This window comes from Phycodurus eques, chromosome 11, assembly GCF_024500275.1.
Source record: "Phycodurus eques isolate BA_2022a chromosome 11, UOR_Pequ_1.1, whole genome shotgun sequence".
In the NCBI taxonomy this organism is placed as follows: domain Eukaryota; kingdom Metazoa; phylum Chordata; class Actinopteri; order Syngnathiformes; family Syngnathidae; genus Phycodurus; species Phycodurus eques.
This window is the reverse complement of record NC_084535.1, coordinates 24,633,463-24,705,371: the sequence shown is the minus strand read 5'-3', so window position 1 is coordinate 24,705,371 and position 71,909 is coordinate 24,633,463. Positions and strand designations below refer to the sequence as shown.

General features: G+C 43.4%; 2 protein-coding genes across 4 annotated transcripts; one reads left to right on the top strand and one right to left on the bottom strand.

Moving 5' to 3' along the window:
* Window positions 1–13,006: 13,006 nt before the first annotated feature.
* Window positions 13,007–14,464, bottom strand: soul2 (heme-binding protein soul2). The gene is made up of 4 exons (XM_061690224.1): window positions 14,301–14,464; window positions 14,052–14,178; window positions 13,550–13,706; window positions 13,007–13,302 (listed from the first exon to the last, which is right to left on the bottom strand). Exons 1-4 carry the CDS (start codon window positions 14,424–14,426, stop codon window positions 13,131–13,133), a joined length of 582 nt encoding a protein of 193 aa, XP_061546208.1. The 5' UTR covers window positions 14,427–14,464; the 3' UTR covers window positions 13,007–13,130.
* A 1,826-nt stretch (window positions 14,465–16,290) lies between these two features.
* Window positions 16,291–58,914, top strand: LOC133410184 (coiled-coil domain-containing protein 85A-like). 3 transcript variants are annotated; one of them, XR_009769503.1, is made up of 5 exons: window positions 16,291–16,824; window positions 18,128–19,193; window positions 19,269–19,324; window positions 53,496–53,553; window positions 54,887–54,901. XR_009769503.1 is itself a non-coding variant. In XM_061691015.1 (4 exons), exons 1-4 carry the CDS (start codon window positions 16,591–16,593, stop codon window positions 54,900–54,902), a joined length of 1,374 nt encoding a protein of 457 aa, XP_061546999.1. In that variant the 5' UTR covers window positions 16,291–16,590; the 3' UTR covers window positions 54,903–58,914. The 3 variants fall into 3 exon arrangements, 1 of the variants encoding a protein (XP_061546999.1); XR_009769504.1 differs by lacking the exon at window positions 19,269–19,324 and having other exon boundaries at window positions 18,128–19,204; window positions 54,887–54,906; XM_061691015.1 differs by lacking the exon at window positions 19,269–19,324 and having other exon boundaries at window positions 54,887–58,914.
* Window positions 58,915–71,909: the final 12,995 nt, after the last annotated feature.

Genomic DNA, 71,909 nt, shown 5'->3' with positions numbered 1-71,909 from the left:
CTTTAACTTTGTCTCCAAAACATCGAACCTTGGCTGTCCCTCTGATGAGCTCATTTCTAATTTTATCCAACCTGGTCACTCCGAGAGCGAACCTCAACATCTTCATTTCCGCCACCTCCAGCTCTGCTTCCTGTTGTCTCTTCAGTGCCACTGTCTCTAATATGTACATCATGGCTGGCCTCACTACTGTTTTAGAAACTTTGCCCTTCATCCTAGCAGAGACTCTTCTGTCACATAACACACCTGACACCTTCCTCCTCCCGTTCCAACCTGCTTGGACCCTTCACTTGCCGACCACACTCACCATTCCTCTGGACGGTTGACCCCAAGTATTTAAAGTCCTCCACCCTTGTTATCTCCCTGTAGCCTCAATCTTCCCCCACCACACCTCTCATTCATGCACATATATTCTGTTTTACTTCGGCTAATCTTCATTCCTCTGTTTTTCAGTACATGCTTCCATCTTTCTAACTGTTCCTCCACCTGCTCCCTACTTTCACTGCAGATCACAATGTCATCTGCAAACATCATGGTCCACGGGGATTCCAGTCTAACCTCGTCTGTCAGCCTATCCCTCACCAGTGCAAACAGGAAGGGGCTCAGGGCTGATCCCTGATGCAGTCCCACCTTCACCTTAAATTCATCTGTCACACCTACAGCACACCTCACCGCTGTTCTGCTGCCCTCGTACATGTCCTGTATTATTCTAACATACTTCTCTGCCACTGCAGACTTCTGCATGCAGAAATGGAGGAATGAGGAGGTTGCGAAATCACAGCTAAGGCACAGGGTGCTGGTGGGCACAGTGCTGCAGGGAAGAGTTGTTCTGGGAAGCAGCAAAACACCTCTCTACAATAGGGCACAGGGGAAAGACAGAAGGTCAGTCCCTAGATGAGGTGCGAGCAGCAGTGGAGGAGGGGCGAACAGTCCAGATAGATAATTAGCGATGGAACACTTTTAGAAACCCGTTAAAACAGTTCTGTTTGACTGTTTTGACTGTCTGCAGGTCTCCCGTTTGGTTCATAGGCACGTAGGCAGGCTATTTTTTTTCCTCATTCACTAATCTGATGAAGCAGTGAACAGTAGCGCTAACAGCGCGAATGTAAGCCGAGATGGTGGTGCGTATGGTTGCGGCGGTGCGCGTAAGGTGCATTCAGGAATTCAATCTGACGCCCACATGCTACTCTGAGAGTGTACATTCCAGCAGGGCTCTGAGTTTCCGAACGTTGCCGAGTGTATCAGAGCACGCTTGAAGGATATTTCCAAATGCACCCATAGTGTGCCTGAGCCACTGTTGAACTCTGGGTAATGTAGTCACAATGCCCGTTTGTGGCGCTGTCAATGAGTTTTAATCTTACATAGACAACTACATTTTCCAACAACTTTAAGTTATCCCATAGACATCTGTTTTTAGCATTTCTTTGGCTCCTGATACACATTCTAGGGTAGGAAAATAAGTTTAAGCACGTTTTCTAGAAAATTTATAGTGCTGAAACAAACTTCCAACGGTATATACTGTATGTTTGTGAGTCCTAATTTGGTATTGAGAGACATGCATGCAACTTATTTCAACAACCCAAGGATACGCAATGCTAGCATTCAAGATGACACTTAAATGGGTGGACTCCTCAGAAACACGTTCTCAAGTATTGTCCTTTTTTTGTCTTTTTCGTTCATCTTTACATACATTACCTGACTTACTTACACGAGGTAAGACTTGTTAAACATTAGGGAGTCTACGCCAAACCTTCTTTCGCCAACTTCCTTAAATTCCATCCATCCATCCATTCATTTTTTACCGCTTATCCGAGGTCGGGTCGCGGGGGCAGTAGCTTTAGCAGGGACGCCCAGACTTCCCTCTCACCAGCCACTTCATCCAGCTCTTCCGGGGGGATCCCAAGGCGTTCCCAGGCCATGTAGTCTCTCCAGCGTGTCCTGTGCCGTCCCCGTGGTCTCCTCCCGATGAGACATCCCTGGAACACCTCACCAGGGAGGCGTCCGGGAGGCATCCGCATCAGATGCCCGAGCCACCTCATCTGGCTCCTCTCGATGTGAAGGAGCAGCGGCTCTACTCTGAGATCCTCTCGGATGACCGAGCTTCTCACCCTATCTCTAAGGGAGAGCCTGGACACCCTGCGGAGGAAACTCATTTCGGCCGCTTGTATCCTGGATCTTGTTCTTTCGGTCACAACCCACAGCTCGTGACCATAGGTGAGGGTTGGAACGTAGATCGTAAATCGAGAGCTTCGCCTTTCGGCTTAGCTCCTTCTTCACCACCACGGATCGATACAAAGTCGGCATAACTGCAGACGTTGCACCGATCCGCCTGTCGATCTCCCATTCCATTCTTCCCTCACTCGTGAACAAGACCCCAAGATACTTGAACTCCTCCACTTGGGGCAGGATCTCATCCCCAAACTGAAGAGGACACGCCACCCTTTTCCGACTGAGGATGATGGTCTCAGATTTGGAGGTGCTGATTTTCATCCCAGCCGCTTCACAGTCGGCTGCGAACTCCTCCAGTGAGAGTTGGAGCCAACAGAACCACATCATCTGCAAAAAGCAGAGATGCAATACTGAGGCCACCAAACCGGACCTCCTCTATGGCTCGGCTGCGCCTAGAAATTCTGTCCATAAAAGTTATGAACAGAATCAGTGACAAAGGGCAGCCTTGGCGGAGTCCAACCCTCACCGGAAACGAGTCCGACTTACTGCCGGATATGCGGACCAAACTCTGAGTCCGGTCGTACAGGGACCGAACAGCCCGTATCAGGGGGTTCGGTACCCCATACTGCCGAAGCACCCTCCACAGGACCTCCCGAGGGACACGGTCGAACGCCTTCTCCAAGTCCACAAAACACATGTAGACTGGTTGGGCGAACTCCCATGCACCCTCGAGGACCCTGCCAAGGGTGTAGAGCTGGTCCACTGTTCCACGGCCAGGACGAAAACCACACTGCTCCTCCTGAATCTGGGATTCAACTTCCCGACGGACCCTCCTCTCCAGCATCCCTGAATAGACCTGACCAGGGAGGCTGAGCAGTGTGATCCCCCTGTAGTTCGAACACACCCTCTGGTCCCCCTTTTTAAGAAGGGGGACCAGAGGGTGTGTTCACCACCCCAGTCTGCCAATCCAGAGGCACTGTCCCCGATGTCCACGCGATGTTGCAGAGGCGTGTCAACCAGGACAGCCCTACAACATCCAGAGCCTTGAGGAACTCCGGGCGAATCTCATCCACCCCCGGGGCCCTGCCACCGAGGAGCTTTTTAACCAGCTCGGTGACCTCAACCCCAGAGAGAGGAGAGCCCGCCTCAGAGAACCCAGACTCTTCTCCCTCATGGGAAGGCGTGTCGGTGGAATTGAGGAGGTCTTCGAAGTATTCTCTACTTCGTCCCGAGTCGAGGTCAGCAGTGCCCCATCCCCACTATACACAGTGTTGATGGTGCACTGCTTTCCCCTCCTGAGACGTCGGATGGTGGACCAGAATTTCCTCGAAGCCGTCCGGAAGTCTTTCTCCATGGCCTCACCGAACTCCTCCGTTTTTGCTTCAGCGACCACCAAAGCTGCATTCCGCTTGGCCAGCCGGTACCCATCAGCTGCCTCAGGAGTCCCACAGGCCAAAAAGGCCCGACAAAAAGGCCTGATAGGACCCGATAGGACTCCTTCTTCAGCTTGACGGCATCCCTCACCATTGGTGTCCACCAACGGGTTCGGGGATTGCCGCCACGACAGACCACCTTACGGCCACAACTCCGGTCGGCCGCCTCAGCAATGGAGGCGCGGAACATGGTCCACTCGGACTCAATGTCACTCGCCTCCCCCGGAACATGAGCAAAGTTCTGTCGGAGGTGGGAGTCGAAACTCCTTCTGACAGGGGATTCCGCTAGACGTTCCCAGCAGACCCTCACAATACGTTTGGGCCTGCCACGTCGGACCGGCATCTTCCCTCACCATCGGAGCCAACTCACCACCAGGTGGTGATCAGTTGACAGCTTCGCCCCTCTCTTTACCCGAGTGTCCAAGACATGCGGCCGCAAGTCCGATGACACGACCACAAAGTCGATCATCAAACTGCGACCTAGGGTGTTCTGGTGCCAGGTGCACGTGTGGACACCCTTATGCTTGAACATGGTGTCCGTTATGGACAATCCGTGACGAGCACAGAAGTGCAATAACAGAACACCGCTCGGGTTCTGATCAGGGGGGCCGTTCCTCCCAATCACGCCCTTCCAGGTCTCACTGTCATTGCCCACGTGAGCATTGAAGTCCCCCAGCAGAACGATCTACAAATTTTTGTACATCTCCATTTAAAAAAATAGAATAGTTTGGAGACGGGAACTAAAAATAAACAACTGAGGTAATGTGGTTGCAAAAGTGCACACATTCTCTTACAAACAGGAATGTGGCTGTGTTCAGAATTAAGTAATCACATTCAAACTCATTAAATGGAAGTCAATACACAACTGCCACCCATTCATGTTACTTTACCTTACTAAACCCAAATAAATCTCAGCTCATTTTACAGCACAAGCCACAGTCCCCAGAGAGCTTCTGCAGCATCAAAGTTCAAAGGTATTAGTCAGAAGAAGGGTACACAAAAATTCCAAAGCATCAACGTCCTATATCATATTCCAGTTGAACTTCGATTTAGCAGACCTCAATTTAATGCATTTCGGATTTAACGGACAGAAAATAGTGTCCGTTGGAACTCGAAATCGCCATTTTAATGCACCAGTGAGGTAAGTTTGGATAAACATGAAAACTTTAAAAAAAAAATTTTTACAGTATTTTGTACTGTACTGGGCATTTTAATCCCACGCAAAAAGTACAAAACAATAATTTTGTACTATAATGCTGTTTTTAGGCCACTAAGGCAATACTTGAATATAACGGACAATCTGATTCAACGGACAACCCCTCCCCCTATTAGTCCATTAAATCGAGGTTCCAAAATACAACGCCAATTCCAATCAAGTTGGGATGGTGTGTTAAACATGAATAAAAACAGAATACAATGATTTGCAAATCATTTTTTACCTATATTTAATTGAATACACTACAAAGACAAGAAAATTAATATTCAATCTTATAAACGTGATTGTTTTTAGCAAATAATCATTAACTTAATCCATCCATCCATTTTCTGAGCCGCTTCTCCTCACTAGGGTCGCGGGCCGTGCTGGAGCCTATCCCAGCTGTCATTGGGCAGGAGGTGGGGTACACCCTGAACTGGTTGCCAGCCAATCGCAGGGCACATACAAACAAACAACCATCCGCACTCACATTCACACCTATGGGCAATTCAGAGTCTCCAGTTAATGCATGTTTTTGGGATGTGGGAGGAAACCGGAGTGCCCGGAGAAAACCCACGCAGGCACGGGGACAACATGCAAACTCCACACAGGTGGGGCCGGGGATTGAACCCGGGTCCTCAGAACTGTGAGGCTGACGCTCTAACCAGTCGTCCACCGTGCCGCCCATTAACTTAATTATTAACAAGAATGTTATGGCTGTAACACGTTCCAAAAAAAGCTGCGACAGGGTCACTTTACCACTGTGTTACATTACCTTTTCTTTTAAAAACATTCAAGAAATGTTTGAGAACTGAGGACACTAATTGTTGAAGCATTGTAGGTGGAATTCTATTCTTCCTTGATGTACAGCTTCAGCTGTTCAACAGTCCGGGGTCTCCGTTGTCATATTTCACGCTTCATAATGTGCCATACATTGTCAATGGGAGACAGGTCTGGACTGCAGGCAGGCCAGTCTAGTACCCACACTCTTTTACTACAAAGCCACACTGTTGTAACAAGTGAAGAATTTGGTTTGGCATTGTCTTGCAGAAATAAGCAGGGGCGTCCATGAAAAAGATGTTGCTTGGATGGCAGCATATGTTTCTCCAAAACCTGTATGTACCTTTCAACATTAATGGTGCCTTCACAGATGTGTAAGTTACCCATGCTATTGGCACTAACACAGCCACATACCATCACAGATGCTGGCTTTTGAATTTTGCGTCCATAACAGTCCGGATGGTTCTTTTCCTCTGGCCCGGAGGACACAACGTCCGCAATTTCCAAAAACAATTTGAAACGTGGACTCGTTGGACCACAGAACACTTTTCCACTTTGCATCAGTCCATCGTAGATAAGCTCAGGCCCAGAGAAGCCTCCGGCATTTCTGGGTGTTGTTGATAAATGGCTTTTGCTTTATATAGTAGAGTTTCAAGTTGCACTTACAGATGTCGTGCCAAACGATATTTACTGACAGTGGTTTTCTGAAGTGTTCCTGAGCCCATGTGGTGGTGATTTTGCCCATTGTCCCAGGCCGAATGGGCAAATGTCTCCAAAGACATCGGGAAAGAGAAGTCTTTGTTGTTAGGGCTCTTCAGGCTGGAAGGTAATTAATTTAGCATCCGGGTTCAAAACCAGATGTCTCTGTCTCGGCTTTGAAACTACTTGCTTGTAATTCATTTAGCGTCTGTGTGCGAAGTGAAACCTGGCATCCCCGTGCTCGTCTGCCTCGGCGGGGTAGCGGAGACAGCAATGCCGCTTGGTCTGGAGTTTGGTGTCACGGTGCCATTGGGCGAGAGCATGTCCGTTACAAACACGCTGTTGTATACACCGATCCAGAGCATCCCAAACATGCTCAATGGGTGATATGTCCAGGGACTATGCTGGCCATGCAAGAACTGGGATGTTTTCAGCTTCCAGGAATTGTGTACAGATCCTTGCAACATGGGGCCATGCATGATCATGCTGCAACATGAAGCGATGGTCGTGGATGAATGGCACAACAATGGGCCTCAGGATCTCGTCACTATATCTCTGTGCATTCAAAATCCCATCAATAAAATGCACCTGTGTTCGTTGCCCATAATATATGCCTGCCCATACCATAACCCCACCGCCACCATAGGCCACTCGATCCACAACGTTGACATCAGCAAACCGCTCAACCACACAACGCCACACACGCCGTCTGCCATCTGCGCTGAACAGTAAAAACCGGAAGAGAATGAAGAGAACACCTCTCCAATGTGCCAGACGCCATCCAATGTGAGCATTCGCCCACTCAAGTCGGTTACGACGACGAACTGCAGTCAGGTCGAGACCCCGATGAGGATGACGAACATGCAGATGAGCTTCCCTGGGACGGTTTGTGACAGTTTGTGAAAAAATGAACATGCTGGATGGAGAGGTCCTGGGCTGGTGTGGTTACACGTGGTCTGCGGTTGTGAGGCCGGTTGGATGTACTGCCAAATTGTCTCAAACGCCTTTGGAGATGGCTTATGGTAGAGAAATGAACATTGAATTTCATGGAGTCAGCATGCCAATTGTACTCTCCCTCAGAACTTGCGACATCTGTGGCATTGTGCTGTGTGATAAAACTGCACATTTCAGAGTGGCCTTTTATTGTGGCCAGCCAATGCAATGCAATAATCATGCTGTCTAATCAGCATCTTGATATGCCACACCTATGAGGTGGGATGGATTTTCTCGACAAAGGAGAAATGCTCACTGACACAGATTTAGACAGATTTGTGAACAATATTAGAGGGAAATGGCCTTTTGTGTATGGAGAAAAGGTTTTAGATCTTGGAGTCACGAAAAATGGGAGCAAATACAAAAGTGTTTATATTTTTGCTCAGTATATATATAAATATATATAAAACAGACTTATAAATGACAAAGTGACAAATTCCTGGATTCTGAGATTATGAAGCCTCCCTCCAAAAAGTTGTGGAAAATTTGACAGGCAGCAAAAATATTTTTGATGATGAAGGTAGTGTCAAAGTTCACATACTGGAACTGAGTTTCAGCTGGCACAGGCTTGATTCCCAATCATTGCTCCATTCACAATCACCTTGCAATTGAATGGAGGGCAGTCCATGGTGATGCCTGCTTCTCTCAGTCAACTGGGGACTTGCTCCAGTCCTCTCTGCAACCTTGAGCAGGATGAATGTTATCCAACATGAATCGATAATTGTGATAGCGTCTAGCATAATGCTTAAATGGATTTCTGTATTGCCATTTAAAGTCGCACCAGGTCCGCCTTAGGTGCTTGTGGTAACACCGGTCTTCCTTTTCAATTGTATTTTAGTTTTTAGTAGCCCCATTTAGTGACCGGTTATCTTGACAACACAGTGTGTATCTACTGTGGTTTAACTTACATAAAGACGTAAACAATAATGTTGACTGCTGTCGTATTTGACCTGAAAATATCAGATGTCTGGGAGAAACTACATTAATAATTATTAGAGATTTTTTCCATAAATCAATCCGCACAACTGACAGTTAGGATCTTAAACTCAAATATTTCACTTTGGTAAGAAACTGAATTTTAAAATATATGGCAGTACGAGCAGTGTTTTGTCATTATAACCTTGCATTGTTTCAAAAAGCAAGCAATTTTTCACAGCTTCCAACCGATCTTTTCATCCTGGTTAAGGTAAGCAGCCTTAGTTCATGTGTCTAGTGCACAAAGACCATACTGGTAAATTTGTGCAATTGCTACATATGATCCACTGATTTAAGTGGCACAGTGGATGACTGGTTAGCACATCTGCCTCACAGTTCTGAGGACCCAGTTTCGAATCCGACCTTGTCTGTGTGGAGTTTGCATGTTCTCCCCGTGCCTGCATGGGTTTTCTCTGGATACTCCGGTTTTCTCCCACATCCCAAAATCATGCAGGGTAGTTTAAATGAAAACTCTAACTTTCCCGTAGGTGTGAATGCGAGTGCAAATGGTTGTTCATCTGTATGAGCCCTGCAATTGGCTGGCGACCAGTTCAGGGTGTACCCCACCTCTTGCCCAGAGTCACCTGGGATAGGCTCCAGCACGCTCTCGACCCTAGTGAGGATAAGCGGTACGGAAAATGGATGGATGGATCTACTGATTTAAGCTTAATCAGGATGTTTATGGGAAGCACACATTCACTTGGGGCTGTAACAGAATGAGGCAAATGCATTAAATAAAATACAAATGACAATCCTTCATCACTGAGATGGAGCACTGGAATGTAATACTGTACCAGTGTACCATATGCTCCTTTGATTATGTTGTCTTATCATGTCACACTAATTTGTGACCACCAAAAGAAAACATGATTCATGTGTTTCTGAACATGAAGCTTCGATGATGGATGGAGCACTTTACTGTACTGTACTGTAAGTGATCCTAAAGGAGTTTATGCCCCCGCCTTGCCATTGCAAGTGTAAAGTGTCGATGTGAACTTGCATGGATTATATGGCATTAGTTTGCCCACATCAGGCTTGGTGAAGGATTAGTCAAGGCGCTTTAGCAGAAAAGCAGATTTGTCAGTCATGCTGTATTTCTCTCTTCTCTCTGTATCTCACTATGAGTCATGCACACACTGTACACATACAAAACAAAACACACGAATGAACACCCCCCTCACCATTCTCCCACCCCAACCCCCACCTCCGAGGCCTTCTACCAGAGGTCAAGAAACATGCTGCATGCTGTGGCCCGACATTACAAGGCAGAAGTCTTATTCATGTGCTGCACTTAACATCTGTATAGTCTCTCAGGCAAATCTATATTTCAGTATTTATAGCAGGCTATCCTTCTTGGATAGAGAACTCAAATATATACAGTAAATTTCGTAAATTTGAATTCAAGACACTGGTACAATCATGAAAATGTACTAAGTACAACCCCAATTCCAATGAAGTCGGGACGTTGTGTCAAACACAAATAAAAGCAGAATACAATGATTTGCAAATAATGTTCAACTTATATTTAATTGAATACACTACAAAGACAAGATATTTAACATTCAAACTGATAAAACTTTATAGTTTTTAGCAAATAATCATTAACTTAGCATTTTATGGCTGCAACACTTTCCAAAAAAGCTGAGACAGGTAGCAAAAAAGACCGAGAATGTTGAGGAATGCTCATCAAACACCTGTTTGCAAAATCCCACAGGTGAACAAGCTAATTGGGAACAGGTGGGTGCCAAGATTGGGTATAAAAGGACCAAACCAACATTGAATGCCCCTGACCTTCTATCCCTCAGGCGGCACTGCATCAAAAACCGACCTCAATGTGTAAAGGATATCACCACATGGGATCAGGAACACTTCCGAAAACCAATGTCAGTAAATACAGTTTGGCGCTGCATCCGTAAATGCGAACTTGAAACTCTACTATGCAAAGCAAAAGCCATTTATTAACAACACCCAAAAACGCCGCCGGTTTCTCTGGGACCGAGCTCATCTAAGATGGACCGATGAAAAGTGGAAAAGTGTTCTGTGGTCCGACGAGTCCACGTTTCAAATTGTTTTTGGAAATTGTGGACGTCGTGTCCTCCGGGCCAAAGAGGAAAAGAACCATCCGGACTGTTATGGACGGAATGTTCAAAAGCCAGCATCTGTGATGGTATGGGCCTATGTTAGTGCCAATGGCATGGGCACCTTAATGCTGAAAGGTACATACAGGTTTTGGAGAAACATATGCTGCCATTCAAGCAACTTCTTTTTCATTGCTTATTGCTTATTTCAGCAAGACAATTCCAAACCGCATTCTGCACGTGTTACAACAGCGTGGCTTCGTAGTAAAAGAGTGCGGGTACTAAACTTACCTGCCTGCAGTCCAGACCTGTCTCCCATTGAAAATGTGTGGCGCATGATGAAGCATAAAATACGACAACAGAGACCCGGAACTGTTGAACAGCTGAAGCTGTACATCAAGCAAGAATGGGAAAGAATTCCACCTACAAAGCTTCAACAATTAGTGTCCTCAGTTACCGAACGTTTATTAACTGTTGTTCAAAGAAAAGGTGATGTTACACAGTGGTAAACATGACCCTGTCCCAGCTTTTTTGGAACGTGTTGCAGCCATAAAATTCTAAGTTAAAGATTATTTGCTAAAAACAATAAAGTTTATCAGTGTGAACATTAAATATCTTTTGTAGTCAACTAAATATAGTTTAATGGTGATTTGCAAATAATTGTATTCTGTTTTAAGTCACTGATAGTGTAGTGGTACACTTTGTTGTGGGCAGCGTGGGTTCAGTTCCCACTCAGTGACGGTGTGAATGTGACTGCGAATGGTTGTCCGTGTCTATATGTGCCCTGCGACTGACTGGCGACCAGTTCAGGGTGTAGTCCGCCTTTCGCCCGAAGCTAGCTGGGATAGGCTCCAGTGCCCCGTGACCCTAACCAGGATAAGCGGTGTTGAGAAAGCGGTATTCTGTTTTTATTTCTGTTAAACACAACGTCCCAACTTCATCGGAATTGGGGTTGCACAATTATCTTAGATTCCACACTTAAGATCAACCCGTATTACAAGGGAAGTATCTCCAAATCATATACAGCCATTCTATCACACCGTTCTGTGGCAAGTGCCTTACGTATGACTTGGGCTACGACACTTAACATGGACATATATATGGACACCTGGCGGTTGGTTTTGAAAATGATCCACTCCCCTTCAATCTGCGCAAGACACTGGGTCATACAATTGCGGTACACAGAGTCCATTGGTCAAGGAGCAAACAGGCAGGCATCTTCCCTGGATAAGATCTGACTTGGGATAGATGTAATCAAGGGACAGCTGAACTCATTCATATGTTTTGGACCTATCAATAAACAATAAAACGAAAAAAAGAAAAAATATAAAAACATAAAGAAAAAATATTTAAAGAAAAAAAAAATAAATAAATATATATATATATATATATATATATATATATATATATATATATATATATATATATATATATAATAATGTATTTATTTATTTATTTTTTAAAAATTTTATTTAACTGTAATTGGTTGGCGTCCAGTCCAAGGGGTATCCATCCCACCTCTCTCCCGAAGCCAGCTGGGATAGGCTCCAACTCACCCACGGCAATGAATGGATAATGGATGACAACACCAATTTTGATTGTTTACTGATAATTTTATTTTACGAAGAAAATGATGATGATGGTCATTGTTTCCATTTTCTGCGATTTTTAAATAGTTACAATCAATCAAGCTACATAGAGTAACTTTCAAACCCATTGTAGCTGTGTTTTTCAAAATACAGTAAGAAGTTTGGGCTTGAATGTAACAACTAAAAAGGTGTAGTTGTCAAAAGATTAGAAAAGAAAAAGACAGAGTAATAGTACGGTGAATGGTTATTTGATAAACGTATTTAAGAAGGAATAATTATTCCAGTTGGATAATATTCATTTTTGTAATGGTCAAGCCACATCATAGCTGAGCCTATACTACCACCTAGCGTTAAATATCTGCAGTGAAATTGACCTGGGAAAGAAACAAAATATTTTCTTTCAGTTTATTTCCAACTTCTATTTCCTGAAGTCAACAAGTCAAGTGTTGTACTGCTTTTGAGCGAACAGGCTAACCAAGAAGAACAAGATAAACCTCATATTTCTTAACCACATGCCGTAAGGCAACAAGGTGAATGTTTTGATCTGTCGATATGGGTGAAGAAAAAGCAAACCAAACCACACGCACAGGTTTATTGTCTGAGGAAAGTCAGGGTGTTTTTAAAGTCATTTAAACTTGGTTCACATATATGTATATACAGAATTATACAAAACATCAGTGAAGATGAGTTAGTTAGTTCGAGCTCTCAATGCCATGGGGCACATTAGGCCGCAATTGCGGTTTCAGTCATCTATATATATATATATATATATATATATATATATATATATTTTTTTTTTTTTTTTTACGGGTGCAGGTGATTGGCCCACTGCCCAACCCCAGCATCTGGTATTTCTTGGCGGTCTCCCATCCAAGTACTAACCAGGACCGACCCTGCTAAGCGTCCAAGATCGGGCAGCATTTAAGGGATCGGGTCGGCTCAGTGAAGATTAGGACTACTATATTCATTGAAGCAGCCCAAATAAGACTTGGCAGACTTAAATTAATTTAAGTTTAAAATGATACTATTTACCACCCTTTTTTCTTGCAATTTTCTAAGTATCCACCCCATTCAAATTGATTGCAAATGCAAAAATAGTTGATTTGGACTATTTTATTGTTTCTTAGATGTCTGTTCAGAAATGTGACGATTCAGAAGATAGGTTCAGAAGAACAACAGCAGGTTCGCAATAAACAGATAAGGATGAGGATGTTTATGGCATTTAGAGAGCAGTCATCCAAATTTCATTGTACTGCTGCAAAGCATAATAGGAAGTGTAACCAGCTCCAGAGTAGCGGTTGTTAACAAAGGACTTCCCAGCTTGTCTCAAGGCTTCTTGCAGCTTGTCTTTATTTTTTTGGCCTGTCTGCTTGCTTGGTCTTTCCCGGAATTTTCTTGACAGGATGTGGAAAAAGAAAATTATTACCTATAAGAAAGTAGCTGTCCCCATTTATTGTTTGAATTTCAAAATGCTGCACATTCAAATACCAGATTTCTTTAAACCTTTCAGTTTTGACTATAATCTATAATTCATCATACTTTGAAAGCTGTACTTAAACTACTGTACATGTTTATATACTTTTACTATTTGCTTAAAACATAGCTTAACCCTTTAAAGAAAGCAATGACTTTGTTTCTTACTTGACATAAACAGTACCCCGAGGTCTTGTTTGCAATACCACATCTGTGTCACTGGTAAGAGCCACTTCTGTTTCATTTGGCACAAACCAGGACATGTTTGCATTTGCACCTTCAGTGAATGTGATCAGGACAGGCCAGCTGTTAGGCATCGGAAAACCTGTATGTATGCAACATGAAACAGAAAAAAAACAACAACAACAAAAAAACACAGCATTGACTGACACTGTCTAACATTAAATATACAATGTTTTATTGCACTGCATCATATTGAGAGGCAATAATTAAGGTACAGTAGCCTACTGTTAAAATAATACCTACGTGAACAGATAGGAACATTTGGCACAATTGTTTACAGCTCATAGTGAATCTCATTAGACCGAATCTGTTGAAATTAGTACCAATGTCAACTTGTTTACATGTACTTAAAAATACATGATAGTCAAGTAGCTGATTGGGGAGAAAAATGAAATTCAAGCGACGCTTTCAGAGCCCGAGAGCCTACCTTTAGCCTTCTGTCTGTCGCAGAAATTTTTCAATCTGTTATGTGCAGCGATCACGTCAATTATCTGATCATCTTTTATTTGAGTGGTAATCCAACGGGTTTCAACATACAAACGGCTTTCAAAATCCTGTACATAAATCCAAACCAAAAAAAAAATAAAAAATCATAAAACATTTCACAGACATACTATGATGAAGAACAACTTATCAGTGGTATTTGAGAGCGGTTACAAATCAGCAGATAACTTACCTCATTCAATGCAACCAAAGTGTATTCAGGGCATGGCCTTCCATTAGTGCAAATATCATTAATGGTCAGCGCTTTACACAGGGAAACGAGGACAAGAAATGACAGTGAAGAAAGAGACTGTTCCATCCTCTTGTGAGTTCTCGTAAACTGGATAATCAAGTAGATTTGCTACGAACATATCACTGTGATACTCGACTCTGATTCGACCGAATAAAGTGGGGGTGTGGCGAACCAGTGCTTTGACACATAGCATACAATGTTGTGAAAAAGCATTGGCCCCCTTCTCAAATTCTTACATTTTTGCAGTTTCCCCACTTTTTCTTTATTCAATTATTTCAGGCAATAGCATTTCACAAAGGAAGACATAGGATATTTACGAGACTTTGTTTAAGACCATCAAGCAAATTTACCAGTAAATATCACAAAAAGATAACTGAAGTTATGCAGTTTGACTTGCTTTTAGGCGGCACGGTGAGCGACTGGTTAGCTCATCTGCCTCACAGTTCTGAGGACCGGGGTCCAATCCCTGGCCCCGCCTGTGTGGAGTTTGCATGTTCTCCCCGTGCCTGCGTGGGTTTTCTCCGGGCACTCCGGTTTCCTCCCACATCCCAAAAACATGCGTGGTAGGTTGAAGGAGAATGTTCGGCCATAAGTTTGCGACCTTAAGCTGAAGCGCACTTTGTGTTCTGCAGCAGTCCAACGATCCAAAACACATCAGCAAGTCAACTTCTGAATGGCCTTAAAAAAAAAAAAAAAAAAAAAAGGTTTTGGAGGTGACTTGTCAAAGTCTGGACTTCGAATCTGATTGAAATGCTGCGACATGACTTGAATGGTCAAAAAACCTTTTGTCAGGATTCAGATTCCGAGTTGGACCCAGATGCAGAGAGGAGAGGGAGGGCAGTTTGTGAACAAATGTTTATTGTAGATTGGAAGCAAACCAAAAGGCGCTCCGAGAACTAGATCCGGGATAGGCAAGGTTCCAAGGAGGACCGGTCTGGCAGGGTAGGATTCCGGGTTTGTCGTTGGGCCGCATGAGGTGAGCGCTGGTTTGCAGGGAGCGAGGGCAGACGGCAGACTGGGGACAAAGAGCACGAATGGGTTAGAGATCAAAATACGAGGTCTTCGGGAAGAAAAAGGGGGACAAGGCGGCGTAGAGCGTTGATAGTCTGGCAACGAGTTGGAGTCCCACAGTGTCTTAAGAGTAGTCAGGCGTAATTACGATGATAAGATGCTGCTGCTAAACTCCAACGCGTCAACCCTGCAAAGCACTCATGACACACACACACACACACACACACACACACACACAATGTTTGTTTTGTAGTAGTCTCATTGGAACATTGTCGGCAGAAGAGCGCAATGACACAATAGTCTTATGGACACATGAAATGATCAGACAGATGACGGCCAATGAAGCTTTTTCCACGCTTCCCCTTGAAAAGCAATACGCAGGTTTGGCCAATAAGCTGGTTTTTGTTTTCTTTTTTTTAAAGTTGCGCCAAAAACATTGATGTCTCACAATTGTCTCAAAGTGGTTCACTGCTTCAGAACGCCTTTGTTTGTGTTTGAATACAGTCACAGCTACGACCCTGATTGTCTCACAGAGTCAAATCATTAGTTATGCCGTATGTCAACAACTTTCCACAGCAGGAAAGTGCGTTATACGCTATTATTAGTTTGACAGAAAAAGCATTGCGTTGTGCTAAAATAGCTGATATTTATATTTCAATGATCAGATTAACTCTGCACATGAATTTTGGGGTTCCTTGGCCATGACCTAACCTCCTCGGACCAATTTGCACGGAACAGTTTTGTCAACACGGACAAACCATCCGGGCTGGTTGTACCGTTCTATGAATTGCAGCAGATGGCGCACAAAGAGAGGCAGCCATAGATGCGCTCGCAGAGACTTCCCAACATGTACGCGCCGGTTCATCCGAGCTCTCTTTGCACCTGCAGCCTCCCCCCCCCCCCATCGGGTCCTCCTCGATCTTCTCGGTGGTGGGCGCACGGCGGCCTTTCAGCACCTGGACAGAGGAGCTGCACCTGAAGCCAAGCCATTCGAGGTCTCAGGCAGAGGCACAGAGCTGCGGTGATGCTACGGTATCATAAATAGTATCAGAAGGGAACGGTGTGCTTGTCGGAGGCACAGCAACCTCAATGACAGCGATTCAGAAACATAACGAAGGGAGGGCCGGGGGTCCCGATCCGGGTTGGGTCAGAGTATTTTAGCGTGCTTCTGTGGAATTCTTTGGACCACACTTTTGGGCCCTGATCGGAGTTGCAAAAGATGGAGAAAGGCGCAGCGCACATTGCGCAGCTTTCCGAAAGGGCAGACGGTCACGCGGACGACATCGCCAAGGTACCCGACGAGGAGCTGCTCCTGTGGGGCAAAGACGAGCTGGTGAGGCGCTTGCGGAGGACCGAGGCGGAGAAGAGAGGCGTCATCGTGGAGCACGCGAACCTGATGCGAGAAGTCAACAGAAGGCTCCAACTTCACCTTCATGAGATCCGGAGTTTGAAGGTGAAAATGGGATGGGGATGAGCTAGATTGGGCACATGGCCCCTGGCGTATACATTATAAAACTATAAGTAATATAGAGTTAAATTCCACTGGGGAGAGACAGAAGCAACACTTTGTTGGAAGACTCCAATATTTGGAATACTGTAGATTAAAATTCAATTTTACGCAGTTCATTTTTCACACTTGGTATGTTGACGTTAATATTCTTATCATAATCGTTTCTGTGAACTGGTGACGTCCAGATCTTTTCACCAGCGTCTTAGCCTGTCTGACATTAACAAATGGATGATGCATCCCAGAGGCGTCGCTTAGCTTTTAAGGACAGTGGGAGGTGGTGGTGGGGGGGTACAAAATTACACAAATAGCTAACAAAGACAAAGAATATATGTATATATTTTGTTTTCTGTTTTGGGACAGATTTAACAAAGATACAATACTGTGGCATTCACCTTCATTTATTTAGATTTGTTGAAATGATCAAATCTCAAAGTAATTATTTCAATAGACCAAAACAATTTGCTCTTGTCGAGAAAATAATATTTCTGAAGATGACCATTCTAAATATGCGTGACATTTATACAAAGTAAAAACCACGAAGTTTGTTATGGTTAGGGTTAGGTCTTTTTGAAAGACGATGCGGCACAAAGTAAAGCACGGTTAAGAACTGTTTCACTCCTGTAGCTCCAAGCACAAACACGTAGGGCAATATCTTATTATATTATTATTACTCTATTACTATTACTATTACTTATTACTCTCAATATCTTATTCCAGCATCTACAAAAGTATCACAAAGTACCAATGACCACCAGTGTGTCATGTGGGCCAGGTTGCACCCGACAGGGATCACTGACTGACATGTTTGAAAATATATCTCGCTATGACTGATGTTACTGACTGGAGAGCGGTAGGATTAAAAAAAAAAAAAAAAAAAAAAAAAATATATATATATATATATATATATATATGTTTTATTTATTTATTTATTTATTTATTTATTTATTTATTTATTTATTTATTCATAGACTAGATAAAACCTAACAATTCATGTATCATAGATCTGATATTGTTTGTAGTAATACAGATGAATTGCTTGCTTGTGTGTTTTTTCTTCAAAAACACATGAAAAGAAGTGAAGACCTTGAGAAAAATAATCGCATATTAAATCGTAATCGCAATTTTGATGAAAAAAAAAAAAAAGACCAAAATCGTTCAGCCCTATCCTGAAGTATCGATGTCGCCCCGTCACTGGTTCTGATCTGTGTGTGAGCTTCCCTCTCTTGTGCCTGTGTTTCAAAACCAGGATGTCAACCAGAAATTGCAAGAAGATAACCAGGAGCTCCGGGACTTGTGCTGCTTCCTGGATGACGACCGTCAGAAAGGGAAACGGGTGACACGAGAGTGGCAGCGCCTGGGCCGCTACAGCAGTGGTCTGATGAGAAAGGAGGTGGCCATCTACTTGCAAAAGCTGAAGGAGTTGGAGCAGCGGCAGAGTGATGTCATACAAGATAACATGGAGCTGAAGGAGGTGTGCCTCATGCTGGAGGACGAGAGGGCTGCATCTGTTGCATTAGGGAGTAGTGGAGGTGGGCGAGAGGGGCCTGGCCGCAGGACTTCCATTGACAGTCACAGCAGTCTGTCACAGCTGGGTGCTGGGTTACCTGCACCTGGCCTGCTGCGTGATGTTGGTGATGGGAGCAGCACCTCCAGTGCAGGAAGCACAGACAGCCCTGATACTGCCCAGCAGAAACCCTTACCTGTGGGTTCCAGTGCTAGTCCTGGATCAAGATGTGCCTCCTTGGACCCCCCCTACAGACTGGAAGAGATGTGCGATTCCTCAGGCAGGAGGCACAGCTCCACTCCAGAATACCACACCTTCCCCCAGCCATGCCGCTCACGAGGAGGGTCCCTTACCAACACGGACCCTCAAGGCTTCGGAGGAGGCAGCCCTGAAAAACATAAATCTCCCAACAGGCAACCACGCGACCCGCACTGTAAGGCCTTCAGCTCTGACCTACTTGCCCAGAAACAGTTGTTAATTTTAGGGCAAGTATCACCAGGTTGTGGGAAGGGTATGGCCAAGTCCAGTCCAGAGTTGAGTCAAAGACACCGTCCAGATAACGCCATCGGGGCAAGCTGTGGGAGCCCAGAGGCGAAGAAAACAGTACCGGGAACACCTGAGCATCTACGAAAAGAGCGAGTGATAGTGGGGAGTCCAGAGTCCATACGACACCACCATCACTATCAGATCAGTCCTGGGATGGAATACAGCAAGGGAGGGAATAGCAGAGGCTCCCTGAAACGGGATGGGATTCACAGGAGGGCGGCTGGAGAACAACTCTCCCCCCACCACCAGAGTCTGTACAACGGTAGGCACAGGGTAATATTCATTTGTCTTTAAATTCATGTTCTCTTCTTGAACCATGTACCATCGTTTTTAATAGATGCAAGGCTGCTCATTGCTTTGCCCCCAGGTCAGCACATCATCTTAAATATTAAGGTACAGTATATGTATCAGAATATAACATTTTCCAACATGTTTCTCAGTATTGCAGAAAACCAACAGTGATGTTGTAATTGTGTGTATTCAAATTACTGGGGGGAAAAAAGAACTTTGCAGTGGTTGAAATTATAGCCATACATATTAGAATTAGGCTCTATTACAGTCAGCAGGGCCGGAACCTATGGCCCTATTACATCAATGCCGCAAATTGAAAAGACTATTTTTCTTCGGCCCCTGTCAGTCATAGATCCTTTGACTCGACATCACTTTTCTCCTCCTGACAGCGCCTTACAGTGCTGCTGGAGCTTATTGTGAAGCCATGTAGAGCAATTATATCATTAGAGACCTTGCTTCCAATGTGCTGGGAGCCAAGGACTGAAATTGCATCCATCCACCCATCCATCCATTTTCAATACCGCTTATCCTGTTCAGGGTTGCAGGGAGTTAGAGCCTATCCCAGCTCAAAAGTCGGACGACTCACTGAACTGGTCGGCAGTCAGTCGAATGGCACATATTGAGATGGTCAACCATTCACACCGTCACTGACCGGGAACTGAGCCCACGCTGTCTGCACCGAAGTCAGGCAACTGTAACTGACAGTATTTTATTATTATATTTATATGATATTAAAATTTAATCTATGAAGCCATTTATTATTACATTATTACATTGCAAAAGTCTGGTTTATTGTCAGAAAAGCACAGACATTTTGTAACAGTATGAATACAACATGAGTATTTCATCTCAGAGGAAAGGAATATTATAAACATTTTGACTAGTCTCTAGCTCTATTAAAGAAGAAATAAGTTGTTTATAAGTTCACCTTTTGATTTCAGTAATAGACAACACTGTTGGAAATGTAGTATATATAGTATAACAACTACAAAGGAAAAAAGAAAATGACGATAACTCATTGTCATGCAATATTGTATTTTAAAATTTATTTATTTTTGACAGTCTCTCCCCTGTACCTCGTTGACTTCTTTTAAAAAAATATCCATCTATTGAAAAACAGACATTTGCAAACAGTGTTTCATAAGGTGTCGTGTCGAAACTAGCAGTTAACTACATTTAGCACATGCAGTTATGGCAATGAAAGCGACCTGATACTGCCAGCATTTAAAAAAAAAAAAAATGAAAATAGACACCCACACTGCAAAAACTCAAAATCTTAAAAAAAATAAGACTCATCACTTTATTTCTAGACCATTTTTGTTACTTGTTTCAAGCTCATTTTTACTCTATTTTTAAATAAGTAGACAAAACATTTGCCAGGGGAGTAAGTCATTTTTTTTTCTACTCCAATTTTTGTATTTTTTTCGAAAGTGATGCGTCTAATTTTAATTAGTTTTGACTATAAATAAAATATTCTTGGTGAAATTCTGAGTTTTTGCAAGGCATGTCAACTTTTTCTACCCCATACTCTTAAAAAATAAAAAAACACCACATATGAACACGCCCTATCTTGGCGTAAGATACTTCATGGAGACATTTCATATCGTATCAGATAAACTGGGTTAGGGTTATTGAACAGCAAAACTCTTTGCTATTTAATTAGCGGGTGATAACTCCAAGTGCCTAATTAGCTTACGAGCTAATAGCTATGCAGTATGCCGAGTCTGTGCCGACACATAATATAGAGCAATTCAAGAGGAGGCATTGAAGCATCGCCGTGTGGTCAACTGTCATCACATAGATGGTGTCAGCGCAAATGAAGCATGACCTGGTCATTAGCGTTAACACAGCTAGAAATGTGTGGAGCGGTTCAGACGTTACAGTAGATATGAAGACTCTACGCCAGCGTGCTGTAGCAGCCAGGCTAACCGACGTGCCTACGTGGCGGACATGTTGGGAAAGTCGATGTTCCCTTCAAAGGCGATGCAAGGACATTGACATTAGGTTATAACTTGCTCATTTGTCAACCGATTTTCAAGAAGTTAACTTTTTTTTGTCAATGCCAAAGCGTGTGAAATAGCCACCGAACACATTTTTCTAAATAAATAAATAAACAATAAGAAGAAGAATTTGAAGGTGAATTCATAGGGTGGGCGAAGGCACGTTCTGACGGCGGACCCCACCCCTCTGCGGTCCAGACCAGAAACCAGCACAGCCCCTTGGCCCCACATACATGCTTCTAAAAACATTTTTGTTTTCTTGGAAGATTTATTGTAATTCATGATATATAGATAGATACATTCATAAATTGACAACTAAACATTGTAAATCCATACGTTGTTGGGGGGGACGAACGATCGTCGGGGGGTGGTGGAGTCTGGAAACCGTCTGAAGCTCAGGGATGCGTGGACGATTTTAATTCATATTTCACATGTTTACGGAGGCACCTTAGAGCCAGTATTGCATCTCAAATACTAGATAAATTAGGTTTGGTAAAATGTGGCACCTTTAAAGAAAATTCTCTGTTGCTGAATGAACCCAGTTAAAAACAAATAGGTTGTTGGATCAATTGCGTTAGTCTAGCACTGTGGTAATGGGCGCGCTAATTGCACATCTTTACTGCATTAGCTGGTTAAGTCTTTCATAATCAAAAGGGAAAAAAATCCCTTAGCTTTTATCATAGATCTTAATATTAAAAGGCACAAAGTTTCCAGTGCAATGAATGAAAATGTCAATGCATGCCAAATTTGATGGCTGCAATTTTTCACATTGTGATGAGGTGTCTGTCCTGTTGGGGAAAAACAGTTTGCACAATGTATTTGGTTCTGTACACAAAAACAAACCACAGCAGAAGATTACCTGTGCTAATTAACAGTCTAACGTTTTGATTGATTGAAGGCTTCATGCAGCGATAATAACACTTTGATTGCTAATACACTTGCTTTCCAATCTGTTGAAGGAGACATGCATTTTTCCGCAATGAAAACAGGTTTCTTAATAACATGTCTGTGACATGCGCCAAATTACAGAATTACTTTTCACCTTCTTTTTTAGCCCAACTGAATTCAATATGTTTTGAGGTTGAATTCCTGTCTCATGCAAATATGCCACTGTTCATCCCGCTCACCTTCACTGTGGGGCAAATACTGGGATGGATTTTGATACCATCACGACCAGAGGTTGCGATTAGGTGAGTGGCTACTACTTGCTGATGCTGCAGCCAAGAGTCTGTAGAAAAAAGTGAATGCTCGTGAAAGACAGTAAAAGCATCCATTGTAGTTGCACTTATGGATGCACTTCATCACTGAACAGCCAAATAAGACGTCTGTCGCTCGCACCTGGTGGTAGTGTAGACTAATTTAACTGCACTGTTACTTTACAATCTGGTAAAATTTAGAACACCTTGCTCTGAGACACATTTTTGAAAAGCGGCACAAAATTGATCATTGTCATACGAGAGCGGCTCCAACTACCGGAGACAAATTCCTTGTGTTTTTCACATACTTGGCAATAAAGAGGATTCTGAGTCTGATTCTGAAAAGATTGAAGTCAATTTCCTTTAACTTATGATGTGAACGCACACACACACACACACACACACACACACACACACACACAGTACATAAAGCGCATAATGTGGCACATAAAAATGGTTGGCTATACAGTGTGTATGTGTGCCTCACAGTTCTGAGGACCGGGGTTCAATCCCCGCCCCCGTCTGTGTGGAGTCTGCATGTTCTCTCCGTGCCTGCGTGGGTTTTCTCCGGGCACTCCGGTTTCCTCCCACATCCCAAAAACGTGTGGTAGGTTAATTGACAACTCTAAATTGCCGTAGGTGTGAATGTGAGTGCGAATGGTTGTTTGTTTGTATGTGCCCTGCGATTGGCTGGCAACCAGTTCAGGGTGTACCCCGCCTCCTGCCCGATGACAGCTGGGATAGGCTCCAGCATGCCCGCGACCCTAGTGAGGAGAAGCGGCTCAGAAAATGGATGGATGGATGGATGGATATATATATATATATATATATAGTATATAAATTTTCTGTACTGCTTATCCTCACTAGGGTCGTGGGCGTGCTTTAGCCTATCCCAGCCATCTTCGGGCGGGAGGCGGGTTACACCATCAACTGGTCACCAGCCAATCGCAGGACACACATAAACAAACAACCATTCACACTCACATTCACACCTACGGGCAATTTAGAGTCTTCAATCAACCGACCATGCCTTTTTTTGGGATGTGGGAGGAAATTGTAGTACCTGGAGAAAACCCACACAGGCACGGGGAGAACATGCAAACTCCACACAGGCGGAGCCGGGATTTGAACCTTGAGGCAGATGTGCTAACCAGTCGTCGACACACACACACACACACACACACACACACACACACACACACACATACATACGCACACACACACACGAAGACACACACACACACACACACACATATAAATATATCCAGCACCCTATATTGACAGAAAAAAACTGAATTATTGAAATGTTTGCAGATTTATTGAAAAAGAAAAACTGAAATATCACACAGCCATAAGTACTCAGACCCCATTGCTGTCTGTGACACTCATATATTTAACTCGGGTGCTGTCCAAATAAGATTCTCTGCTCTGATGATACCAAGATCAAACTTTGATCAAATTCAAGATCAAATTCTAAGCGGTATTTGTGGAGAAAGCAGGCACTGCTCATCACCTGACCAATACAGTCCCAACAGTGAAGCATGGTGGTGGCAGCATCATGCTGTGGGGGTGATTTTCAGCTACAGGGACAGGGAGATTGGTTGCAATCGAAGAAAAGATGAATGCGGCCAACTACAGGGATATCCTGGACAAAAACCATCTCCAGAGTGCTCAGGACCTCAGACTGGGCTCAAGGTTCACCTTCCAACAAGACATCCCCAACTACACAGCTAAAATAATGAAGGAGTGGCTTCAGAAAAAAACTCTGTGACTGTTCTTGAATGGCCCAGCCATAGCCCTGACTTAAACCCAATTGAGCATCACTGAAGAGACCTGAAAATGGCTGCCCACCAACGTTCACCATCCAACCTGACAGAATTGGAGAGGATCTGCAAAGAGGAATCCCCAAATCCAGGTGTGAAAAACTTGCATCATTCCCAAAAAGACTCATGGCTGTATGAGCTCAAAAGGGTGCTGATACTAAACACTGAGCAAAGGGTCTAAATACTTATGGTTGTGTGATTAATAAATCTGCAAAATTTTCAGTAATTCCGTTTTTTCTGTCAAAATGAGGTGCTGTGTGCACATTAATGAGGAAAAAAACCTTAAATGATTTTACCAAATGGCTGCAATATAACAAAGAATGAAAAAGCAAAGAGGATCTGAATACTTTCTGTACCCATTTTATATGTAATGTACTGTATTTATATTTATATATATATGTGTATATATATGTATATATATATATATATATATATATATATAAAATGCAGCCCTATGGGGCTATATATATATATATATATATATATAGCCCCATATATATATAACAACGTCAGCCACCGGCGGCGTCAACCTGCAGGGCGCCAGTGGAAATTCAGCGACTGTGGGTCGAAGTTGAAGAAGAAGAGGTGGAAAGCGGGTTCTTTGGCAGAAAGAGAAGAGGAAAGCACATAGCCTAGAACTGAAGGTGGGGACTTTGAATGTTGGGACTATGACAGGAAAATATCGGGAGTTGGTTGACATGATGTTAAGGAGAATGGTTGATATATTGTGTGTCCAGAAGACCAGGTGGAAAGGCAGTAAGGCTAGAAGTTTAGGGGCAGGGTTTTAATTATTTTACCATGGTGTAGATGGGAAGAGAAATGGAGTTGGGGTTATTTTAAAAGTTGTTGGCTAAGAATGTCTCAGATTGGCTAAGAATCAGATCAAGTGATGAGGCTGAAACTTGAAATTGAGGACGTTATGTATAATGTGATTCGTGGCTATGCCCCACAGGTAGGATGTGACCTAGAGGTGAAAGAGAAATTCTGGAAGGAGATAGACGAAGTAGTTCTGAGCATCCCAGACAAAGAGAGAGTCGTGATTGGTGCAGATTGTAATGGACATGTTGGTGAAGGGCGGCACGGTGGACGACTGGTTAGAGCGTCAGCCTCACAGTTCTGAGGACCCGGGTTCAATCCCCGGCCCCGCCTGTGTGGAGTTTGCATGTTCTCCCCGTGCCTGCGTGGGTTTTCTCCGGGCACTCCGGTTTCCTCCCACATCCCAAAAACATGCATTAATTGGAGACTCTAAATTGCCCGTAGGTGTGAATGTGAGTGCGGATGGTTGTTTGTTTCTATGTGCCCTGCGATTGGCTGGCAACCAGTTCAAGGTGTACCCCGCCTCCTGCCCGATGACAGCTGGGATAGGCTCCAGCACGCCCGCGACCCTAGTGAGGAGAAGCGGCTCAGAAAATGGATGGATGGATGTTGGTGAAGGAAATAAGGGTGATGAAGTGATGGGTAAGTATGGCATCCAGGAAAGGAAATTGGAGGGACAGATGGTGGTAAACTTTGCAAAAAGCATGCAAATGGCTGTAGTGAACACTTTTTTCCAGAACAGGCAGGAACATAGGGTGACCTACAAGAGCGGAGGTAAAAGCACGCAGGTGGATTACATCTTGTGCAGACCATGTAATCTGAAGGAGGTTACCGACTGTAAGGTAGTGGTAGGGGAGAGTGTGGCTAGACAGCGTAGGATGGTGGTGTGTAAAATGACTCTGGTGGTGGGGAGGAAGATTAGGAAGACAAAGGCAGAGCAGAGAACCATGTGGTGAAAGCTGAGACAGGACCAGTGTTGTGCAGCTTTTCGGGAAGAGGTGAGACAGACTCTCGGTGGACAGGAGGAGCTTCCAGAAGAGTGGACCACTGCAGCCAAGGTGATTGGAGAGGCAGGCAGGAGAGTGCTAGGTGTATCTTCTGGCAGGAAAGGAGAGAATGAGACTTGGTGGTGGAACCTCACAGTACAGGAAATCATACAAGGAAAAAGGTTAGCTAAGAAGAAGTGGGACACTGTGAGGACCGAGGAGAGGTGAAAGGAATACATTGAGATGCGACACAGGGAAAAGGTAGAGGTGGCAAAGGCCAAACAAGAGGCATATGATGACATGTATGCCAGGTTGGACACTAAAGAAGGAGAAAATGATCTATACAGGTTGACCAGAAAGAGGGATAGAGATGGGAATGATGTGCAGCAGGTTAGGGTGATTAAGGATAGAGATGGAAATATGTTTATTGGTGCCAGTAGTGTGCTAGATAGTTGGAAAGAATACTTCGAGGAGTTGATGAATGAGGAAAATGAGAGTTGACGAGGCAAGTGTGGTGGACCAGGAAGTGGCAATGATTAGTAAGGGGGAAGTTAGAAATGCATTAAAGAGGATGAAAAATGGAAAGGCAGTGGGTCCTGATGACATTCCTGTGGAGGTATGGAAGAGAGGTGGCTGTGGAGTTTTTGACCAGCTTGTTCAATAGAATTCTAGCTGGTGAGAAGATACCTGAGGAATGGAGGAAAAGTGTGCTGGTGCCCATTTTTAAGAGCAAGGGTGATGTGCAGAGCTGTGGGAACTATAGAGGAATAAAGTTGATGAGCCACACAATGAAGTTATGGGAAAGAGTAGTGGAGGCTAAACTCAGGACAGAAGTGAGTATTTGTGAGTAACAGTATGGTTTCATGCCGAGAAAGAGTACCACAGATGCATTATTTGCCTTGAGGATGTTGATGGAAAAGTACAGTGAAGGTCAGAAGGAGCTACATTGTGTCTTTGTACATCTTGAGAAAGCCTATGACAGAGTAGCCAGAGAGGGACTGTGGTACTGCATGCGGAAGTCTGGAGTGGCAGAGAAGTATGTTAGAATAATAAAGGCATCAGGGATCAGCCCTGGGCCCCTTCCTGTTTGCAGTGGTGATGGATAGGGTGACAGATGAGGTTAGACTGGAATCCCCGTGGGAAGGGAGAGTAGAAGAGGCAAGTGTGGTGGACCAGGAAGTGGCAATGATTAGTAAGGGGGAAGTTAGAAAGGCATTAAAGAGGATGAAAAATGGAAAGGCAGTTGGTCCTGATGACATTCCTGTGGAGGTATGGAAGCATCTAGGAGACGTGGCTGTGGAGTTTTTGACCAGCTTGTTCAATAGAATTCGAGTGCGTGAGAAGATGCCTGAGGAATGGAGGAAAAGTGTACTGGTGCCCATTTTTAAGAACAAAGGTGATGTGCAGAGCTGTGGCAACTACAAAGGAATAAAATTGATGAGCCACACAATGAAGTTATGGGAAAGAGTAGTGGAGGCTAGACTCAAGACAGAAGTGAGTATTTGCGAGCAACAGTATGGTTTCATGCCTAGAAAGAGTACCACAGATGCATTATTTGCCTTGAGGATGTTGATGGAAAAGTACAGAGAAGGTCAGAAGGAGCTACATTGTGTCTTTATAGATCTAGAGAAAGCCTATGACAGAGTACCCAGAGAGGAACTGTGGTACTGCATGGGGAAGTCTGGAGTGGCAGAGAAGTATGTTAGAATAATACAGGACATGTACGAGGGCAGCAGAACAGTGGTGAGGTGTGACAGAAGAATTTAAGGTGGACGTGGGACTGCATCAGGGATAAGCCCTGAGCCCCTTCCTTTTTGCAGTGGTGATGGATAGGCTGACAGATGAGGTTAGACTGGAATCCCCGTGGACCATTATGTTTGCAGATGACATTGTGATCTGCAGTGAAAGCAGGGACCAGGTGGAGGAACAGTTAGAAAGATGGAAACGTGCACTGGAAAGCAGAGGAATGAAGATTAGCCGAAGTAAGACAGAATATACGCGCATGAATGAGAGGGGTGGTGGGGGAAGAATGAGGCTGCAGGGAGAAGAGATAGCAAGGGTGGAGGACTTTAAATACTTGGGGTCAACCGTCCAGAGCAATGGTGAGTGTGGTCAGGAAGTGAAGAAACGGGTCCAAGCAGGTTGGAACGGGTGGAGGAAGGTGCCAGGTGTGTTATGTGACAGAAGTGTCTCTGCTCGGATGAAGGGCAAAGTTTATAAAACAGTGGTGAGGCCAGCCATGATGTCAGTATTTGAGACAGTGGCACTGAAGAGACAACAGGAAGCAGAGCTGGAGGTGGCGGAAATGAAGATGGTGAGGTTCGCTCTCGGAGTGACTGGGTTGTATAAAATTAGAAATGAGCTCATCAGAGGGACAGCCAAGGTTCGATGTTTGGGAGACAAAGTTAGAGAGAGCAGACTTCGATGGTTTAGACACGTCCAGAGGAGAAATAGTGAGTATATTGGTCGAAGAATGATGAAGATGGAGCTGCCAGGCAAGAGAGCTAGAGGAAGACCAAAGAGAAGGTTGATGGATGAGGGTCGTTGGTATTCGAGAGGAGGATGCAGGAGATAGGCTTACATGGAAAAGGATGACGCACTGTGGCGACCCCTAAAGGGACAAGCCGAAAGGAAAAGAAGATATACATGGGGCAAAAAGGTATTTAGTCAGCTGCCAGTTGTGCAAGTTCTTCTACTTAAAAAGATGAGAGAGGCGTGTCATTTTCCTCATAGGTATACCTCAACCATGAGTGACAAAATGAGAAAAAAATAATCCAGAAAATCAAGAATTTATTAGCAAATTATGGTGGAAGATAAGTATTTGTTCAATAACAAAAGTTCATCTCAATACTTTGTTATATACCCTATGTTGGGAATCACAGAGGTCAAACATTTTCTGTAAGTCAGTTTTCACACACTGTTGCTGGTATTTGGGCCCATTCCTCCATGCAGAGCTCCTCTCGAGCATTGATGTTTTGGGGCTGTCGCTGGGCAACACACACTTTCAACTCTAGGATTTTCTATGGGGTTGAGATGTGGAGACTGGCTAGGCCACTCCAGGACTTTGAAATGCTCCTTACGAAGTCACTCCTTCGTTGCCCGGGCGGTGTGTTTGGGATCATTGTCATGCTGAAAGACCCAGCCACATTTCATCTTCAATGCCAATGCTGATGGAAGAATCTCATGATACATGGCCCTATTCATTCTCGGATAAGTCATCCTGGCCCCTTTACAGAAAAACAGTCCCAAAGCATGATGTTTCCACCCTCGTGCATGATGTTTCCACCCTCATGCTTCAGAGTATGTATGGTGTTCTTTGGATGCATCTCAGCATTCTTTCTCCTCCAAACACGACAATTTTGGTTTCATCTGACCATATGACATTCTCCCAAACCTCTTCTGGATCATCCAAAGGCTCTCTAGCAAACCCTTGTCATACATTGTTTTTTGGAGCCTCTCTCTCTCTCTCTTTCTCTCTCTCTCTACACATATACGGGGATCTTGTTAAATGTAGGTCCCGTGTCTGTGACACACAAATATTAGCAGGGACGCAAGAAGTATATTCATTCTGCATCCGTAGACTCATGGTTTCAGACCAGCCCTATGTATGTCTGTGTGTGCGTGCGTGAGCGTGCGCGCGTGTGTGTGTGTGTGTGTGTTGGTGAAGAGCTTCCTCACACAGAGACTCAAATGTATGAATCCTTGGTGCTAGCCAATCATGGGATGAGTGGGACGCGTTATGCTTCCATAAAATGAACACGGTGGTTTTTTTGGACTCGATAAGCTTGTTATCATTGTTGTGATAACAACAATGATAACAAGCTGCTGGCAGAATGGCGTTTGCTCTTTAGATGCACACAACTGGGACACTTAAGGGAAAGTTAACTGTTTTTTACATTCGCTAGCCTGCGAGCTAACGAGCTAGCGAGCTAACGGCTGGTGAGCAAAAGCAAAAGCTCACTCGACCACGGCAACATTGTTAAAATGTCAGCGCTCGGAGTTGTGTGTGTGTTCCCCACATAACGCACACACGCGCACATGCATCTCTGCACACGCACTCACAGACATACACACACACTCGCACACACCCACACACATAAGAAAGTTAACTGTTTATAAACCATAAGCAGAGCGGCACATGTTATCAATATTCAGGCAAGAGTTGACATCAACAAGCCTATTTTCAGCTTCATTGGATTGACAGGTGAAGGTCTCACATCATAGTGCACCAGCTCAGGGGGCGGGCCTTATTTTATGACTGTGGTCATAAAATCCTTTGAACGGCTCATGCTCGACCACATCAAGAGCGTCACAGGACCCCTGCTGGACCCCCTGCAGCTTGCCTACCGAACAAACAGGTCTGTGGATGTTGCAGTCAACATGGGGCTGCACCTAATCCTAGAACACCGCGACGATGCGGGGACTTACGCGAGTATCCTGTTCGTGGACTTCAGCTCTGTGTTCAACACAATGATCCTTGAACTCCTCTCCTCCAAGCTTCTCCAGCTCAGCATCTCGCCTGCCATCTGCCGGTGGATTTACAGCTTCCTGACGGGCAGGAAACAGCAGGTGAAGCTGGGGGACACCACCTCATCCACACGCACCATCAGCACCGGGGCCCCCCAAGAATGTATCCGTTCTCTGCTGCTCAACTCTCTCTCAAGAGCAATGGATAACACAAAATTAGTGGTCAAGTGTACAAGTAAAAATCTGCAATATAGCGGGACTGTGAAGCAACAACCGTCCTATAGCGGAGGATTGCTGTATCTGTACTCCGTAATGGTAAGTGCAGCTCTGGACTCATTGTTCCAGGGCTGGGACTCATTGTTTCCAGACACGTGCATCCAGGGACTGACATCGTCTCAAGTGTAAAATGATCTATTTGTGTGTGTGTGTGTGTCTGCATGCGTGTGTGTTTAACCGTTTTACCAGCAACCGCAAACTCAAATAATACCAGCGTATGGTATATGTTGCATATGTATACACACAAACACACGCACACACCCCACAGTAAGTGTCGGCTTTGCTCCAAGTTTTTTCTTGCCTCCATCACCTTGTGATTGCTCATGTTCTGTTCATTTGGGTTCCGTTGATCTCTTAGTAAGTGAGCAGTGTGGTTCTAGAACTGCTTCGTGTGTAAAGTACCCTAAGACAACTTCCGTTGCGATTTGGGGCAATATAAATAAAACTGAATCGGAAATGTAACTTGTCAAATAAATTCACAGGTTTCACACACCGTTGCATAAGCCAGAGGTCAATTTCAACCATTTTCTCATTTACGTTTTTGTCAGACTGTTCTGGTTGTCAGATCACAGCTTCTTCTTTCATTTTTAAGTTGACTTTGAGTCCAACATTGAGCTTCAGACAGCTTTTGATCCACTGGCCTGGTGGTGATGCTACTTGATCAATTCTACCGTTTTCTTGTACCGTTCCACAAAATGTTAATTTCATTAAATTATAGTTTCCTATGAGACTTTGACTTTATTGAAAGTCATGTTTTCTGGGGATATACTGTATGGACATAGGCATAATTGTTTTTCTGTTTTCATCGGTTCCTCATGGTTGTTTCACAATAGGCTTTTGCCATCGTGAGTCATTTGATGAAGTATTGTAGGTCATTGACTATTCTGTTTCAATAGCTTTAAAAAGGCTGCTTATAGCATTACATCATTCCAGTTCTAAAATTCGAGAAAACAAATAAAGGGATTTGTAGCGCTTACATCACACCTACCTTTATCAGTTTGACAGACGATTTAGAAAATGAGAAAGCCCTCTTTGTTGTCATTCATCTGCTAATGGTTCCAGGTTCAGTACTATGAACTGACCTACACGATGTTGATTTCTTTAAGATGATCTCTGTTTCATTTTACATTCACACATTTACAGTATCACAGCTAGACTGTGCAGAGATGTGGAAGTATGTGTGAGGTGTGTTCCATACGTATGTGAGGGGAGTGTGCAATGACATTATTTTCAGCATTAGGCATGTTTTTAAGTTGGCTTTGACTCGGACTATAATACACATAAGGCTAGTGTGTGTATCAATGGGGATATATTACATTCATTCAATGTTTATTTTGCTTCTCTGGCTGCATTTCACATTGGTGGGTCTTTGTCTCGAGGCACATACTTGTAGATACTGTATATAGTAGCTCAAAACAAGTATAAAACATTGTCAGTGAGCTTTTTGCGGCCAATAATAGAAGCTTGTATTTGAAGGTGCTTTGATAACATACTGTAAAAGCAGGAGCTGAGGTCCTTTTGATGGGTTCCTGAAATTTAAGACCACTGATTTGTTTTCATATCACTTTAAAATGCTATACTGCTCTTTTTGGTGCTTTTATTCAGTGTTTTCTCTACACAACTGAATGGATATGAATTTTGGTTGTGTTCTAGGAAGGTTATGTCTTGTGTGTTTAAATTTAAATATGTCATCAGAGTTTTTTCAGACCCCAAATTTAGGCAGAGGCATTACCAGTCTGACCAGTTACAGGCGTGTGTATGCCACGGCTCCCACTGGATCTAACAGTCACTTTTTTGTATTGTTTTGTATGTATTTATTTTTTTTAATTGTAATTTAATGATTTATTGTTCTTAAATTCTAAAATAGAAATTCAATAAACCGGTTTGATTTTAAATATAATAATGATAATGATACAACTATTATTATTATTATTATTATTATTATTATTATTAAGTATTATAAAGGAGTAAAGCATTTAACTCATTCAGTGTTCAATTCTCAGAAAAGACAACCCGTGAGTACCAGCCATTTTTTGAGGATTTTGACCAATCTTTCAAGGCCTGCAGGATATTGTGTTCTATGATTATTTACATCCCAAATATACCAAATTAAAGGATGGACTCTCTTTTTCAACAGGAAAAGAAAGCTTGATCCTACCTTTTTCCGCTACCTTTTTCCGTTATTTAGTTATGTGCAGTGAAACATAGGTAACTTTTTCACCGAATGTTGAGATAATTAACTTTTTGTGAAAAGCAGCATTTATGCAACAGTAAATTCGATGCTTGTGTTTATTTATTTATTGCCTTTTGTCACACCTCGGGCATCTGAAAGTGTTTTCATTGTAGTTTCCAGCTAAAACAACATTTAGGAATGGCTTTTGTGTCACGGATGGAGAGGAGCTGGACCCAATAGCAGGCGGAGGCTGATAGATTGTGATGAAGATTTTATTTAGGAAAGGTAATCGAGGTGGTCCTAGGTGGGCTGTCAGGCAGTGGTGAGGACAGGTGGCAGGAATGACGTGGCTCACGAACACAGGGGAAAACACTGAGAACAAGGAGAGACACAGGAGTCAAAAAGGGAACAAGGAACAGAGTGGCGCACGTGAGGTAAATGGGCCGTGGTACCGCTGGAAGCAACTGCAATACTTTGGCGAGGATTTCCGCGAACAGGCTGTCTTGTATGTAGGTGGTGACGAGGGCTGATTGGAGACAGGTGTGCGGCTTGAGGAAGGTGCTGAAAGAGAGAGGGCAGGGGAGAGAGAGAAGGCGAGAGGGCGCAAAGCGCCATCCAGGCTCCCAAAATGGTAATGCTGGGCAGTACGTGACATTTGGATTGCAAAATAATCATGTATTTAGCTATATAATGCGCTGTGAGTGACACAAACTCACGGGAATTTCCGTCAGTCATGATGCTTCGTGTTTCCTGGCAGTTGACATGGTCCTTGTCATACAAGATCTGTTATATACATTTCTGACACAAACACACAATTATGCTAACTGCTACAATATGTACTCTGCAAATACTATACATATACTTTATCTCTGCAAGTGTAAAAATGCTTCAGCTCGTCCGACTTCCAACCTCTACGTACCACCATTTTTGGCATGCAAACGCTGCTGCGTGCATACAATCAAGGTTGAGAGGTAAGTTTCAAATCTAAAATGGTGCATCACTGCCTTCTGCTGGCGGTTTTCGGTAGAAAACATGAAACCACCTTGAAAATTACACAGTACTTACGTCAGGACTCTTCTCCGGCCAATCCCGTGAAAAAATTTATTGGACGAGAAAACTCGTCAATGGTAGGGAATGTATTAATTCTGCTTGATGAGTTAATTTGTCAATGGCACTGAATGAGTTAATGATTTAAAAGTTGATCAAATAATGTTAAAATTAATCCTGCAGTACACTGGTAACCAGTGAAATGAGGCTAAAATGGGGGAAATGTGCTCAAATTTACTTTTGGCACTTAAATGATGTGCAGCGGCAGTTTGTATTATCTACAGGCGGAAGTGGAAGATGCGCTACCCCCCACATTGAGTCCATAGTACAATAGTAGAGTAGTACAGCCGCGTAGTGACAAAGGCATGGAATACTGCTTCAAGTTGTTGCTGCCTTGAAAGCTTTGTCTGGACTTTGTCTTGACATCTGCCTCAAGTGATAAAAGCAAGACTTGACAACTCCCCTCATTCGGCTGTCAAATTTCGGATGAGCATCCAACTTCAAACCTACATTTCAGATGGTCGGCTTGGGAGTGGCCGATGAACCCAGATCTATCCTGATGCTTCCTAGCAGTGCCACTAAAAAACATCCCTCTGTCTTATTGTCATTCCAAATTAAAACATTCTGAGCCAGCCAGTCCTTTATATTATTATATTAAGACATTTGAGCAATAGGGTGAGAGAGTATTCATTACTCTTCTTTTAGAGACACCACATTTTGGGTATTGTTTGCATAAATCAGAATCAGAATCATCTTTATTTTGCCAAGGATGTCAAAAAACACAAGGAATTTGTCTCTGGGAGTTGGAGCCGCTCTAGTACAACAACAGACAGTCAATTGGCAGAGAATACTTCTGAGACATAAAGACATTGAGAAAAATAGTCACTGAGCAATAAAAGGTTTCTAGTAATCTGGTAATGCCGGTACAATTTTATCTATCATTATCAATATTATTATTTTTTTGACAATTGTGCAAAAAGATGCACTTAGAGCAGTTTGAACGACGAATATAGCAGTAGTCCGGTGCAATGACCATTGTGCAAAGGACGCAGAGACTTAGCTGAAATTAGCAGCTATAACATATGTATAATAACAGCAGTTTGGGACCACATCTTAAAACAGACAGCTATTGACAATACGAAGAACAGATGGTTCTACAGCTTGTAAAACCTCTTTAAATAAGTACAGCGGAACAAGTGACCCACAATCTTTTGGATAAAGTCACAGGCTCAAACTGGAGAAAAGCAGCAAGGCAGGTGACAGGGATTGAAGGATCTTACGAAGGAGGTGGCAGCCCATTTAGAATGCACCTTATTTACAAAAAAGTTAAGGATCTCATTCGAAAAGAGAGGGGAAGACAAACAGACTACGAGGCATTCAGGCATTAATTGTTTTAAAAAGGTGTGTGGTGGTTTAAAAGGATAATGTCTGACAGAGGTTTGGTTTTGGTTTGCTTTACATTTGTCTGATAATAATGCCAGCAACCCCTTAATATATGGAAAGACACCTGCCGTTTTTCTTTCTTTTATTTGCGCTCAGTTCTGCCACACTTGTGTTTAAAAGCTTTAGTCGTGACTTTTAACCAGGCTTCAGATTGAGCTTTAGACAGTTTGGTTTTCAATTGAGCTAATATGTCCAAGACAGAGAGGCCGGTGGAGTGATACCATGAATAAATCTCCTCTTTATTAGACACAGACTAGGGAATGACACAGTTACGATTAAAAATAGTTGAGAAATGGGCAGTGATGGATTGGTTAAAAACACAACAGTGCAGCGCTGCAGAGGCATGTTTAACTGTTTTACCAGCAAGTGCAACCTCAAATAATACCAGAATATGGTCTGAGATGTACACACACACACACACACACACACACACACGCACACACACACCCACACACACACACACGAATGAACAGGGAGGTACTGTAATCAAAGATATGGCGTAAAAGACGAAAAACCCACATCTGCCTCAGTGAATGTATTACTATCCTTCCCCTGAGTCTCGTGTGGTGTTCTGGCTGACACCCTGATATGAAGACAGCCCCACTCACCGAAACTAGCAACGGAGGAGAATAGCTTCACTACACAGCCTGAGTCACTCAGTTAACTGCTGCCAATGCAACTTTTAAGGTTTTTGGAGGAGTTCACATTTGAATACTTTGCCAGGTGTAGGAGCCAAGATTGCCCCGAAAATGGCACGTTCCAAGTTCGCTGCTAAAACAAATGTGAATAGTGAAGATCAGCAAGAGCACACACTGTATACACTGTACATGCTGACAGCATGATCAAAGTTTTTCTATCCTAGATTATTCCTAGTTTAATCAATCTTATAATGTTTTTTTTTTAACTTCATAATTGCTTACAGTCTGTTGCTATATTGATAAACTCTCCCTGAACACCTTAAATCTGATCTTATTTCCAAATGTGCCTCCTCATCCAGCCGTGGTGTCATGATGACAGTCCAGTAAGTACAAAGAGAAAGTGACCTGGCTCTTATTGGAGTTTGGAATCCATGAGTGTTTGGGGGTGGAATGTTTAGGGGCTGTGAAACTAAGCCACTGATCTGTTACAGACAATATACAGTATAAAAGCAAGACTAATCAGTTTTTTTCATCCGTTTGTTCTTCATCTGTACTTATGTTAAACACCAATGGCTGTGTGCTGAGTGTTATTGGCGACTGCAGTTTATTATAATGCTATCTGAAAGTGCCAAAAGTAAAAGGCCAAATCTAGTCTAAAAGACTGTGAAGATGAGCAATGTATATGAAGCATAAGGGGGTGACACAGAAACAGTGTCCATGTTTGCATTGATGTACATTCAGTGTTAGCCCGGGTGCTGTGTCACAGCAGTCTGAAAAACTGAAGGTTACACTTTTTTTCGTATAGCAAAGAACAATGTGAAGCACATGCTTGTGTTTGTTTTTTTTTTTTTTTTTTTTTTTTCCTGTTTGGCTGTTAGGTCAGAATGGAGAATCTGTATCCCTTTTATGCCAGAACAGTTTTATTGTGTCACAGTGGAGTTTTTAAGCTGCCACTGTGGTTTCTTTTTCTTTATTATAAGGGATATTTATTGAGAATCAGTCGATCAGCCGAACAGAACAAAGTTTCTAGAGGGGAGTGAAAAAAGAAGACAACAATAGAAAAAGAACTCACTGTAAACAAGATGAGAAAAGTAAATCCTTATATATCTAGAGCGACATGAATAACACATTAAATATGAGTGCTGTATGGGGCAGTAGTGCAGCACCCCGTGAGGAAAGGACAAGGACAGGAGAAGAAGCATGCAGGACAAGGGTCGCGAACCCGGCTGTACAACTGAAGTGTGGTGGGAGTGACTATGTAAATTCTAAAAGTCTATAGGACAAGAGTGTGAGTGAGGGGATACTCTAGAATTTTTTTAATTTCCATGAGTTATTTGTCGCAATAAGTGAGTGGCGCCACACACAGCGAAAAGGTCCCAGGGGTGTGTGCTTGCGGACACATGCAAGTAAATTGACACCGTTTCGCATGCATAATGACTGACAGAAGTGTCCTGTAATTGCTGTGCCTGCACCGCGGTGGCTGAGGACCACACCTAATCAATCGAGAGCCGGGATCAAGCACAAGAGTCCACCCGAGAGCAGCTCGGTGGAAGGGACATGTCACTGAAGGACCCAGTGCAGTCCGCCGACCCCACCGAGGCGCCACGAGACAACTGGCCACCCTGAGGAGGCCGCAGGCAGAAGCCTTTTCCGCCACATTTTGTTTTCCCCGATAGCGCCGTATCACGGTCCACTTAGTGTAGTTGTAAGCTGGGCAGCAGTACGACGCCGTTGGGGATGCGTTCACAAAACCAAGTCGCCGAGAAGCAGAGGGTGGCAGAATATACAAAGTCTTTACTGGTCTTTGTGCGAAGATAAAGCTCATCCATTTTGTTGTGTAGAGAGCTAAATTTGCAAGGTGAATCAACGAAAGTGGCGTTCGAAATCCTTGCTGTCGTAGGTTAACTTGCACTCCAGCTCGCTTCCCTCTGCGGCGCCGTCTTCGTCTTCTCCATGGACCATAGAGTGCAGTCGCTCTGCTAGTAAGTATTAGAGAATTTAAGAATTTAATTTAAGGAATTCCCATGGGCTCACCACCTGTGGGAGGGGCCATAGAGGTCGGGTGCAGTGCGAGCTGGGCGGTGGCCGAAGGCGGGGAACTTGGTGATCCGATCCCCGACTACAGAAGCTGGCTCTAGGGACGTGGAATGTCAACTCTCTGGCAGGGAAGGAGCCCGAGCTGGTGTGTGAACTTGAGAAGTTCCGACTAGATGTAGTCGTACTCGCCTCCACGCACAGCTTGGGCTCTGGTACCAGTCCTCTCGAGAGGGGTTGGACTCTCTTCCACTCTGGAGTTACCCACGGTGAGAGGCGCCGAGCAGGTGTGGGTATACTTATTGCTCCCCGGCTCGGCGCCTGTACGTTGGTGTTCACCCCGGTGGACGAGAGGGTAGCCTCCCTCCGCCTTCGGGTGGGGGGACGGGTCCTGACTGTTGTTTGTGCCTATGCACCAAACAGCAGTTCAGAGTACCCACTCTTTTTGGAGTCCTTGGAGGGGGTGCTGGAGAGCCCTCCCGCTGGGGACTCCATCGTTCTGCTGGGGGACTTCAATGCTCACGTGGGCAATGACAGTGAGACCTGGAAGGGCGTGATTGGGAGGAACGCCCCCCCGATCAGAACCCGAGTGGTGTAACGAACACCATGTTCAAGCATAAGGGTGTCCAGACGTGCACTTGGCACCAGGACACTCTAGGTCGCAGTTCGATGATCGACTTTGTGGTCGTTGGACACTCGGGTATAGAGAGGGGCAGAGCTGTCAACTGATCACCACCTGGTAGTGAGTTGGCTCCGATGGTGGGGGACGATGCCAGTCCGACGTGGCAGGCCCAAACGTATTGTGGGAACGTCTGGGGGAATCCCCTGTCAGAAGGAGTTTCAACTCCCACCTCCGACAGAACTTTGCTCATGTTCCGAGGGAGGCGGGGTACCTCGAGTCCGAGTGGACCATGTTCGGCGCCTATATTGCTGAGGCGGCCGACCGGAGCTGTGGCTGTAAGGTGGTTGGTGCCTGTCGTGGCGGCAATCCCCGAACCCGTTGGTGGACACCAACGGTGAGGGATGCCGTCAAGCTGAAGAAGGAGTCCTATCGGGCCTTTTTGGCCTGTGGGACTCCTGAGGCAGCTGATGGGTACCGGCTGGCCAAGCGGAATGCAGTTTTGGTGGTCACTGAAGCAAAAACTCGGGCATGGGAGGAGTTCGGTGAGGCCATGGAGAAAGACTTCCGGACGGCTTCGAGGAAATTCTGGTCCACCATCCCGCGTCTCAGGACGGGGAAGCAGTGTACCACCAGCACTGTGTATAGTGGGGATGGGGCTCTGCTGACCTCGACTCGGGATGTTGTGAGCCGGTGGGGAGAATACTTCGAAGACCTCCTCAATTCCACCGACACGCCTTCCCATGAGGGAGCAGAGTCTGGGTTCTTTGAGGGGGGACTCTCCTATCTCTGGGGTTGAGGTCACTGAGGTGGTTAAAAAGCTCCTCGGTGGCAAGGTGGATGAGATTCGCCCGCAGTTCCTCAAGGAAGCCGAGTATGAAGTGGCTGGGATGAGAATCAGCACCTCCAAATCTGAGACCATGGTCCTCAGTCGGAAAAGGGTGGCGTGCCCTCTTCAGTTTGGGGATGAGATCCTGCCCCAAGTGGAGGAGTTCAAGTATCTTGGGGTCTTGTTCACGAGTGAGGGAAGAATGGAATGGGAGATCGACAGGCGGATCGGTGCAACGTCTGCAGTTATGCGGACTTTGTATCGATCCGTGGTGGTGAAGAAGGAGCTAAGCCGAAAGGCGAAGCTCTCGATTTACCGGTCGATCTACGTTCCTACCCTCACCTATGGTCACAAGCTGTGAGTCGTGACCGAAAGAACAAGAACAAGCGGCCGAAATGAGTTTCCTCCGCAGGGTGTCCGGTCTCTCCCTTAGAGATAGGGTGAGAAGCTCGGTCATCCGAGAGGATCTCAGAGTAGAGCCGCTGCTCCTTCACATCGAGAGGAGCCAGATGAGGTGGCTGGGGCATCTGATGCAGATGCCTCCTGGACGCCTCCCTGGTGAGGTGTTCCAGGGATGTCCCATCGGGAGGAGACCACGTGGACGGCACAGGACACGCTGGAGAGACTACATGGCCTGGGAACGCCTTGGGATCCCCCCGGAAGAGCTGCATGAAGTGGCTGGGGAGAGGGAAGTCTGGGCGTCCCCGCTAAAGCTACTGCCCCCGCGACCCGACCTCGGATAAGCGGTAAAAAATGAATGGATGGATGGATGGAATTGAAGGAAGTTGGCGAAAGAAGGTTCAGCGTAGACTCCCTAATGTTTAACAAGTCTTACCTCGTGTAAGTAAGTCAGGTAATGTATGTAAAGATGAACGAAAAAGACAAAAAAAGGACAATACTTGAGAACGTGTTTCTGAGAGGTCCACCCATTTAAGTGTCATCTTGAATGCTAGCATTGCGTATCCTTGGGTTGTTGAAATAAGTTGCATGCATGTCTCTCAATACCAAATTAGGACTCACAAACATACAGTATATACCGTTGGAAGTTTGTTTCAGCACTATAAATTTTCTAGGAAACGTGCTTAAACTTATTTTCCTACCCTAGAATGTTGTTCGGGAGCCAAAGAAATGCTAAAAACAGATGTCTATGGGATAACTTAAAGTTGTTGGAAAATGTAGTTGTCTATGTAAGATTAAAACTCATTGACAGCGCCACAAACGGGCATTGTGACTACATTACCCAGAGTTCAACAGTGGCTCAGGCACACTATGGGTGCATTTGGAAATATCCTTCAAACGTGCTCTGATACACTCGGCAACGTTCGAAAACTCAGAGCCCTGCTGGAATGTACACTCTCAGAGTAGCATGTGGGCGTCAGATTGAATTCCTGAATGCACCTTACGCGTACCGCCGCAACCATACGCACCACCATCTCGGCTTACATTCGCGCTGTTAGCGCTACTGTTCACTGCTTCATCAGATTAGTGAATGAGGAAAAAAATAGCCTGCCTACGTGGCTATGAACCAAACGGGAGACCTGCAGACAGTCAAAACAGTCAAACAGAACTGTTTTGACGGGTTTCTAAAAGTGTTCCATCGCTAATTATCTATCTGGACTGTTCGCCCCTCCTCCACTGCTGCTTGCACCTCATCTAGGGACTGACCTTCTGTCTTTCCCCTGTGCCCTATCGTAGAGAGGTGTTTTGCTGCTTCCCAGAACAACTCTTCCCTGCAGCACTATGCCCACCAGCACCCTGTGCCTTAGGTGTGATTTCGCAACCTCCTCATTCCTCCATTTCTGCCCCATCTTGACCTAATTTCCCACCTGGGCTATTTTTGGGTCACTGGCACCTCCCTGCAACAGGTCAGCATGAAATCTTCACTCAGCTTGCTGATAGGGAGCCTCCGCTTATTTTTACAGAGCGATGCTGCTCAGACTTACTTCAGAAAGAATCAGGTGACTCTCCTCTCAAAGTCCTCCACTGTAGACTTCATAGACCAAGAGGGGTCAGAGAATCCATGGGAGAATGCCATGTTGATATAGCCAGGCCTTAAACTTGCCGGGGAGGCTGGACTTGTCCACTTCAGCTATCCAGGTTTACAGCTCTTGGTCGGTTGCTTGTTTGGAGACTGTGTCCCTCAGGCTGAAATCAGCCACTCTTCCAAAGATCTTCACAGGTTCTCAGTGATTGATGGTATCTGGGTGCTCCCAAGTGTGAAGCGGAACTTATCCACGACTTTCCCTTTCTTCAACACAAGTCATTTAGACTTTGCCGGCATGTAGTGTATGCAAGCCCAGGTTCTCGAGACCATTCGGGATTCACCTCCACCCTGGGACAGATGTAGGTTTCACCGTTTGGTCACCCCTGAAAGCCCAGATGGGTGGCTGTCAGACGCTGGACTTAATGGGGGTCTTGTACACTGAACCTCAACAGAATTCACAGCATGTTCATGGCTAGGGAAACAAGGATAACCGAGATGTTGCATCCGGTGATGATCCCTTTTTCAGGCTTGTACCATTCTGATGTTGTTGACCCAGAGGAGAGTATCAGGCTGAAGCTGGCATAGTACTCCTAGGATGAGGTCCTCTTCAACCATCTTGTGGGGCATGGACCTATAGGCTACAGCACAGTACAGACATGTTCCCTTTGCTCTCCCGGGCTTCTCTGATCAGCCGGGTGACCACTCCTGTGTGCTCAAGACACTTTTGTGATCGCTCCTTTCTGGACAGAGGTTTCAATGTAGGAATTCCTCAGGAGCTAGTCTGTCAGATACCTGGCAACAACGCTGAAGAAGATTTTCCCCTCAACACTGAACAGCTAGATGGTCCTAAACTGATGAACGTTCTCTCTGTCAAACAACGTAATGTATAGTTATATTATTATTATTATTGTTATTATTGTTACTATTATAGTATAATATTGTAAACAATGGGACATTTGATGGGAAATACTGAGGTTAATTACAACCATTATTTTATAGATTACCAGTACTAAAGCTGTAAAAGCTATTTCATCTCATCTTATCGAAATATCTTGGACATTTATGGGGACTAAAAAATAGCTGATAACCTGTTTTATGATCCCATATAATAGATCTCAGACAAGTATCAGGTCATATAATTTTCTTATGAGCCGGATAAAGAACATCAACATTCTGTTGACCATTCAGCACCTTATAGCGACACCAAATGGATGGGTTCAGATGCAACCTTATATGCTAATGTGATCAACATGAAAAGGTCTTAGACCAATTTATGCTGTTGAAATATATTAAATCTGGTCTCACACATTTCCAACAATATATTCTAGTTAAAAGAGGCCAGCCACAACATTTGACCATTGATGCGATTAGTGAAGTATTAGATCAGCTGCAGTCTATCATTATTATTGTAGTTGTAGTTTGCCATGGTATCGAACTGTGTTGTATCAGAACGAGAGCTGTGTCTCATATTTTGTTTACCAGATTGTAATGCATGGTAGGGACAAAAAGATTTGGAATAGCTCTCATTATGATGCAATACAGTTTTACATCAATGCCAACTACAACCACAATGATAAACATTGTTCAATTAATAACTCTCTGACAGTTTCAATAAAAATTGAACATTATGCAGAATATTTGACAGCTCTTATATTCAATATCACTAGATTGTGCAAGTGATCGAGCATTGTGACAGGTTAGTCGATACAAACCATAATCAGCCATAACAAGTGATACATTTTTAACAAGAGGAATGAAGGGGGAGGGATTCCTGCTCGGTTTGACAGCTCACTTTGCAGTGAAGATTCCGCTCTTCGAATCATTATTGTCAAAGTTATTGACTTTGCCATATCGTACTGAGCAGCCAAGACAGGGACACGTGCAGCTTCTTTCTATTTCATTAGCTGTTCTATTGTTCATTCACTGATTGTGAATGAATACGTGTCACACAAAGGCAAAGCACATTAGTGAATGAATAAAAATGTGCCAGGAATGTTAAATTCACCATCTTTATTGATTTATTTGGAGATACAGATTTGGAGTAGCAAAGGTTTTCATGGTATTCAATTCAACCAAAAACTAAGATCTGCTGACTATTTTCCTTGCCAATCCTGTATTATGAGTATCAAACTGTCCTTGCAACATTAGGTAATGACTCATAAACCATTATCACATCCTTATGAGTATGCAGTCATGCTTTTTTGTCAGCAGGAAATACATCTACTGTGGTAGATGGGGGTCATTTGGTCAATTTCATGTTTTAAACAAAACTGTGAGCTCAGACTCTTTACACTTTGTCCTCCATACAGTAATCTAATTACCAACAGTAGTTTATGCAGAAGGCACATGCACGAGCAGACGTGACCATCACAAGTTCAGCTATGTTAGCAGTTTTGAAACAATGGATGATTTACATAATTATGAGGTCATTCTACAGGAACAGCGTACACATAGCCAGTAAGGTTTTCTAACATGTGCTCAATACTACTCTAACTCTACTTTTTCTACTTGGAAAAAACATCGAAACTGTGAGACGTTGCATGTAAATTGTTGTCCGACTATTCAAACGATGGTTCAAATACAAACAATCTTCCAGTGGTATAGAATTGCTTGTCATCTTATGAACTGTCATATGTGGTAAAATGAATACAATAAAAAATTTTAGTTAAGTGAGACAATTATTAGAAAGACCAGAATTCTATAGTGCATTTCTTCAACAGAAACTAGAAGAACATACTGTGCATGAACAAATACAAATAAAGATAAACATTGTGTATGGGTGGCATTTCTAAAAAAATAAATGAGAAAAAAACAAACATGCTTTCACTCAGATGAGGATTGCTGCAGAGCTTGTGATCTTACACTTACTATAAACGGTTTAATGTGATCGATTGATCATTTGTGTCTGTTCATGACACAGATATCAGATTTTTTATTTATTTTTCAAACATCTACGCGACCTGTCTTTTTTTTTAGACAAATACTTATTGCCGCGCCACGGTGGACGACTGGTTAGAGCGTCTGCCTCACAGTTCTGAGGACCGGGGTTCAATTCCCGGCCCTGCCTGTGTGGAGTTTGCATGTTCTCCCCGTGCCTGCGTGGGTTTTCTCCGGGCACTCCGGTTTCCTCCCACATCCCAAAAACATGCATGGTAGGTTAATTGACAACTCTAAATTGCCCATAGGTGTGAATGTGAGTGCGAATGGTTGTTTGTTTGTATGTGCCCTGCGATTGACTGGCAACCAGTTCAGGGTGTACCCTGCCTCCTGCCTGATGATAGCTGGGATTGGCTGCCAGCACGCCCGCGACCTTAGTGAGGAGAAGCGGCTCAGAAAATGGATGGATGGATGGATGGAAATACTTATTGCCCAGTGCCTATTTGCCAAGTTGCTGGAGAAAGACATCCGATTCGGATCTGAGAATGTTATGGTTGGGTTCGTGTGGTACTTCTACTATTTGAAAATATGCTTTTCAAGGCACTCAAAGATCCATCCATCCATCCATCCATCCATTTTCTTCCATTTATCTGAGGTCGGGTCCCGGAGGCAGTAGCTTAGCTCTCCCCATCCAATTCCTCCAGCTCTTCCGAGGGGATCCCGAGGCGTTCCCAGGCCAGCTGGGAGACATAGTCTCTCCGGCGTGTCCTGAGTCGCCCCGGGGTCTCCTCCTGATGGAATGTGCCCGGATCAGGATCCTAATCAAATGACCGAGCCACCTCGTCTGGCTCCTCTCAATGCGGAGGAGCAGCGGCTCTACTCTGAGCCCCTCTCAGATGACCGAGCTTCTCACCCTATCTCTAAGGGAGAGCCCGGCACCCTGCGGAGGAAACTCATTTTGGCCGCTTGTATCCAGGATCTTGTTCTTTCGGCCACGACCCACAGCTCGTGGCCATAGATGGCGATGAGGTGAGATGAGGTAGATTGACCGGTAAATTAAGAGCGTCGCCTTTCGGCTTAGCTCCTTGTTCACCACAACGGACTGATACAAACTCTGCATCATTGCAGACGCTGCACTGTCGATCTCCCATTCCATTCTTCCCTCACTCGTGAACCCCAAGATACTTGAACTCCTCCCCTGGGGCAGGATCTCATCCTGACCTGGAGAGGGCACGCCACCCTTTTCCGACTGAGGACCATGGTCTCAGATTTTGGAGGTGCTGATTCTCATCCCAGCCACTTCACACTCAGCTGCGAACTGCTCCAGTGAGAGTTGGAGATCACGGCTCGATGAAGCCAACAGAACCACATCATCTCCATAAAGCAAAGATGCAATACTGAGGCCAACAAACTGGACCCCCTCTACGCCTCTGCACCTAGAAATTCTGTCCATAAAAGTTATGATCAGAATCGGTGACAAAGGGCAGCAGAGTCCAACCCACACCGGAAATGAGTCCGACTTTCTGCCAGCAATGCGGACCAAACTCTGACACTGGTCGTACAGGGACCGAAGAGCGGTACCCCATAATCCAATAGCACCCCCACAGGACTTCCACGAGGGACACATTCGAACGCCTTCGCCAAGTGTTGTGTGTCTCCACAAAACACATATAGACTGGTTGGGCGTACTCCCAGGCACCCGCGAGGACCCTGCCGATGGTGTAGAGCCCGTCCTCTCTGCACTCAATGATGCTTTACAAATACTGTACACACATTACTCATTCACTCCACAGTTTCACCTTAGTGGTGGCAAGCTACTTGTATAGCCACAGATTCCCTGTTGTAGTCTGACGGAAGTGTGGCTGCCATTCTGCGTCTACGGCCCCTCGGACCACCACCAAGCATCCAACCACTTTATTTTTGGGTCTTGTAATAGTACATTGTGTTATGATATCATATTTTTTCCCCCCTTTTTCTCTATAACTTTTTGTTTTGTTTTAGTTTGACCGCTGTGTCCCACTCACCTGCAAGCCATCACAAAGTGCAGCTTGGGGTCGGGTGCGAGCGCGCAACATTACATGAAATGTTACCGGTTTGATGTTGTATTTTTGGGAATGTACAATCAATTGCAAATACGAGATGAGATCAGTGAGTGATCCGTGAGAGAGAGAGAGAGAGAGAGAGAGAGAGAAGCAATGCAGCCGTCCCCATATAGAACACACACCACCATTATTTCTTTACCCTTGAGTTGAAGTCGAGAACTGTCCAGGATGCAGCTTGGTGCATCCTGAATTGAACCAGCTGTCATATACTTTAAAAGCAACTGTTAAGATGGCTTACCGCTAAATCTTGGACACCAAAAGACAGACACAAAATGATATACGCTAAAAAAGAATTTAATGAATAAAAAGAGAAAGTAACTATCATAAAATTATCATACAATAATAAATAAGCCAATGACAAGGAATGGCAAAAGATGGACAAGGGAATACATTAATGCTGAATATAAAAACTAAACCAAAGTGGTGGACGAGCCACAGCGAAAGAACGACACTTACGTATTTTACATACACAAGATTAGAAATACAAAGTTACTGAAGATTGCAGACGTCAAACACATGTAAAGTACGATATGCAAACTAACATAATACAAAAAAAAAACAAAAACAGATACACTGCAGGACAGGTGCTAGGCAGCGGAAGTAAGCAATTAACAATAATCCGGCGCCGTCCTTCTGCTTTTCCAGTGCCTAAATCGCCCGCTGATTGTAACAGACAGCCGGTCCGTCTAAGGAAACTGCGCCCACCGAAGATCACCAAGAACACACAGGAAAGATAAACAAGACACCAGAACAGCCAGGTGGAGAAACAGGAACATGACAGCGTCTTCGTTCTTCATTAGCACGTGTGCAGAGAAGATAAGTGCAGAGTGAAGACGAGAGAGAAAGAACAGTGGTGCATAAAGACAAAATGTTGTCATTGAAATTGCTGAAGTACGTTCGGGTCTCAGATTTTGCAGTAGCAGGCAGGGTTAGTTATAGCCCAGGGGAGTCAGCAGCAGCAGCGGCAGCAGCAATCAGCTTGCAAGCAGTTGTTTCAGCATCACCTCCATAGACACACACACACACACACACACTCAGTCTGTTCAGTCCCCATAATGAAAAGGGGACTGGTTCTTGGAGTGTTGCTTCACTTCCCAAACACTACAAGGATGCTCTTGTGCAGGGCAATGCCAATGTGGCACCCTAGGCGAGATCTTATATGGTGCCATCTAATGTGACAAACCAAAAGTAGGAACAACTTGACCTCTCTTTCTCCCATTTTCCCTCTTTTTTTTCTTCTCTCGTGTTCTGGACAGTTTGGGCCATTTTGACATGTTTCCAAAGTTCTCTGGTCTCACATCAATAAATTTGCCCTGAGCAGAGGAGGGAGTATTTGCTATCGTCATTTGTAAAAGTATTAATTGGGCATTTCTTTAAATTTGAATCATTTCGGTTCATAAAATTAAAAAAAATAAAAAAAAAATCCATTTTTTATTCTGCTTGTCCTCACTAGGGTCGCGGTTGAGCTGGAGCCGATCTTAGCTGACATTGGGCAAGAGGCAATGTATACCTTGGACTGGTTGACAACCAATCACAGGGTGCGCATACAGTCAAACAATCTTTCACACTCACATTCACACCTATGGACAATATTAAGTCCTCAATTAACCTAACATGCTGGGAGTAAGGGGTGTACACATTTATCAGTGTAATCTCCTCACAGGTCTGAAAACATGAAGATTTAATTTGCTTCTGGATATTTCCTTTTTTGTTTTACATTGTTGCTCATTTGCCCGTCATCTTCTTTGGGTAGAACGTGTTTCCTAACAGTAACAATACTTGACACCAGCATTAATTAGGCCAACCATAATCAAAATGCAGCATTTCAATTGGCTTCAAAGGGTTTACACAGAAACTTGAGGCCTCTTTTATTTTTTATTTTTTTGCTACAGAAAGGGCCAATAAGTTGGTGGAGTTTATTAATATTTAGCAGCAGCATCATACACTGTTGACCTGGGTGCTTGCTGGATAATAACATGGTAGATTACAGGGAAATAAGGGGTACGGAAATAAAGGCGGGCCAGGTAAAACTCATATGAACATCAATATCCAGTCGATTATAACGTTGCCCATGAGAGTAGCAAATGTCATAGTTGAATTGGCAGTTTGTCTTATTACATTGAGCTTTATTTGCGAGGTTTTTTGTGGGCTTGCGTTTTTAATATTCTGTGTGTGTGTGTGTATGTGTGTGTATAATCAGATGTCCTGTGTTAAGTACCGCCCTGCTAACTAGGCCAACAGCTGCTTCCCTGGTCATTTATCTCCAGTCAGCTTTGATGCCCCCTTTTTGTCCTTACATTTCAACAAAGGGACACCTTGTAAAATGAATATGTTAATACACTACAACCATTAGAGCCTGACAGAATGCACATATTTAGAGCTGTAGCGGCGTGTGCACAGAAACTCAAAAGAAACAAAAGTGCCCAGGTGTATGCTTAAAGCCCCTTTATACAGTATATAATAGATACACATGAACATGGTGTGTGGTTTTATGTGTGCAGTATAAAGGATATTTGATGCCATTTAGTAAAGCCACTGTTCTGTCTCTTTGGTGTTCATGTATCAAAGCCTTGTACGTGTATGTGTGTGCGTGTTGTGAGTGCGCGCTCTTTGACGGAAAATAGCGCTTTTCGAATTCAAGATTTTGTGTCTGTTCTTTTCTCCGTGTCCTCATCCAGGAAATAAAAATGCAGAAAGCTCGAAAATAGATACACAAACTGTACACTGACAGAGGCACTCTCTTCCTTCATCCCTCCACCCTTGTCCATCATACTCGCTGACATGCAAAGTGAGTGAAGTGAACCAGAGGACACAGCTGTGAATCAGCCCATAGGCTTGTCTTTCAGTGAGTGTGCGTGTGTTTGTGTGTAAGTCTGCGTGTGTGTCTGATAGCCTAGGCTTCTGGTATGCTGCTAGAGGTACAAGCAGGTCACTGTATGAATGAGGGCATATTGAGTTTAGGAAGAGGAGAGAAGAGCTGTTTGGAGCTGCACAGAATGATCCAAGGACATTTCTGTATATGTCATTTCATAATAGGAATGCTGTTCTCACACACGCACGCGCAAGTTCTCCTCTGCTTTGTGACAGGAACACTGAGCAGATGAAATGCGTATAGGTGGCTCGGGATGCCCATGAAGCTTGTCACATGGTTGAGTTCACAACTGCATTTAGATGAACAGACAGTCTAATAATACCTCAGTTTTCCTTCAAGTTCCGAAATGAGCAACGGAAAAGATGTTAAGGTTTTGTTCCCTGTGACATCCAATTTGAAGTTTTGAAATTTGCGAAAAAGGCCTTGGATTTAAAAATACATCAACAAAATATGACTAAGATAACAGTGAGAAAGCCAGATTTAGCAACTAGCATTGTTAATAGAACTAACAAACTACAGTAGTAACTAACGTAACATTTAGTTATTGTGTTGTTCAAAAAGGCACAATTTACACACCCAACCGGCACGGCATCATTCTGAGAAGTGTTTATTTGTGGTTTGTTACGCTATTTTGCTACATGAAGGGGGAAATCTTTCTCAGCACAAAACTGAAACTACAATAATAGTTATTTGTACCTCTCTGCAAAGAAATTATTTAAAAATACAGTATAGCAGTGGTTCTCAAACCTTTGACACCAAGACCACCTAAAATAATTCTTAGCACTCCAAGTACCACTGTAATGACTAATATGGACATACTGTAGCGTAGTAGCCTCAGGTGTTCATCAAAAATGAGGCAGAGGTTTTATTCCTAAAAATGTTTTTTATTATTGTAAACCATTCTAACAGTATGCAGTTTGAACATCAATTCCCGGCATAAATGTGTGAAAATAACTATACTTAAATATTGATTCAATGAAAATTTACTGGCGGCACGGCCAAACCAAATTCTTCACTTGTTACAACAGTGTGGCTTTGTAGTAAAAGAGTGTGGGTACTAGACTGGCCTGCCTGCAGTCCAGACCTGTCTCCCATTGACAATGTATGGCACATTATGAAGCGTGAAATATGACAACGGAGAACCCGGACTGTTGAACAGCTGAAGCTGTACATCAAGGAAGAATAGAATTCCACCTACAATGCTTCAACAATTAGTGTCCTCAGTTCTCAAACATTTCTTGAATGTTTTTAAAAGAAAAGGTAATGTAACACAGTGGTAAAGTGACCCTGTCGCAGCTTTTTTGGAACGTGTTACAGCCATAAAATTCTCGTTAATAATTAAGTTAATGGGCGGCACGGTGGACGACTGGTTAGAGCGTCAGCCTCACAGTTCTGAGGACCCGGGTTCAATCCCCAGCCCCGACTGTGTGGAGTTTGCATGTTCTCCCCCGTGCCTGCGTGGGTTTTCTCCGGGCACTTCGGTTTTCTCCCACATCCCAAAAACATGCATTAATTGAAGACTCTAAATTGCCAGTAGGTGTGACTGTGAGTGCGAATGGTTGTCTGTTTGTATGTGCCCTGCGATTGGCTGGCAACCAGTTCAGGGTGTACCCCGCCTCCTGCCCGATGACAGCTGGGATAGGCTCCGGCCCGCCCGCGACCCTGATGAGGATAAGCGGCTCAGAAAATGGATGGATGGATGAAAATTTACTGCACATAAAAGTTTAATACAAAAATTATAGTATACCTAATGAAACGAAAACAAACTGTTCAAAATTAAAACAAAGTTGTTGTACTTAAAAGTTAAATACAACTGAACTGTACTTAAAAATGTGGTACACTGGATTAAAAAAAAAATTTAATCCACTGTAACATGATGCACAGTTTGAATATTTTACTCAGGGGGACTTTCAAGTACCACTAGTGGGGTGTCCAACTAATTTTTTGCCATGGGCGATATTGTAATTATGATTTCCTTCAGAGGGCCGTTATCACTGGGAAACTATTTAAGTTTAATTACCTCATCATACTGTATTATTACATATATATATATACATATATACACACAACAAATTGAGGTCTTTCGAGTTTTGAAATCAGAAGAAAAGGATAATAGTTTGTTCAACTAACGTTTAAGTTACTGTAAAATGGGATTTGGTAACAAAACAAAAATGCAATATCTCAACATTATTGTTCTTTACATATGGCAATTTGAAAATTTGGTACAGATTTTAGCAAGAATCATGGGATGACACTCATGATTTGCTTTTGCGGGCCACATAAAATTATGTGGCAGGCTGGGTCTGGCCCCGGGTCTTGAGTTTGACACCTATACACTAGTAGGAGCTAGCACAACACTAGTGGCACTTTTACCACACTTTGAGAACCACTGCAGTATAGGACCAAAGTTTTGCACGAATAATAAAGCGGTCAGTTTTTGTTTAGTGTTCTGTTTTCATGCCCCTACAACAATACTTTGATTTGTTGGTCGCTAAAAATCATTTCAACATTGCTAACTTTTCATCAGAATCAGAACATCAGAATCTCATCTTTATTTGCCAAGTATGTGAAAAACACACAAGGAATTTGTCTCCGGTAGTTGGAGCCGCTCTAGTACGACAACAGACACAGTGAATACTTTTGAGACATAAAAAAACAGTCACTGAGCAATAAAAGGTTATCAGTAATATGGTAATGCAGATACATTTTTTTTTTTTGGGACAAGTGTGCAAATGATGAAGACTCCTTTGGCAATTTAGAGCAGTTTGAAATGACAAATAGAACAATAGTCTGGTGCAAAGGGCGCAGAGTCTTCAAGAAATTGATGCAGTACAAAGTGACTCATAGAGCGATAGTCTGGAACAATGTCAATTGTGCAAATGGTGCAGATACTTCTTAGTGGCCAGTATTGGTGAACAACATAAATGCAAATAGTGCACCGTGGCGAGACTACTACAGTGAGTGCACAAATAACGTATAATTGGCCCGACAGAGCTTTGACTACAATCTCAAGGAAATTGACAGCATGTTACAATGGAATTGTAAGTTAATTGTCTAAGAAGTCAATGGGAAGAGGGAAGAAGCTGTTGGAATATCTGCTAGTTTTAGTTTGCATTGTTCGATAGCGCCTGCAGACGTGTTCAGCTCCAGGTTGTGTCGGACGCACGACAGCTCCAGCTGCTCCACTTCCTGTCGATACGCAGACTCATCACCGTCTTTGGTGATGCCGATGACTGGGGTGTCCTCTGCAAACTTCAGGAGGTTGACAGTCGAGTGCGCTGACTTACAGCAAAATTGTTCCGAATTAAATGCATCTGAGTGAGTTTAATAAAAAAAAAGAAAAAACCGATTGAGACAGACTGTCACATCTATGGGACTGTCACCAAAGGAAAAGACAGGAAAGGATGACGGGGAGGGAAACTGCTGCCAGTGGCTGTCCGACTGTGACAGGAATCAAGGGGGACAGACAGAAAAAGAAAGTGTTTCATATGAACAACTGGAGCTACACTTGATTTTCTGTCTTTGTGTAGCGCGTCTGTCAATAGGTTGCATCCGTAGTCATTAAAAGTAATTCTTTGTAGCCATACTCCAGTGGTTAATATTTATGCAAATACTTCTGCAATTGGCACTGACTCATGAATAATAGTGTAATCAATTATGTCTGTCTAAAACTGAATATCTAAAACTGGAAACAAACTATGACCTGTGAGTAAGATGTGGAATAGATAGGGAAAATGACACCTGACAATGACATACCGCAATGATAAAGACAACTGACGACTATGACATGGCAAAGACATGTGACAACGACAATGAACCGACAAGAACTGAAAGAAACCAGGGAACTAAATACAAACAGATAGACGAGACAACGAGGAACACCTGGACAAGACACGAGTGGCTGGAGAGAGCTGATTGGTCGACACAAAGCAGACGAGAACAGGTGGACACAACAACTTAATGAGCACACGACAAACATGGAACACAGGAAAACATGGAACAAAACTAAACACAACCCAAACCAAAACACAGACCATGACAATGTCATTGATCATCTCCATTTTTATTTGTGTTTTTTTCCCCCTTCGCAGTTCTGATATCTGCTGGCTGCTGCACCAACTCCTGCAGGAGTGTGAAGCTTTGGGACAGGTGAGCCTATTGCACACATAAAAAAAGCCACAAATTGTATGGTTTTCAAGACATAAGTTACAGGCATTTAACTTTGCATCATATACTGCATGTTTCCCATAGCATAGTATTTTGAAATCCAAAGGTTCCCTAATCAAGTCTATTCTATTTATAACAATGTTTACATTGATCCATCCTTTCCATCCATCCATCCATTTTCATTTTCTGCGCCGCTTTATCCTCACAAGGGCCGCGGGAGTGCTGGAGACTATCCCAGCAATCTTCGGGCAGGAGATCCCAGAACTGATTGCCAGCAAATCGCAGGGCACACATAAACAAACAACCATTTGCACACATATTCACACCTACGGGCAATTAAGCTACCATGCATGTTTTTGGGATGTGGGAGGAAATCGGAGTGCCCGGAGAAAACCCACGCAGGTACAGGGAGAACATGCAAACTCCACACAGGCAGGGCTGGGATTGGAACCCCGGTTTCCATAACTGTTAGGCAAACGCTCTAAGCAGTCGTCCACCGTCCCGCCTGTTTACATTGATTTGAGTCAATTAACCTTTGTGTGGTCCAGTGGAGCCCCGCTATTCACAGGGGTCAGGGATCGGGCTGGACCAAAAACAGAGAAAATCCGTGGAAAAATGAAAGCCATTACAATTGGATTGGACATTTTAAAAATATATATATTTACCTTTTTTTAACCCCAAAAAATTCTTTAATATGCGGGGATACATCGCATTTGGGGGTGGGGGTTAATGCTGTCCTTTAACATGTACCAAACAGGCTTATGAGAAATGTCAAGTAAACTGTTATACTTGTACATATTAACGTAAATTTACTCTTTAGCAGATAAAATTGTATTATTATTTTATTCAGCCATTTAGAGACTTGTGGTAGTGGTCTGTTCACACACCAAACACAGGTTGATGTGTGAGCGCCCTTGTCCATGAATTAAGAGTTCATTTTGCACAGCAGTGTGATAGCCGTAAAATTTCAAGGTTTGCAACTAAAATCTTCAGGCGACAAACTCTACTGAGTGCAACCCTTAGTCTCTGTGTGTGCGTGTGTGTGTGAGTGTGTGTGCGTGCGTGCCTATGTGTCACTATGAGAGGTCACCCTGATGTGACCCCCTTTTTCATGCATTGACCACTGGTGAGTGATGGTGGAAGGTTAATATTTAATGATGAACCAGCTGCTAATGGCTGAATAAATCAGACTCCGTCTTGATCTCAAGTGTAAAGGTTCTTTGCATTCTGCTGACCACACGCATGAAAACCTCACAGCCCATACATTACATGTATGCATATGGAGTAATTACACTCTATCCCTTGTGTCTTCCAGCTTTGATGGCTCCTGACCACGCATGCCTCTGGATCAGATGCTGCACACAATCCAGAGAGAGACAGAGAGAGAGAGAGAGAGAGAGAGAGAGAGAGAGAGAGAGAGAGCAAATGTTTTTTGCACATGTATGGATGGAACGACACGTGGATCAATGCACAAGTGAACGGTTAAATGGTCATGAAGTTCTGAATCAATCAATGGAGGTTGCTGCTGTGCACTTCTGTAAACCACCACAAAAGACTGAAATCACTTTTTTTTTTGGGGGGGGGGGGTTATTGTGAGACACCCACGTCTGAATTGCCAAACTGAAGAGCCTGCATCTTTGTAAAAACAGAGAGCTATATACTTTACCACACAGTAGGATATCCAACCCATGATAAGAAGAATTGTTTTCAGCGTCAATACTGCTGATACAGCTGGCATTAAAGCACAAAGAGTTACAAAATCGTTAAAATGCCATAGTTAGGGTAATGGTTCCCATAGCTGACTTGATTTCCAGTCAATGCCCCAATCGCAATCGTCTTGTGCTTGACAGATGATCGGTTGAGGGAGGTTCCAGCCAGCCTAGCAACACTAGATGAATAGAAATCAGTATAAAAGTATCATTTCATACATTTTGCACTTGGGCTTAGCAGCTGTAATACATATCAAACTAAAATATGTATCTTTTGAAGTATTTTTCACCCGAGTGAAGATAAACGGAACTGATAATGGATGGATGGATTGATGTATTTAATATCAAGCGTATGAAAGGTAGTCATTTGCTGACTTCTTATATTTGATGTAAAACCAGAAATTCTCTTATAGTTCAGTGTCAGGAAATGTATACAAAAACCATTGTGTATAAATATTTCCCTCCCAAATCCAACTAAATTACGATATAGATGACAGTAAAAATGTATTTAAAAAAAAAAAGAAGTTATGGCACCAGATTGAAAAAAGAAGGCACATCAAACATAATTTGCTAAATATGGTTTCTGTAATTAGACATATTTATAATATCCTTTGGATTTTCAAACCAATTTGGTTTAAGTTAGTAATTGTGACCAAATGCAGTTTGTCAAGGAAGGTCACATGAAGGACATGTAGCCCAGTCTCCATTTTAATAGTCTATTGTGCGATCAAGGGGTTTACTGCTGCTGACATTTTTTAATGTATGGAAGATAATGACTAAAAATTGTTGGTGATGAAGGATTGTTTAAATTTTTAAATTGGTGTTTGGGATATTGTAACCATGATTAGTCAGATGTGACTCAGCAGATGGAGTTGCTCATATCGTTGTATGCACTTTCTGAAGAAAACAAGCTAACACAAGAGCAAAATGTGCAATACTTGGACCCGGTGATGTGACACTAGAGCCATATTTACAAACGTATGTGGCAAACAAAGTTGCATGGCAGCCTGACATAAAAAACTGGAGAGAAACAAATATGTATATACTGTATATCAGCATTCTATTTACACACATAATAATTGGCCATTAATAAACGTTGCGTTTCCAGCAGTTTAGCGTATTTGCCATCACAGTTTTCATAAATACTACTTATTCAATCGGCGCGTTTGATTTTTACAGCTGGAGGGATCTCTAATTAGAAGAAGAATGGCAGCAACGTGAGCCCGTGGGCTCTCACCTGCCCCCCTTTCGTTTTGCCGTTTCGTTTTGAGCACTGGTTGCGTCACCTCACGCTTTTTTTTTTATTTGCAGTTTTGTACAATCAGCAGGACTAAATATGTGCAAACAAATATTAAAGACATTAGCCAGACTACAGAAAAATTAGAAACAGTCCTGGCTGTATGCCACCTCTCATCCGAAGAACAACTGGGATAGTGCTCCTCTCACCTGCGACCCTAATGAGGTAGAAAATGGATCGATTATTCCAGCACCATAGTTTTGTTGTCCCAAATTGAGCACGAAATGATCACTCCACCAAATCGTGACAGCTACTGGCCATGCAGTTGTAGCAATTATGTATGAAATAAGAATTGTAATTATTTTACGATAAAGTAATAAGCCAGGAGCGATGTTTGCGTTACTTCCGGTTTATCGTAATTTTGATTTAATTGTTAAAAATCAAACAAATGTCTCGAAAAGGGCATCACGTCAAATTTGTCAAGTTTAATTTTAGGCGAAATGACGACAAACCTTTTTAATCAATTTCAGAATCTGCAGTCTACGACATTTTGTGTCGTAGGTTACAAAGGTTCACTTAAATTCAGAACAAACACAAAATATGACCACGAGTGGAATTTTATGGTATATTTAATGAAACACACAACTACAACAAGAGCATAACTCTAAGGGTAAACGAAAGAAAGAAAATAAGGCATACGAAAATGGAAAAGAGGTCATCATGTGTGGTTGCTGGGCTAAACTAAATGAGCGTATGAGCGTTTAATGCGTTGAGTCAGAGCGGGAGAAGGCAAAGTTGGGATTTCGTATGAAGCTAGTAATTTCCCCACAATTATTACACACTGATGTTGTACATCATAGTAAGGATTGCAGTGTCGACTCACGGACGCAGATCAGCTGGTCTTTGGAGTGGTCTTCCTCCGGACCTCAAGCGGAAACGAAGAAGGTTCAGTTGAAGAAAAACTAGATGCACAAAAAAAAAAAGAAATAGGAAAGGAAAGTTGTTCTCCCGTTTGGGATGCGCTCATAACTTCCTTGCCGGTTGACCTGGCGGTGGGCCGAGTTCTGGACCTCAGAGGCGTGCAGGATCCGTCCGGGATGCTGGCAGCTGCTCGTTGAGGCCCCGCCGACTGATCGTGGCTAGGGAAAACGATCGGAGGCACATGGTTGCCTTCTTCGATCGAAAAACGGTACCGGCGTGGTTGCGGCGGGTGTTCGGGCACCTGGTGGCACCCGGAGGCGCCCGAGCGCATGGGTGAATATTAACCACATAGTTTGCTTGAAGGGAGTGTCCCTCCAATCTTTTGGTCGGGGAAGGAGTCTTTTGAAGACAGGAATCAAGATTTGACGGAAAGCTGCTAATTAGGTTAAGGTTCACTTGACGTACACCAGGCCCTGTCCTAGTCGCCGTCTCTCAGCAGGGCAGCGTGGAGGAGTGGGGCTTCTCCGGTGGTCACGAGTCTCTGTGGCGCCTCAAAGTTGTGACACTCATGTCCGCTACAAAGTATTTAAAAATGCTTTATATTTTGGTTAAAGCGCCACAAGCTTCGTTGTAAAATTTATATAAATTTTAACTTTATAGGGGGTTATAACTAATTAATACTGAGTACATTGGTTCAGAAAGACAGTTGTTTGCAATCAAGTATTCTTTGTAATTTAGGGATTACATGTCTGTATTGTAGTCAAATATGAAATGCTATAATATAAAAGCAATACAAAAGAAATTCATCTTCATTTTGCACATGTATTATAAATGTTTAGGAACACCTCTCAGATTACAAAAATACACACACACAACCAAACATAGTGTTGTGTGTGATGTATTGTTGAAGGAGAATATTAAAGGTAATGGTACTTTGTATTAGTCACATGTACAATGCACAGTGAAATATGTTTTCTGTGTTTACAGTAAACTGTCCCTGAGTAATGCCCAAGGACTTAATCCATATGTTGTGTCACTACTTTGGTCAAGTAACTAACTAGAAATTACCCTTATATGATTGAAGTTGTGGGGGAAACCAGAACACCCAGAGAAAACCCACGGGAATAAATACATTTCACACATTTCAAATCTGAAAATTAACTCTGGAAAAAGAAAAAAATCTTTTCGCTGTCTCGTGACGTTGGTGAAAGTCAACACGTCTGGAAATAAGCAAGAAGCGAATGCAGTATGATTATGCCCTTCCTGTATAACCTTTTAACCCTGTGTCTCATTTTCTTTGGTGATTGAATTGAAGATAAATATGGTATGCTATCAATAGTATTAGTATAATAAGTCAACAGTAGGACTGTAAATCTGTAATTTTATAAATATATACCATAAATTATTATTTTTGACTTCCTCTTATATGATATTGCTATAACTCTTATATCCAAAGTTGTATGTAGAAACCAATAAAGTGACTTTAGATTAAAAAAAACGATCTTTTGCTGTTTGTGTTGTGTGTTGTTTGTGATTTTTTTTGATACTTTTACTGTATTCTTTAGAGATCAATCTATGCAGCTCATATATTTATTCCGAAATGGAAGGAACAAATGAGAATTACTCTTTTTACTGTAATAGAAATGTTAAGCCAATCATAGAAATGCAAAGGTAAAAGAACAGTTTTGTTGCCACAGGAACACCAGTAACAAGATGATGTCTCTATGAGATTCATGTCTGCCTGCAGCTGCTGTGTGGGTGGAATATGTTGCATTTCTATCCACAGCTTTATGACCAGAGGATGTTTTCTCCATCATTACCATTAAAGAACTACAAAGGTAGGCTACTCAATGGTGTGCAAACCTCTGCCAAGGTGAAAACATTGTGATCTCTACCTCAACACAAAAAAACTCCTGGAAAAGTACAGCTTTGATCACATTGTTACTGTACATGTATAACAAATGTATTCATTAAAGTAACACTTTGCCGTTTCCTTGGTCAAGAACTAACTAGTCATCCTGTGAAATGGTTAATTTAAACTCTTCCCTGAAAAAAATCATCAATGTACGTTGGCCGATTTGGATTTTATGGCACTTTTTAGTTAAATCTTTCTTATTAGGTTGTGTCGCAGTCATTCTGGACGCAGTATACGGCCACATGATCACCGTGATGTAACGCGTGCTGAATATAAAGCAAACAAACAAATGAGTCAACCGATTACATCGATTCTGAAGATGAATTATTACCAACGGTGTATACTGAAGGGGGAATTAGGCCCTACAGGAATGGACCACTTAGCCTCGCAGTCACGGTGGGGTCGCCCAAAACTCTGAAAATAAAGAAGGAACTGAGGCTGATGATGAGGACCCATTCATTCTCCCTGTCGATTTTGCTGCATTGGTGAAACAACTTGTTGGGGAGTAGTGCACATGCAATAACTGTTTATTCATGAACAATCGGCTGATGAACCTTTTATTTATTAAAAGAAGGATACAAAACAATTGAAATCGCTGTTCGGAAAGCTGCCATTTTCATAGAATGACCCACTAGTAATAGTTTCATCTATTGTACAGACAGATGCTAGTTTTTCCATGGAAAACATTACTTTGTGTTTGCAAAACCACAAATAATTGTTATGAAAAGGGTCATTTTTATATTTATATTTATATGCCCGTGCGGGTTTTTTCCCGGTACTCCGGTTTCCTCCCACATCCCAAAAATATGCGTGGTAGGTTGATTGAATACTCTAAATTGCTCGTAGATGTGAGTGTGAATGGTTGTTTGTTTACATGTGCCCTGCGATTGGCTGGCAACCAGTTCAGGGTGTACCCCGCCTCCTGCCTGATGATAGCAAACGCTCTAACCAGTCGTCCACCGTGCCGCCTAGGTGGCAGCATACATTTATGAAATGTGACAGTCCCCCCCCCCCCCCCCCCCCATTTCCCCTATACCTATGTATAATGCGCACTATTGACTTTTGACAATTTGGTAAAAGAAAAAACAAAGCGCATTATACACGAGAAATTACAGTAAACCTCTTCTTCTGATATTTTGCTGAAGTTATGATTCATTTATGATCCTTGTTGTATAAAACCATGAAAGTACTTGTAGCACCTGTTCACAAAAAAGGTTTACAATCGAAATTTGAGAATTACCTTCCTGTAAACTTATATTCTGCAGCGAGTAAAGTTTTGGAATCTATTGTTGATGCCTTTTGAAAATTCCCTCAAGAATAATCAATTTAAGTTGTCCAAATAATATATGCCGTGTATGTAAAGTATATATACATAATTATATAATAATACCATTTTGCCTACGGCACACACAGCTAGTACATCAATAACATCTATAAAAAGCATATGCTGGTGTGGCAATAAGCAGATTTTTGTATTCATACATGCAGTTGCATACCACACAGTCTATGCTCTCTGGACAGTAAAAAAAGCTTCATTTTATTTTTATTTATTTATTTATTTTGCTCGGGATCTGTCAGACAAAATCATACCACCATTATTCATTACCTGGGATGACGAATTTGAACATGGCCCAACCAAGCAGTGTTCAACTGAACACAAAGCATGACGACACCAACCTTTATAAAATATCTGACACACACATTCCGTTTCTTTCTCTGTCACAAGGACACATACAGGACATGACACGACACACAATACACACATACATGACAACAATAGACAAAAGAATGTCTTGAGTCACTTCCTGTTGTAGTCTTGAGTCACTTCCTGTTGTAGTTTTGAATGGTTATCATCAAACTTGTCATGATCCATGACCTGCAGTTTCTCTTTTAGAGCTTGGGTGGCGCCCTGTGCCTTGTCACGCCCTCTCCCCCTCTGTCTCCCTCGCAATCAGCATCACCTGTGCAGCGCACCTGTCTTCAAGCAGCGCTGATTACTGCCTGCATTTAAAACCCGTCAAGTTCTACAGCCTTTGCCTGAGTAATGACACTTGTCTTTGACTCACCGGCTGACTTGCGTACTTCCAGGTTGCTTGTGGTATGACGGTAACTATCCTACGACCCGCTGCTGTACTCACCCGATTGTGTTCTTTCCTATCTCCGGCGTTCCTCCCGTGCCTCCCCCGCCTCGCTGCTGCCCTGCTCCAGCCACGCTGCCAAGCCACCCCACCTGCTCCCGTTTCCCGCTTCCTGCTCGCTCCTTGTCCTGCCGGTACACCACTCTGCCTTGGATATCCTTAACCTGTGTCAACCTGCAATAAACCATTCTAAATCTACTCACTCTGCCTCAGTCTGCTCTTGGCTCCATTCCAACTCGCAGCGTGACAGAACTGTTGTTACACACAACAGGATTTATACTGCAAGCCTTTATTTCAGTTTATAAGCTAAAATGTGACCTTGTAACGCTAGAGTAATGTTAGAGTAATCCATTGAACAATCACTCCCATTATTATACCTGGAATGCTTTATTTTATTTTTTTTTAAATGTAATTTTTCACAGGTCAAAGCAAGTGATGTAGTTTAGTGTATATATATATATATATATATATATATATATATATAAAATAAATACAAATTTCCTCTAAAGTGACGTGTAACTGCTGAGACTTTCTGTCGCAGCACCGAGATGTCAAGATGAAGCTATATTAAGATATCAGCTCACACGTTCTTACAGGTGTTTAGACACTATAAATGCATCCCACCGCACCACTCATCAGTAGCACTGCCTTGCTCATACCTTTTGTGCTGGTTCCAGCAGTATACAGATCTACCATTCCGACTGGCCATGCAGCTGAACAGGACAGATTTAAAAAAATAATAATATATATAACCCTGGTGAAAACATGACTATATTGCAGCCATTCCATCCATCCATCTATCTATTCATTTTCCATACTGCACAGCCTGTTCAGGGTCACAGGGAGCTGGAGCCTTTCCCAGCTGAGTCCAGGTGAAAGGCAGACTCCACCCTGCACTGGTTGCCAGTCAGTCGCAGGGTACATATAGAGACAGACAACCATTCACACTCACATTCACACTGTCACTGAGTGGGAACTGAAACCACTCTGCCTGCACCAAAGTCGGGTAAATGTACCGCGACAATAGGAATTCTAAATATACTATGCAAATACAATCTTCTCTCGTTAAATTGCAGTTCCAACGCTGTCAATATAACAAACACATGCGCTCTCACAAGTAGTGAGGGTTGTGTCTTTTGCACAGAGGCAACCAATCAGAGGGAAGGAGGCAATCCATCATGTTGATCCACACTCACTCCTGCAATCAGGATTTTTGTTTCTGCCCTCTGGTTCCGGCCAGGAGTTAAAAATAGCTTCTCAGTGCAATACAGCTAAAGTGATAATAAATCAAAATCATTAAGTGGAAAAAAAGTATGACGTGCAGTGCAAAGTCAGCTTGTTGTGTTTACATAAGTGAACATAAAAAAAAAGGGGGGGGGGGGTGTTAAACTCAATATAGTTTAGCTAATTGGATTAATGCAAATGTGCCTTTTTTTCCCCCTTGCCAAACCTCAAATTATGGTCATAACGTCCTGTTCTCTTTCTGTCTCTCTTTGTTCTGAATGGGCAGTCAGAAGTGGGAAATGGGCAGCGAGGCAGATGCTCAAGCTACATGTTGGCATACATCTTGTGCACATGAGTCGCTCACATCCCTGACAAGCATGCGCGCATGCACCCACATAAGCACGCACACATACACACCCACACACACACAAACACACACACTTTTCTGCCTCATTGACTGCACTTGCTCTTACATAATAGATTACTGAGCCATGATCAACTCTTGAACCATTTTAAAACTGGGAGTACTGTTTATTGTGCAGGGTTACTTGTTTGATATACATTTCTGAAATAAAAAAAAATGCTCAAATGCTTAAAATGCTTTAATATTATGTTATTGTTAATAATTAATGACATTCATCAATGTGAAGACAATGATAATGTTGATGATTTCTCATAATAATTATCAACAATGATTTAACAAGGTAGGAAACAGACAAATATCAATATACAACACTTTATTTACAATAAGTGTTTACATTGTATCAAGATCACTTCTATAACATTCCTAGGAAATCACAATGTCCCATCACTGATGAGCTATTTTTTGAACAGGTCCCTGAGCTATACCCATGTGGGCACCATGTTGGTGATCCCTGTTCTTGACCCTCGTTAAACACATCTGCTCTCTCAGCATCCACTCTTTCACTGGGTGTGGGGTCACGCACTTACTGCGACAAATAACTCATGAATATGCAAATCGCTTGTGTATCCCCTCACTTATACTCTCGTCCTGTAGACTTTTATAATTTACATAATTAATGCCACCACACTTCAGTTGTACAGTCGGGTTCAAGTGCCCGCGCACACTGTCCAGTGCCCAGCTGCGTGAACTGGCCGTTAAGCGTTTTTTCTAAACAAAAACACCCTCCCTCTAAAGCACAAGACTCAGGCGTCTTCGTTACAAACGCATCACCACAGATGGAATTAGAGGGCGCTAAGTACAACACGCGTGTTATCGACACACCACGTTCTGGTGTTGTTAAACCGGACAATCAAAAGAAGTCGTTTAACCCATACAACTAATCTCGGCCCGCATAAAACAATGGTCCTTGTAACCAACAACGCCAATTCAACGACAAATCAAAATCATGGAATGACCGCAGCTCTTATTCGCGCCAAATTTACATGACAAAACAGGGTACACGTAACGACCAGCCTAAATCTGACTCCTCCAACCGAGACCCTAAAACGACAAGTGACAACCGGGAAAAGGGCTCCTGAACCAACAGCTCTCAAAGGCAATTTAGTGCCGTGGCAGAAGAATTACTTGAGGTGCTCCGCAGCCTGTCCAAAGACATAAAGCGGGACCAATCATTATGACTAGGCCTGACTGAGTCGAACAGGGCCACAGAGGACGCAATAGGTCCACCAGGTAACCTCCGTTGTTCCCCTAATGACCTGCCAAGTGCCTCCGTGACCCTGACCGACTCCTCGACGACCTCACCTCGCCATAACCTTAGCGGACCACTTTGTGACGCCCAATCCCTAAACCTCTCTTGTGCCGTCCTAATCGTCTGACTAGACTCAGGCAAGGTCCCTGACTTGCGTGACATCACTCTACTAAATAACGTTCTGCCATTCCGACAGCTTTCGGGTGAATTAACCGCTAAAGGTACGTCCCGAAAGTTATATTTACCCGTTACGCTTGAGCATGAACTTGTCCAAGAAGCTCTGATTGACCCCGCAGCAGCCATCACTGTTATGTCCCATGCTGTGTTCAATCAACTTCTGACATTGCTACAAGCCAGTGGCCATGACCTTCAACTGCGACACTGCGACACTGCGCACTAATTATCCGTGCAATTTCAGTGACTAATACCGAACTCTAATTCTGGAGGTGGGGCTCGAAGCCGAGTGCCTGATGGCCGGGCCTGCACCCATGGGGCCCGGCCGGGCACAGCCCAAAAGGGTAACGTGGGTCCCCCTTTCCATGGGCTGACCACCTGTGGGAGTGGCCATAGGGGTCGGGTGCAGTGCGAGCTGGGCGGTGGCCGAAGACGGTGGCCGAAGGCGGTGGCCGAAGGGGGGGACCTTGGCGATCCAATCCCCGGCTACAGAAGCTGGCTCTCGGAATGTGGAATGTCACTTCTCTGGCAGGGAAGGAGCCCGAGCTTGGTGCACAAGTCTTTTTGGTCACTCTGACCAACTCGCCAACGACCGCGCCAGGAAGGACGCCCACCTCACCCGAGGTGACAAGGACACATCGGACGATCCCCGGCTGCAGCTTCCTGCAAGCGCTCCGAGCTACCCTGCTTAGGGCCCGAACTCAGTCTGAGGGAACGGAGGCGGACGCAACGCGCCCGCTCCGAACATCGCCCGAGAGACGTCCTGCCTGAGAACTCGTCGGCCTCCTGTTTTTCTTCCCTCCTTTCCGTCGAATCCACCTGCTCACGGTGCGGACCGGGCAGGCCGAACACTCGGGAGCCTGACTCGCCGGCTTCAAACGTGTTCCAGACACGTAAGTCCAACATTGCGGTCTACTAAAAATATGGATTAGTGCATATTTGGGTTTATATTAATGAGACCAGGAGTCCTCAGCTATATGCATTCACTACACGCCCATTCTGCTCATCTCACATCACAAATCCCTTCCTTTGCCAATGTTCATAGATACCTTGTTTGTTTTGTGTTTGTCTGTGTTTTATCCTGTAGAAACCCCTTTTCATTATTCAATTTTCTATAAAATTCATCCCTTGCATTGATTATGTGTGTGTTTGGACTTGGAACGAAACCTCTAGAAAGTCTAGAACTCAAAGTTCCTAGAATGTAGCCACCTTCCGATAAGAGACTGATTCTAAAGGTTTGTCGTCATTTCGCCTCCAGTTAAACTTGTAAAAATATGACGTGGTGCCCCTCATATCTATCAAATATCTTGATTTATAACGCTATAATTTAAAATTACGATAACCCGGAAGTGACGCAGGCGCCGTTTCCAACTCATTGTTTGATTAAATGCACTTGGGGACATGACAAAAAAAAAAGTCAAAATCCATGCACATACAGTATGACAGTTATGACCATGTTCATGAGAACGAGCTAATAAAAATGGCATTTTAAAAATATATGTATATATTTTTACTGACGGGGGTAATGTGCTTCTGCTGGTCGAGTTAATGTATATGCGCAATTTCCTTTAAGAGAAGTATTTACAAGAAAGTGTGGTAAATTGTCTACACTCAGCAGCATGGTGGTGGTTAGCAAGTCTGCCTCACAGCTGATATACTCTGGGTTCAAATATCTTGTGTAGAGTTTGAATCTTTTCCCTGGGTGGGCCTGTGTGGGTTTTCTCCAAGTACCAACTGTATGGCTTCCTTCCGCACTGATTTTGAGGTTAAAACAAGAGTCTAAATTGTCCATGGGTGTGAGAGTGAATGTTTTTTTTTTGGGGGGGGGGTGGAAATATGCCCCGTGATTGATTGGCGACCAACCCAGGGTGGACCAAAGTCAGTTGGAATAGGGTCCAGCTCACCCATGACCTTAACAAGGACAAATAGTATATAAAATTGATGAATGGTAAATTGATCAACACCATATTTAGAATTTCACTTGTTTGGTTTCTTGTTTACTAAAGATTAATTTTGTACTGCAGTTTGTGTTTCTTGAAACCAATGTCTTCTATTGTAGTATGAAGCAGACTAAACAAGCAATCTTGTCGCTCTTGATATAATTCCGAAATCCGCCTCTTCTTCATTTTCATTTCCATGACAGATGCATCCATTTCATTTCCATGACAGATGCATCCATTTTCTGAGCCGCTTCTCCTCACTAGGGTCGCGAGCGTGCTGGATCCTATCCCAGCTGTCATCGGGCAGGAGGCAGGGTACACCCTGAACTGGTTGCTAGCCAATCACAGGGCACATAGAAACACACAACCATTCGCACTCACAGTCATGCCTACGGGCAATTTAGAGTCTCCAATTAATGCATGTTTTTGGGATGTGGAAGGAAACCGGAGTGCCCGGAGAAAACACACGCAGGCACGGGGAGAACATGCAAACTCCACACAGGCGGGGACGGGGATTGAACTGTGAGGTTGACGCTCTAACCAGTCGGCCACCGTGCCGCCATGACAGATGCAATTTAAAAAGAATTCCTCTCTGTAGAAGTGGAGATGAATAGTTGTGGAGAAAATGAGAATGATGCATTTTGAAAGACTTGCTGACAGCCTTCAAAGGTCTGGGGCTGTTTCATAAATCAGACACAGGTGATGGAATCTTTCATAGTAAACACTGAATCTTCTTTTTTTACTGTCATGGGACCTGCCTGAACAAAACATGTCGTAGTCACGTTCGTAATAATTAAATAATAATAAAATAAATAATTAGTAATATAATTTCATGATTGACCGTCCAGCCATCCATTTTCTAAGGTACTTTTTCTTGTTAGTTAGGTGAGCTAGCTAGCTATCCTAACTGGACTCATGGTCACCAGTCAATCCATCCATCCATCCATCCATCCATCCATTTTCTATCGGGTCGCGGGGGCAGTAGCTTTAGCAGGGACGCCCAGACTTCCCTCTCCCCAGCCACTTCATCCGGCTCTTCCGGGGGGGGGGGATCCCGAGGTGTTCCCAGGCCAGCCGAAGGATGTAGTCTCTCCAGCGTGTCTTGGGTCGTCCCCGGGGTCTCCTCCCGGTGGGACGTGCCCGGAACACCTCACCAGGGAGGCGTCCGGGAGGCATCCAAATCAGATGCCCCAGCCACCTCATCTGGCTCCTCTCGATGTGGAGGAGCAGCGACTCTACTCTGAGATCCTCCTGGATGACCGAAGCTTCTCGCCCTATCTCTAGGAAAGCCCGGACACCCTGCGGAGGAAACTAATTTCGGCCGCTTGTATGACATGACATTTTGCAGCTATGAAGGGCGGGTAATTGACTTGTAGTCGCCAACCAGAAAAGCAAAGGTAAGGCATTTGTCACATATGTGGAGGAGCTAGACCCAAGGGCAGGCAGAGGCAGATGTAAAATGTTGAACAGTTTATTGAGGAAAGGTAATGGTGGTGGTCCTACGTGGGTTGGCAGGCGGTGGCGTGGACAGGTGGCAGGCAGTGGTGAGGACAGGCGGCCGGCTTGGCGGCAGGAATGACATGGATCACGAACACGGGGGAAAACACTGAGAACAAGGAGACACAGGAGTCAAAAAAGGGAACGAGGAATAGAGTGACTTACTGTGAGGTAAATGGGGTGTGGTACCGCTGGAAGTAACTGCAATAATTTGGCGAGGATTTCCTGGAACAGGCAGGGTTATTGCTATATTAGTCATTCAAACTGCTATAAGTGCTAAAGGAAAATTGTCCAAAAAATAATAATAATTTGTACCGGCATTACCAGATAACTAGCAACCCTTTACTGCTCAGTGACTGTTTTTGTCAATGTTTTTATGTCTCAAAAGTGTTCTCTGTCAATTGACTGTCTGTTGTCGTACTAGAGCGGCTCCAACTACCGGAGACAAATTCCTTGTGTGTTTTTTGGACATACTTGGCAAATAAAGATGATTCTGATTCTGATATACCGGTGGTGATGAGGCTGATTGGAGACAGGTGCTGAAAACAGAGAGGGGAGGAAGGAGAGAGAGAGGACACAAAGCGCCCTCCCGGTTCCAATAAAGGAACTGCAGGGCAGTATATGACAGAAATATTCCCCATTTTTTGTTAATGTTATTTAATTGATAATTGTATATTTAAGGTTTAGAAGGGGGTTTCATACAAATATATGTTATCACATATTAGGGATAGAGACCATAGTGTGCAGTTTCTTGTATGCAGAATCATCAGTGTCGTGGAACAGGACCCCGACGTAAACTGTAGCGTGAACAATAAATAGAGCAAATATGATCATTCATTCATTCATTCATTTTCTGAGCCGCTTCTCCTCACTAGGGTCGCGGGCGTGCTGGAGCCAATGCCAGCTGTCATCGGGCAGGAGGCGGGGTACACCCTGAACTGGTTGCCAGCCAATCGCAGCAAATATAATCAAAAACAGAAAATTATTCTAGGGTGCAAGGAGGGCTGCATTTTTGCAGGGCGAAAGTTATTTTTTTCCCTAATATTAATCAACAACTGGTTAAACTAAAAGATCAGGGTAAGAAGGTTTAATAATTGTCTTGTACAGGGTAACAGAGGCATACACTTGCACAGCGAAGCATGTTTTTCATTCCTATTTGGAGCCACCAACTCTCTTTGGAATCTGGTCCATTTTTATGTCTGGTTGCGGAATGTACAAGGCGACAGTGTCCTTTGCCCGTCGCTCATATGATGACATTCATCAAGCACAGTTGCGAGCAGAGTTTTGAGCACGTCCCATGACTGCACTCCTTCAATCAGATCAAATAATCGACACAAGGTTTCCATATAGAGGAAAAAGAGGAGTCTAATTTCTTAATATAAATTGGTGAGCTAATTTCAACGTGACTTGCAGTCAGCTGTCACAGCAGCCAGTCACTCACATGATTTGTTTGGCATTTTTTTTCATCAAATGACTTTCGATGCTAACTACCCATTTGGTCCGAGTCTTTCTCATTTGCGTCATCATTAAATGACAGGCTTGCATTCCTTTTGCTCATCAGTATTTAATATTGACATTATGTAATTACACTCGCTCAAGGTTACTATACAATAAAAGTAATAATAATAATAATAGGATGTAAGTATGGAAAATGATTTTGGCCACATTAAGGCAAAAAGGTTTTGATGGCTCTCCACTGTTTTTGCATCCCAAAGCAAGATATCAACACTATACATATTTACAAGTCACTCCAAATATGCACTGCTAGAAAATGTAGTGGGGAGCACTCATGAACGAAGTTTTGCAGAGTAACTATATACATCATATTTATCTTAATTCCACATGAAACATAACAGAAAGAGGACAGGTTGTGATAGTACTGGTAATAATTCAGGCACAGAGACGATTCATTTGTGACACACGTGACTTCTTTATTGATGTCTGCATAAAATGATGACATCAAGGAGGATTCTCATTTCTCCAAACATTTGTCCCTCCTCGCTCCTCTGTTGCTCTCCTCGACTCATCAACGAATTTCTTTTGGGACGAGCTAATAAATTGATAAAGGAGCTATGATCAAGGACAGAGATGGTAGAAAATAAAGACATGAGTTTTACAGTCGTCGTGACAACTAAATCCATAAAGGAAACAGAAAGGCTCTGTTCCAGGACAAACTGAGGAATACAGATCATGACAATCCTTTGTTTTGAAAGGTAAATATTATGAATTAAGATTGCAAAAAATAGTCTTCCCAACACTCTTTTAGCATTGTCTCTAAATTGTATAAACCCACATTTTTGGAATGGAATGATAAACTCCAATCTCCTATCAGTACGGTATAAAAACATTAATCAACCAAAAACCCATTGATATTGCATACTGTAAATGTTCCAAGAGGCATATAACTAAATGAAGCCCCTCTGAGCAGATGCTTTGTTTATTCAGCACCAGGAAAGATGAGATCACATTGTTCTTGTCTTGCTGCCACTATTGACAAAACAAAAGCTATTTGATTGCAAGCCCTGTTCATTTGCATTGGACACGTGGAAATGAAATTCCCAAGGTGATGGATGGGCCCGAGCTCCGAGCTATTTAAACAGACTGATTGAAGACAAACGGGTCCACATTCCCAGCATCCCACTTTCCACTATCACTATCACAAGAAATTGGCTTGGAAAGGGAATTGCCATTCCAGTGGTGCAATGCTGTAGCCCAGTGATAGCCCTTGCCACCAAGTAACTTAAAAAAAGTGCAGATAAATCGTGATTTCACCTGTTTTCTAAATGCGCATTCGTGGCACTCTCCAAGTGGTGAACTCTTCATGAAGTCCAAAATATGAACGGGATTTTACCACATAATTTAAAGGTTGTAGTTGCTTTTTGAAATTATTTCTACATTGTCATATAAGTGGTTTGCATTACACATTGTTATCTACCAACTCCTCTGAGCATGTCAGTGATACAGCTGAAATGCACATCACTATGAAAACTCCCAATCGCAACACACATTTTTAAAAAGGAGTGCTTTGCAAACATGCCTTTTGGCCCTTTTTACCCACCGTCCGGCGTCTGTACGCTCCCTTGTGTCGGGCAATGTGGAAGTTGGTCCATTACAACTTCTTCATCTGCTTCTACTACGATTGTATAACTTATATTTTTGGTTTGAAATGTTGCAACCTCAAAAGTATTACTTGTAGTAGGATTATTATTAATTATTATTATTATTAGCATTATGATAAACCCCCATTCCAATGATGTTGGGATGTTGTGTAGAACATAATTAAAAACACAATACAATGATTTGAAAATCCTTTGCAACCTACGCTATATTGCCACAAGTATTCGCTCAGCTACCTTGACTCACATATGAACTTTAGTAAAATCCATCCATCCATCCATTTTCTGAGCCGCTTCTCCTCACTAGCCTATCCCAGCTGCCATCGGGCAGGAGGCGGGGTACACCCTGAACTGGTTGCCAGCCAATCACAGAACTTAAGTAACATTCCATTTCTAATTCCTAGGGTTCAAAATGAAATGACGTCAGTCCACCCTTTATGTTTATGGGAATTTTTGCCCATTCTTCCAGGAGCAAATTTGTGAGGTCACACACTGGTGTTGGACGAGAAGGCCTGGCTCACTGTCTACTTGAATGGGGTTGAGGTCAGGACTCTGTGCAAGCCAATCAAGTTCACCCACACCAGACTGACATCCATGACTTTAATGGACCTTGCTTTGTGCACTGGTGCAGTGTCGTCAGATTGCCAGATGGAGAAGCGTGATTCGTCACTCCAGGGAACTGACAAACTGATCAGCCTTATTTTTTTGTTTGTTTTTGCAAATACTCACTCATTTTGTATTTGACGCCTGCAACATTTTCCAAAAAAAGCTGGGACAGGGGCATGTTTACCACT

Bases quoted from the DNA above. Each gene is read 5' to 3' on its own strand.
- soul2 (XM_061690224.1), bottom strand. From the start codon at position 14,426: ATGGAACAGTCTCTTTCTTCACTGTCATTTCTTGTCCTCGTTTCCCTG. The intron at 14,179-14,300 runs GTAAGTTATCTG...ATTTATGTACAG, and splicing joins CTTTGGTTGCATTGAATGAG to GATTTTGAAAGCCGTTTGTA. The intron at 13,303-13,549 runs GTAAGAAACAAA...CATCCTGTCAAG, and splicing joins CGGGGTACTGTTTATGTCAA to AAAATTCCGGGAAAGACCAA.
- LOC133410184 (XM_061691015.1), top strand. From the start codon at position 16,591: ATGGAGAAAGGCGCAGCGCACATTGCGCAGCTTTCCGAAAGGGCAGAC. The intron at 16,825-18,127 runs GTGAAAATGGGA...TTTCAAAACCAG, and splicing joins ATGAGATCCGGAGTTTGAAG to GATGTCAACCAGAAATTGCA. The intron at 19,194-53,495 runs GTAGGCACAGGG...CCCCCTTCGCAG, and splicing joins CCACCAGAGTCTGTACAACG to TTCTGATATCTGCTGGCTGC.